A 72,089-nucleotide genomic window follows, 5' to 3' on the forward strand; every position below is an offset into this window, starting at 1 on the left:
TACAATACATATAATTCAATGGGTTGGAAATCTATCTCTACAATTTGTAGCCCCCAGGTAACTACTCCTGGAGCAATTCTGTCCCCCAGCCCTTGTCTATCAGGAAATAATTATATCTCAGATACCTGGCCAACATTAAGAGGTTCCTATAGCTGTGTTCACACACGCTGTTTTTCATGCTTTTATGTCCAGAAAAGCACAACATTTCAGTTTTATTTTACATAGAGATAATATATTAACCATTTAGGGGAGGGGAACATAAAGGGAAAATTCTCAATAGAGAATCCTTTTTGGATTTTTAGATCAGTTACCAGAATATTGTAAGGTCTGAACATCAGATAAGATTTAATACTATAATACATAAAATTAATTGGTTGGAAATCTATCTTTCGAGTCTCTTTATATTTATAATGACTAAGAATATTGAATAAAAACTTATAGAGATGGAAAGATTTCCTCTTACTAAATAAATTCCCATATATTTGCAAGTTAATTCATCAAATTTATAGAATATAAACAATTGTCTCCCATAAAAAAGTTATTTAAACTAATCCCTATCTGGTATAAACAATGATTTAGTAGAAACTAAACAATTGATTTCCCAAAGAAGAGGGTGGGGAGAAAAGAGAAGGAAGGAATAGGAAAACTTTTTTTTTTTTTCCCCACACAGGAGATCTCTCTCATATTTTCTCTCTTTGTATTTGTTTGTTTCATGATTTATATATACACTTTGCTTAGATTTGTTTTTTGCTGTGATGGTATAATATCGTTATTTTTAACATGTATTTTGTTATATGAGCATGTCACTTTTAAATTTACTCCTATTCACTAATTAGTTATTTACCACTTGTGCCTAGGTGGAGCTACCTCTGTATGTTTAGTTATATATACTACTATGCTTCACAGTGAATTTATCCCATGATTAAGGCTAACATCTAGCTGAAACGCGTTGGGACGACCATGCTCTGTGGATTAGTACTCCGTGTGTTGTCCTTGTGACATGGCTGCTTTTATATGTTTTCAATAAAAGCTAGATTTTAATGAAGATCCGCTGGATACCTGCTGCTCTCCTTTTCCTTGCTCTCTCTCGGACAACGTGACTACAGTTGCCTTCCTTCGTCATCAAGGAGGTACGAAGGTACACAGCCTAAAACAGATCGCAAGCCGAATATTTTTTTGGGCAGAACATCTCCTATTGTGAAAGTTACACAAATTTAAGATACACTGGGTAACTGCTCTCCTCCAAATTTAAAGATGTCCGAGTGCATGCAGAGAAGCTAATTAACCAAATCTGCTAATCTGGTTGAAAAACTTCACTCAGAAACTGAACCAAGCAAAATGGCATACTTTATTACATATACATGGGGTTAAATAGCATTCTCCTTCTAGGTGGGATTAGTAAAATTTATTGCTCTTTTCTGATAACTCGGCACGCTGTAATTTGTCCATCTATGTATCTCTTGGTTTGAGTAAAGCCTTAGGAATTCCAATGGAGGAGGTGAGTTCGCCCCTCAGCACCATCTTTGCCAACTCGACATGAATCTCTCTGTTATCAGCCGTGCACATGCATACGTCATTCCCAGGAAATCATTTAGTTGTTCGTGTCTACAAATTAGAACAGAAGCTGTTAGTTATATATTCATTACCTATTAACATAATCCATGTGCATATACACATTTGCATACATACATTCACATAGATTATTCCATCATCGCTATATTGATTCACACTGATTAGGTAATCTATTAAAAGACACTAATTGATTTTCTATAATATATATTTTACCTTGACACTATCACTTTCAGCAATCCACCTGAAAGGCTCAAACAACGTTCAAGCAAACTTTCTAAGCAGGAAAGATATCCAGCCAGGAGAATGGAGCCTGAATCCTCAGATATTCCAGTCGCTGGTAGCAAAATGGGGTCTCCCCGAGGTAGATCTCTTTGCCAGTCGGTTAAACGCAAAACTTCCCATCTTCTTTTCATTGGACAGATGAGACAATGCCATGAATTTGGACGCACTAGCCCATCCCTGGCATTTCAAGCTGGTCTATGCGTTTCCTCCAATACCGCTGATAGCAAGAACCATCCAGAAAGTTAGGTTAGAGAGAGTGGCAACAATTCTGGAGGCCCCTCTGTTGCCCAAAAGGCCTTGGTTCGGGGCCGTCACAGAACTTTGCCTAGAGCATCTGGTGATACTAGCACAGGTCAACAACCTTCTCTCTAAAGGCCCCCTGTTCCATCCCAATCCTCAGTGGCTAAACCTGGCAGCCTGGTTACTGAAGCCGAGATTTTAAGATCCAAAGGTCTCTCAGAAGAAGTTATAAAAACTCTTCAACATAGTAGGAAGCCAGTAACCAATGCGATATACAGCAAAATATGGAAAAAATTCCTATCATGGTACACCCCGGATATTCCTGATACCTCACATCCCAACATTGCTTGGATCCTTGATTTTCTACAGAGTGGATTGGAGTTGGGTCTCAAACCCAGCACTCTTAAGGTGCAGATTTCAGCCCTAAATTCCATATTCGACCAAGATTTGGCCTCTCATAGGTGGATCAAGAGATTCATAACTTCAGCACTCAGACTTCACCCAAGAATTCAGTCTCAGGTCCCATCCTGGGATCTAAATGTGGTACTCAAGGGTTTAACCCTCTCTTCCTTTGAGCCTCTATCCTCTAGCACAATACAGACTCTCTCATAAGACTGCCTTCTTAGTACTCATCACTTCAGCACGGAGAGGAGAACTGCAGGCCCTTTCCATCAGAGAACCTTACATGAATGTGACCGAAGATAGAATTACACTTCGCCTGGACCCTTCCTTTCTCCCAAAGGTAGTTACGGATTTCCATCGTTCCCAGGAAGTCATCCTTCCCTCCTTCTGCCAGAAACTTTCCAATTCAAAGGAAGCAGAGTTCCACCTCCTAGATGTCTGCAGAGTTGTCCTTTATTATCTTCAACAAACTGAGTCTTGGAGATTGGATGGGAGCCTATTTATACAGCACTCAGGGCAGAACAGAGGAAGGAAGGCAGCTAAATCCACTATAGCAAACTGGATCAAAAAGGCAATTGGGGAAGCCTATAACAACCAACAGATGAATCCACCGATTGCCTTAAAGGCTCATTCTACCAGATCCACATCAACTTCATGGGCCGAAAGAGCGGAAGCTTCTACTGAGCAGATTTGCAGGGCAGCTACATGGTCTTCCCTTCATACATTTTCCAAACATTATAGATTAGACTTATCATCCACTAGGGATTTAGCCTTTGGTAGGAAAGTCCTACAAGCTATTGTCCCTCCCTATCATTTGTATTCCTCCAATGCTGTCGTGAGAAAATAGAATTAGTCCTTACCGGTAATTCGGTTTCTAGAAGCCTTCCACGACAGCACGAATTTCCCTCCCTATGGATTCCATATGACTGTCAGATAACCATTTTTCCAGGTGATCTTGGTAAACACTGGGGATTGATGGTGGGGAGGGGCTTTTAAACTCTCTATGTTCCTGTCCCCCAATAGGGCGTGGACCTCATCCTCCAATGCTGTCGTGGAAGGCTTCTAGAAACCGAATTACCGGTAAGGACTAATTCTATTATTTCATGCTTGGACTGATCCCCCACATCTCTAAACAAGAGAGTTCTTTTGCCCAATCAAGTCAAAGCTTCCCTCGTCTGATGGCTCAATCCAAAACAACTATCAAATGGAATGGCCTGGATTCAGTATCCTTTAACAACTATAACAGCAGATGCCAGCAAGAAAGGATGAGGAGCTATAATCTCCCAAGTCTCTTTCCAAGTGATCTGGCTGCAAGAGATCAATCTTCAATCATCCAACGTAAAGGAATTGAACGCAGTAGTGGAGGCCCTCAAAATCACAGTAACTTTAGTTCAGGGGACACATGTTCGGAGCTATTCTGACAACCCGTCACTTTTGCCATCAAGGGAGCACAAATATGAAAATCTACAGTCGTCAGTCTCAGAAAGAAACTTTTTTTAGGACAGAGTAGCATCTTCTCTCTCTGTTGGCTCTCCATCTAAAAGGCTCCGCCAAGTCCAACCAGACTTTCTGAGCAGGAAAGATGTACATCAAGACGAATAGAATCAAAATTTTATAGATGATAACCGAAAATGAGTCTAGACAGAAGTAGACCTATTTGCAAGCCATCAGAGCACGGAAGTAGAGCTATACTTTTCCCTCAACAAAAATGAAGACTGTATGGCACTGGACTGATCTTTTTTCTCATCCTTGGGAGTTCAAGCTGGCATGCACTTTTTCCCCGATTCCCATCCAGTTAAGAACGTTACAAAAAACCAAGACCATCCTTATAGCGCCTATGTGGCCAAAGAGAGTAGCTGGTTCGGAATGTTGAACAGCTTGAAGTAGAAAGATCCTCTTATCCTCCCTCCAATGTACGACCTTCTACACCAAGGTCTGATTTACCATCTAGACTCCCAGAATTTGTGTTGGGCTGTTTGGTTTCTGAAACCACAATTCTAAAAGCAAGAGGCCTTTCAGACATGGACATAGGTACCCTTCAGAAGAATAGGAAACAGATAACAAATGACATCTAACAGGATATGGAAAACCTTTTATATCATGGTGTGGTCCTATTCTTCCGGATACTCTTCATTTGGATGTTGCCAAAATTCTGGATTTTTTCCAAGATGATCTAGGAAGATGCATGAAACCTTGTACCTTTTTAAACTCCAGGTTTCATCCCCAAGTTCCTTTTTCTTTCAAAATTTGGCGGGGCATTGTTGACTAAGTAGATTCACGACCACAGCCTCCCTAGTATACCTGAGAATGGCCAGCTTAATCCCATCTTGGGACCTGAATATTGTCCTACAAAGGTCTAATGCTGCCTACATTTGAACCTATGTCCTTACTGGACTAAAACAGACTATACTGAAAGGCAGCTTTCCTAGCAGCCATTACAACTGCTAGTAGAGTCAGTGCACTTCAGGCCCTCTCTATCAGGGAATCCGATGTAAAGATTCTGGAAGATAGAATTGTTTTCCTCCTGGACCCATTATTCCTGCCCAAAGTGGCATCAGAATTCCACTTGTCTCAAGAGATGATTCTTCCTTCTTTTTGCCAATATCCAGCAAATGGAGATTAACAATTCCACTCTATAGATGTGCGTAGATTTGGTCTTCACGATCTTCAACCATCAGAGTCTTGGAGGAAGAATCAGAATATCTTTGTCCAATACTGCAGACAGAACAAGGGGAAGAAGCCTACCATCGCAACCAGGAGTAAAAAACGATCTGAGAAGCATATAGAAGTCAGGATTTATCGCCACCAGGGAAACTGAGAGCTCACTCTGCAAGGGCCGTATCTATCTCCTGGGCTGAGAATGCCAGTGCCTCCGTTGAATATATCTGCAGAGCCGCCACCTGGTCCTCGGTCCATACCTTTTCAAAACATTATAGGTTAGATGTAATATCCAACAAAGACTAAGTCTTTTATGAGAAATGTTCTCCAGGCATTAGTACATCCCTGACCATGTTTACTTGGCATTCCTCCTGGGGTGCTGTCGTGGTGGGTGGCTTGAGAAAGCACAATTAGACTTACTGGTAATTTGGTTTCTAGGCATCCTCCACGACAGCACTGGTATTTCCCGCCCCAGCTGTTTTTCTGTATGGTTTTATTCCATGGTGTTAATTAATTGAAGCATTCATGCCAGTGTGGTCTTTTAGAAAAACACTGAGGATAGGAAGTGTTGGGCTATGTGACCTCTTTGTGCTTCCTGTCCCTATTAGTGTGTGGAGTCAACCTCCTGTACTGCTATCGTGGAGCGTTCCTAGAAACCTTATTACCGGTAAGTCTAATTCTATTTTTTTTTTTCACAATTTCATCTCAAAATTTTTTTTTTTTTTTCACTACTTTATATGGTAAAATGGATGGTGTCATTCAAAAGTACAACTAGTCCCAAAAAAACCAATTCTCGGTAGCTGGGCTTTCAGTGCAGCAACCCCATAGCTCCAGGTGGTCCATCTGTCAGTAAAATAAATCAAAAAGACGTGTCTGTTTTTGCATGGATGAAAGTCTCCGGTGGAAGCCTATGGGTCCGTACACGTCTATCATCCTGATTGCATCCTTATGCTGCCTGATAAGAGAAGTTTGAGAAACTTCCACCAGTTTTGCACACGAGAAAAAACTGTCCAAACTGATTGTTATCGGTTCGTTTCTATTTCACATACAAGATCAATCCCATCTCAATGAGGCCTTAGGGTGAGGATTTTTCTGCAGCATATCTACCTGTAACATTCACAGCTTTTGTTGTAGATTTCAGACTTTACATTGCAGAGGGTAGGATCCATGTTGAATTTCGTATAAAGCATTGACGTGTTGCAGGTTTTAAAATACGCACCTCATGTCGACTTCTGCACAGAAATTTTCAGCAAAGTGTGGTTGATTATTGATGAAGTCTCATCTCGTTATCTGGCACTTCATCACACTGCATGTAAATTCACACCAATTATACAAGGTGTGAACCTACTCTTATAGGGAACATAGGACTTGTGTGTGACTCTGGGGATGCGTTTCCTTCATGACCAAGCAATGTAAATACACATATTATGCATTGCTGCACAGCTATATGATTTCTCTGTTATTAAAACCACAGGGTAACGGTTATCGAAACCACCGGGTAACCTATTTTTAGAAGCAGTGTCCTTCCTTTCTGCTCTGCTACTCAGGGTGGTAGTTTAACTAACTAGCTCCGGTAGGGAACCTTTTTTTCTGTTAAGGGCCATTGGAATATTTATAACCTCATTCTGCACCGTACAAAATTAACTTGAAAATTATCCTTATCCTGCTATATTTGGTCAAACATTTAATTAACTCGCCCTTAATATGATGACTGGAGCTGCTTCTCTTTAGTGAAATGTGTGATGTTGGGTGGTAATGATGATGAAACTGCTTTTACAGGTTTACGTTGGGCTGAAGTGCAGTCGACTCTTTGCGATACGTTTTGTAATGAACTGACTGCAGCAGTAAGTCGTACCGAACACGGATTTATATTACACTGCAGGTCTCTTCACAGTGGTAAAATCATCAATGCTAACATCACATTTATATAACTCAATGAGTGGGAGATCTGCAGTATATACATCACATAGGGGACACAGAGACTGCTGTATATACATTATATAGGAGACACCGAGACTGCTGTATGCACATCACAAAGGAGACACGGAGACTGCTGTATATACATCACATAGGAGACACTGAGACTACTGTATGTACATCCCATAGGAGACATCAAGACTAGTGCATATACCTCACATAGGAGACACTGAGACTGCTACATTTACATCACATGGGAGTTACTGCTACTGCTGTATACATCATGTGAGTAAATGCACTTTCTTCTATGCTTTTTGAACTCCAAATTAATAAGATTTGTTTTACAAGCATTCGGGAAATCATTACAGCCTTGTATGGTGTACCCAGGATTTCTGGTTTATTAGCACATGATGGCACTTTAAATAGTGTCTCAGACAAAGGAAAAAGTTCCCTCTGAGCTATCAGCCAAAAGGAACTTTAGGGGAATGAATAGAAATGTGAAACTTCCCCGCCCATCAGTGTTACTTGATGACCATTACACAGGGGTTCTAAAACAAGATTGATACCACAGTCACAAAATGGAATCTGTTCTCTTACAATCACATAAGAGACACAGATTACTGTATACATAACATAAAAGACACTGAGACTGCTTTATATACATCATTTAGTAGACACTAAGACTAGTGCATACATTACATAGGAGACTGGGGCTGGTTTATATACTTTACATAGACACTGGGGTAGGTGCATGCATCACATAGGAGACGCTGGGGCTGGTGCATACATCACGTAGGAGACGCTGGGGCTGGTGCATACATCACATAGGAGACGCTGGGGCTGGTGCATACATCACATAGGAGACGCTGGGGCTGGTGCATACATCACATAGGAGACGCTGGGGCTGGTGCATACATCACATAGGAGATGCTGGGGCTGGTGCATACATCACATAGGAGATGCTGGGGCTGGTGCATACATCACATAGGAGACACTGAGCTGGTGCATACATCACATAGGAGATGCTGGGCTGGTGCATATATCACATAGGAGACAGTGGGGCTGGTGTATATGCATTGCATAGGAGACACAGACTGGTGCATACATCACATTAGGAGACAGTGGGGCTTGTGAATATACATCACATAGGAGACAGTGGGGCAGGTGTATATACATTACATAAGAGACAGTGGGACTTGTGCCTTTACATCACAAATGTGTCTGTTGACTTCATCACCAGAGGGTCAGGAGTGCAGAGCATGCTTAATCAGCCGGCAAAGAATGTCCTGATGCTGGCACAGGCTGCGCCAGGACTGTAATCCTTCATTGCATGTACCGTGCGTTCAGTAGTGAACTCTGCGTACGCATGCTCGCAGTGTAGGGAATATTTAAAGGACTGGTAGCTGAAGCCTACGATTTGGACTTTCAAAGATAATTTCCTACTGCATGAAGTTGAGAGAGCAGGAATTTTTTATAGTTTTTCTTTGTTGACTTCGGAATTTGTAGAATTAGCTGCGGGTTATCTGCAAATTTGCATTTGAATCCAGTATTCTCACCTTAAGCCCCCATCTCACATAGCAATATCGCTAGCGAGATCGCTGCTGAGTCAAGGTTTTGGTGACGCAACAGCGACCTCACCAGTGATGTCGCTATGTGTGACACTTTGCAGCGATCAGGCCCCTGCTGTGAGGTCGCTGATCGCTGCAAAGTGTCCTGGACCATTTTTTGGTCGTTGGCCTCCTGCTGGCCGGCACACATTGCTGTGTGTGACCAGCGGGACCAACGATCAGGCTGGTATCCATGATAAACAGCGGGTTACTAGGGGCACGCGTGCACTTAGTAACCCGCTGTTTACCATGGATACCACTCTGCTACGGTGCACGGGAGGTTACCGCTCACCTTAGCAGAGTCGTATCCATGATAAACATTGGGTTACTAAGTGCGCGTGTGCCCCTAGTAACCCGATGTTTATCATGGATACGACTCTGCTAAGGTGAACGGTAACCTCCCGCGCACGGTAGCAGAGTGGTATCCATGGTAAACAGCGGGTTACTAGGAGCACACGCGCACTTAGTAACCCGATGTTTACTATGGTTACCAGCCTGCTCCTGCTTCAGCAGCAGGCTGGTAACCGGGAGCAGGACATCGTGGAAAGATCCTTTCCACGATGTCGCTGCTCCCCTGATCGTTGGTGAGCCTGCCTGTTTGACAGCTCACCAGCGATGTATTAGCGACGCAGCAACGATCCCTGACAGGTCGTATCGTTGTCGGGATCGCTGCTGCATCGCTTAGTGTGACGGGGCCTTTACTACTTCAGCGGCCGCACTTGTCTTATCCTATGCTGGTCTGTATCTTGTCTTATCCTATGCTGGTCTGTATCTTGTCTTATCCTATGTTGGTCTGTATCTTGTCTTATCCTATGCTGGTCTGTATCTTGTCTTATCCTATGCTGGTCTGTATCTTGTCTTATCCTATGCTGGTCTGTATCTTGTCTTATCCTATGCTGGTCTGTATCTTGTCTTATCCTATGCTGGTCTGTATCTTGTCTTATCCTATGCTGGTCTGTATCTTGTCTTATCCTATGCTGGTCTGTATCTTGTCTTATCCTATGCTGGTCTGTATCTTGTCTTATCCTATGCTGGTCTGTATCTTGTCTTATCCTATGCTGGTCTGTATCTTGTCTTATCCTATGTTGGTCTGTATCTTGTCTTATCCTATGCTGGTCTGTATCTTGTCTTATCCTATGTTGGTCTGTATCTTGTCTTATCCTATGCTGGTCTGTATCTTGTCTTATCCTATGCTGGTCTGTATCTTGTCTTATCCTATGTTGGTCTGTATCTTGTCTTATCCTATGCTGGTCTGTATCTTGTCTTATCCTATGCTGGTCTGTATCTTGTCTTATCCTATGCTGGTCTGTATCTTGTCTTATCCTATGCTGGTCTGTATCTTGTCTTATCCTATGCTGGTCTGTGTCTTGTCTTATCCTATGCTGGTCTGTATCTTGTCTTATCCTATGCTGGTCTGTATCTTGTCTTATCCTATGCTGGTCTGTGTCCTGACCTCCAGTATTGACGTTACGCAACGATTTTAGTGTCCTAGTCTCCGGATGTGCTATAGGGCCTTCACTGCTCCTAACTGGGCTCTGATTATAGCTGAGCTTACACAGTTGTGTCTTTCCTTTCATCTTGGCTTGACACGGGGGCAGACATATCATTGGTGCAGCCTGTGCATCCGCACAGGGGCCCAAGAGGTAAAGGGGCCCATTTCTACCTCCAAAGCTGGTGGAATTGTGCATTATCATGAGTTATTGGATGCAAAGGGCCCATATACTGTTCTTGCAGAGGGGCCCTCTCCTGTATGTGTCTGCCAGTGCCTTGATGTATCCCAAGATGAGCAACACGAGATGACCGCATGTTGAAGTAATACATTAAGTTTATACCTTGAGAGATTGGAATCATTAAAGAGGTAATCCGGCGTCGCTCACTTCCACATCGGGAGGTGAACTAGACTCGTGATGTCTATTTGATATGTGCCGGGTTGCACGTGAGTGCGGTAGGTTTCATGCATTTACCCTGTTTGCATAAGAAAGGTGCACACGACCTGTCTGATAACGGTAGACGCAACGTAACCGGCTCCAATCATCTCCTGCTTCAGATGTTACCATGTTACCCTCTAAAGAAATTTGCTGAAAGGTAAGTGTCGTCACATCTATAGATGTGGAGAGGACATAGAATTTTTTTTAGTTTGGATGTTAATGGAGAAGACAAAGGCTCCTATTCATCTTTATATTTATGGCATTTTTATAGTAAAAATATCGATTTTGGGCATTTTTTTTTTGCACTGGATTCATTATTGTTTTTGCGCAAATATTGATTATAGTTTTCTTCGTCAATTTTTGTGTTTTCTCAAGAAAAGTGGCTGAGGCTTCCATTCTACTGATGTTTTCAGCTAATTCATCATCTGCTACTTTTAAAAATGACACAGACGTTTGTGCATTGGCACTCCAGGAAAGTACAAAACCTGTCTAAGGCAAATGCGCATGTGCCGCTTCCGGTCGCCATTTTCCTAAAGTACACCGCATTGAAAGTTCGGGGGCTCTGGGCTTTCACAAAATGTTGGCGGAGCCCCGCACCGCCGAACACCACCTTCTACCAGCCTGGGGCCCGCAGCATCACCCCACTCCTACCTCTGCCGAACAACACCTTCTACCAGCCTGGGGCCCACAGCATTGCCCCACTCCTACCTCCGCCCAACACCACCTCCTACCAGCAAGGGGCCCGCAGCATCACCCCATTCCTACCTTTGCCGAACAACACCTCCTACCAGCAAGGGGCCCGCAACATCGCCCCGCTCCTACCTCCGCCGAACACCACCTGCTACCAGCCTGGGGCCCGCAGCATTGCCCCACTCCTACCTCCGCCTAACACCAGCTCCTACCAGCCTGTTACCTGCAGCATCACCCCATTCTTACCTCCGCCGAACACCACCTGCTACCAGCCTGGGGCCCGCAGCATCGCCCCACTCCTACCTCCGCCATACACCATCTCCTACCAGCCTGGGACCCGCAGCATCTCCCCATTCCTACCTCCGCCAAACACTATCTCCTACCAACCTGAGGCCTGCAGCATCTCCCTACTCCTATCTCCGCCATACACCACCTCCTACCAGCCTGGGGCCCGCAGCATCGCCCCACTCCTACCTCCGCCGAACACCCCCTCCTCCCTCCTACCCGCCTGGGGCCTACAGCATCGCCCGTCTCCCACCTCCGCCGAACACCCCCTCCTACCAGCAAGGGCCCGCAGCATCACCCCATTCCTACCTCCGCCGAACACCACCTCCTACCAGCCTGGGGCCCACAGCATCGCCCCACTCCTACCTCCGCCATACACCACCTCCTACCAGCCTGGGGCCCGCAGCATCACCCCACTCCTACCTCCGCCTAACACCATCTCCTAGCAGCCTGGGGCCCGCAGCATCGCCCCACTCCTGCTTCCACCGCCAGCTTCCTGCAGCAGTGACCGTGCCACCTGGAACCCCACTCCTCCACCGCTTCCATAAAAGGAGATTATAAGATGCACCACCATTTTATTTAAAGAACATTTTTTCCTATTTTCCTCCCAAAATTTGGGGTGCGTCTTATATTCCGATGCATCTTACCATCCGCAAAATACGGTAAATAAAAATAGAGCTCACAGGAAAATACTACAATTAAAATACTATGTTTATTAGATGTGCCTTAAAAAGTCTACAAAGTAGAACTTAAATAGTGAAAATAAAATCTGGATAAACAATGTCCTGGTATGTCCTAAAACCCTTTGTGGAGAGGAGTACGAGTATACGGATAAATAAATTTGCTAAAGTGCCCTACAATGCCCTAGAAAAATGCACCCTACCTGGCCGCGGAGGTTGGCACCCTATTAATGCAAGTGGTGCCCCCGCTCAGCGAAGGCTTACCCTTACCGATATAAAAAATCATTATTCTGAACAGCTCTACCGAATAACATGGATCTGCGTGCTGATTAAATATCGAATAGCGCATGTCAATTTATACAGTCGTCTGCCCTAATATGAAGACAATCCTTTTGTAGCTTCTTGGAAGGGTTTGTGCGACTAAAGTAAAAAAAAGCAGAAAAGAGCAAAAATATATAAATAAATAGTGCCACATTCATCAAACAGCATGTTCCTTTTTGATGAATTTGGAACAAAACACAGAAAGACAAGGCAGAAAAATGACTTAAAAAAAAATAAATGCAATTGATGAATCCGGGGTTAAAGTGTTATACCCAAAAAATAATTGCAAAAATCCAGAACTTTTTGTGCAGATTTAGCTGCGAAGTGTTTATTGTGACTCATGTCCGTCATTAACGATTTCTGGAAACAACACTTGATAATTGAAAACCAGAAAATATTTGATTGGTTTATTGATAAGAAGAGATGTCTGTACAGTGCAGTAGCTTTCCGGCACAGGTGCGATCACGACACACTTTTGTAGACCAAAGTAGGGCGGCCGTTACATGCACATTTACATTTATGTCAACTGATACAAATGGAAAAACGTGTTGGAAATGTTTATTGTCGCTCTTAAAGAAGGGGTTTTCTCGCCTTCTAAACTGGGTAAAGTTGCAAAGTTGTGAAAACAATTTACTCATTTGTTAAAAATCCTCTGTGTCCTCAAGAATGGAGGAATGGAGATTACCAGCCACTGCTGCAGACTATCAGAGGTGGAAAGCTAAGCAGCGTTTACAAGCTCTTCGCTTCTCTGACGCTGGCCAGATCACCTGCTCGGGATAGCTTCAGTGCTGCTCTGTAGCTGCAGAGGCACAGGGGCTTCTGATTGCATCATGGCAGAGCGCACGGTCTGGACCAACGGTGCAGTGATGCTGCCAGACCCAACTGTCAATCATCAGGAGCGCAGGAAGACTGGAGGCAGGGGAGCGGTGCGCTCCTGAACATAGGACAACCCCTTTAATCTCACCCCCAACATAGGACGTACCGTTACTTCCCCTTCTTTGACGTAGGTGTGCATCATTCCTGGCAGCTGATGGCTGCTTTATGCATTCATCATCTACCTCTAACAGCAGCAAGTGGAGCTGAGCTCTTATCACTGCTGATAACCCCTTAAATTCCACTATCTCTGACAGCAGCATTTAAAGCGCATGGTCAGTGGATGTGCCGTTCCACGCACCCACAGATCCCCTCCGACATGATCGTGGGGTGCCGATGGGTTTCCATTGCAGCTGGTGGTCTGTTGAAGGCCCCTGTGTCTGGCATGATGGTGCTAAAGTGAAAACCTGTGTGTGACCGGCGTTTATAGAAGATTGTACGATCACAGGTTCAAGTCTATGATTCTATAAAGAGGCTGGACAGACATCTATCTGAGATGATTTAGTGAATCCTGCATTGAGTAGGGGGTTGGACACACTGACCCTGGAGGTCCTCTCCAACTCTAACATTCTATGATTCTAAGTCAAATAGTAAATAAAGTTTTATAAGGGTATGTGCACACGATGCAGAAATGAAGCAGAAAATTTCTGCATCATTTCTGCATCTCCCTGGCAGAAAAAACGCATGCAGATTGTGCATGCGTTTTTCCTGCAGAATACATGCGGATCCACATGCAGATTCACATGCGTTTCCGCATGCAGATTGACAAGCGCTTTCCAGGCGATTTTAGCATCACCTGGAAAGTGCTTGATAACTAGGTCACACTATATAAATCCATGCAAACAGCATGGATTTATACAGTGTGAACCGAGAGAGTGTATATACTTACCTCTGATGGCCCGCGCTGTCCTGCTCACTCCGTTCTCCCGGCTGCCGGCAACTTTGAATTGAAAGACCTGCCGACGTCAGCGTCACGTGACCCGTCACATGACTCTGACGTCACCGCAGGTCCTACAACTCACTGCAAGTGCCGGGAACCAAGCGGGAGCGCTGCACGGGCCGACAGAAGGTAAGAATACATTTATTTTTTATTTTATTCTTCTTTTTACAGCTTTTTTAATGGTACCTGGGTGTGGATGAGACTCTCCTCTCCTCCACACCCGGGTACCATCCGCACATTAGAACGCACCAATTACGCAAGTACAAATGCTGTCTTGCGGAATTGGCGCGTTCTAATGCAAGTCAATGGCGGCGAAATCGCCGCGTTTCCGCAAAATTAATTGACATGCTGCGGATTTTTGACCGCAGCGTTAACGCTGCGGAAAAATCCGCATCATGGGCACAGCACATGCGGATTTCCATTGGGGAACATTGCTGCCCTTCTACCATGCGTTTTTCATGCGTTTCCGCGGCGTTTACGCAACTGCAAAAACGCCGCGGAAACGCATGAAATACGCATCGTGTGAACACAGCCTAAAAATGTTTTTAAAATGATAAAAAAGTAAATCATCCCCTCCTTTTCATATTAAAAATACAGAAATAAAATAAAAAAGTACATATCTGTGGCATTACTGTGTACAGAAAATCCCAATCTATCAATATCTAAAATTAATTCACCTGATCGGTAAACGCTGTCAAAAGAAAAAATATGTTTTTTTTTTCGGTTGCTGCAATTTCAACAAAAAAAAAGGAAGACGCGATCAAAGCTTCCTATTTACTCCCAAACAGCAGCAATAAAAACATCAGCTCGCCACGCAAAAAAAAAAAACCACACAGCCCCATCAACGTACAGGTCTCAGAAAATGGCGACACAATCTCAAAAAAAATTTTTCTGCAAATTTCCACATTTTTGGGGATAAACTGTGTAATGCTTTATTACTCCTGAGGAGGCACTGTGGGGAAGTTGAGTGCAAATTTCCTTATATTTCATAACTGATTGCTCCATTCGCTCAGTCAAGTCCATGAGTTATTTTTCTTTCTTTTTTTTGGGGATCGTTCTATGGTGCATCTGAATCCAGCAAAGCTGAATTACAAATGATTTGCCGAATATTACAGGTTCCTAGACAGATCAGCCTAGTGATACGATAGAAGCACATTACTTCACATCTACGACGGAAACTCATCTTGACCAGAAGGTTCACAACGTGGTGAGCATGTGGCTCTTCTTTACCGCCCCTTACAATTCAGCGCAGGGATCTTGGGATCTTGGTGCATTTGAAGATTCACACATCTTCTCATTCTTAGTCCTAATAGTCCCATTCTACAGAAATCTAGACTGTTCCCAGGAATATCATTCTGTGCACCCACATTTGCATTTGACCCCAAAAATCCAACCTTGTGAATCAACAGGGCAAAGAATTTTTGTTTTGGTGACACTTAATGGACCATGAGCCAACAACTGCAAATCTGGAAAACCAAAGACCACCGACCTCAGACTGTTGTATCTTCAGACGTCAAGGTGTCCACATTATTAAAGGGGCAGTCTTATTTTCCTGTTTTACCTCTCAAATTGTTCCAAATATCAGGCCAATCGCCCTATGACAATGGGTTCCTACACCCAGAGTCCTAAATCCATGCCACGCCTGGTGGTCTTGTGACTTCTTGTTTTCTTCACATATCGGCGGCGGGGAGGGTCTGTTTCAGGAGCTCCCTATTCCCAGTGCAATGTTGTCCCACCTGCTCTTCAGTCACTGCTCTTCACTCTTACTTCCGAAAGGGATGGAGCGCTGGAAAGGACTGTCAATCAAAGACAAGAGGGAGGAACGTATGTACCGGAGTTGCTGTGCCAAGTGAGCCGTCAATGTGAGAGCAATGGACATGCAACGCAGGCTGGATCATGTGCGCCCCTAAAGGCACATGGACAAATTGGAAAATCTGCTTGGACTGATCTTTGGAGAAACCTGTCAATAAGTGTTCAAATACACTGCAGCGCCCCCACAGGAGAGAGACACTCTTTGTAGCCGCTTTCCACTCTGGTCTAAGGGATGAGAACCCCCACCAGTAGGACGTATGGAATGCATTTTCTGAAGTAGACAATCTCTTTAAAAAGTAAATGAAACCATCAGTATTTTTTGAAGGGTAAAAGGAATCTAGAACGCCCTGGGGAAACCCACCCAAAGTGGGGGAGATTATACAAACTTGAAGCTAACAGTGCTAATAACCACTGAGCCACCTTGCTACCTATTGATGTACATGCATTTGCATTAAGCTCAATAAATCTTTACACAAACCAGTGAAATCCTAATATAAGATGCGGCATCCAGAAATACATAATTAATGTCATAAGCGGTATATTTCTAGGCTTCCTGAAGAAATTAATAATTGTAACGTGGAGGCAGCAGTAAAAGCTTTATACAACAGCCGAGCATTGAGCGATGATGTGTCGGTGGTGTCTCGGGAAGCAGAAAGTCAATGAGTTCATCCTGTACATTACAAGGGTCTTTTTTGTAAGTTCATTATACCATTTTTCTCATCTGTGGGCCTGTAAAACAGAATTGTGAGCCATTAATTCGCGGAAGTTGTAACTTCTAAAGTTTACTGTAAAAATGAAAAGTTTGACAACTTTTTAATGTTCTTTGTATTTTAAAATATTAGTATGCTGACAGTAAATAGGAACATTTTTGTTTATATTTAGAGGCAGGAAACCTGAGACATACAAGAAAGTGTAGGCACACACGTCCTAATTAGTGATGAGCCAGCATACTCGCAAGTACTCAAGATGCTCAGAGCTCGCCAAGTACTTGCGAGATGCTCGGGCGGATGCTCGGGTCCCCTCTCTGCATGTTTGGCGCTCTTTAGAGCACCAATCAACATGCAGGGATTGCCTGCCACTCATTGTAATGCCGCTGCCATGTTGGTTGTGGCATTACAGTGATTGGCTGGCCGCACAGCGTCATTGGGTCTATATCAGACTTGGCGCCGCTATGCTCGTCACAGTCACTCCAGAGTCAGGCAGAGTAGGGAGAGCTGCTGCTGAGCTAGGGAGAGATTTGTTTGTATATTAGGTAGTGTAGGGAGAAAAACGGTACATTACACATATCCATCTTAACAAACAGTCCTTCTGAGGACTAACTAATCCATCTGCAGACATATCAGGCAGGCAGTGTATATAGGCAGGCAAGGTATATAGGCAGGCAGGCAGTGTATATAGGCAGGCTGTGTATATAACAGACTGCAGTGCACATAGCACAAGAGGCTCCATTCCAGTTCTGCCTTCTGCTGCTGTTAGATATTTCTATACAAAGGTCCAGGTCTCAGGGGCCAGGATTACTTTTCTTTGGATCTTAATCCTCATTATTTGCTTAAAAAGCAATCTAGAGAACACCGTTTTTCTACGCCCTTTGCTTGTTGGCACTGCAGAATACAGCCAGGTCCTTTCCATTTTACAGCACTAGAAATCCAGCTATTTAAAATCATATTTTCTCCGTCACACGGATCACATATACGTTTTCAAAAAATACTGCCATTTCTGGCCTCCATTAAAAATTTCCTTTAGTGTGTCATTGAAGCAATTCACAGCAGTTTGCTGTTCAAACTACTTACCTACAGGCCAGGTATTTAACACTCTGTTTTCTCCGTCACACGGATCACATATAAGTTCACACCGATCTCAGTCATTTGTGGGGAGCGTGGAACATACTGTCCTCCATTTAAAATGGGCAAGGCACGTGGCAAGGGACGGGGAACTGGACATGATGGTGATGGTGCATGCAGAGGCCGAGGACAAGACCGTGGTCAAGCTGAAATTGTGCCACAACAAACACCCACATCTTCTCGCCCGACCTTCCTGTCCCCATTCCTAGGGGACCGCAGCACACCACTATTGAACCCAGAGCAGTGTCAAAAGGTTGTTGGTTGGATAGCGGATAATGTTTCCAGTCACTTAGCCACCACCACCACCACCCTGTCTTCCCACATGGTCAAGTCTCAGTAGCCGTGAGTCTGGACCGCATATTCCTCACCCTGAACCTCCTTCCTCCCACCATGCCGAGTGCCTGGAGACAACTTATCCCACACTTGGACACTCTGAAGAGCTGTTCACTTTTCCATTTATAGATTCGGTCTCTCGCCCGGTCCACTTGAAGCGGGGCAAGAGGAGATCGCATGTAGCGATGCCCAAATATTTGAGCAGCCACTGTCACACGAAGGCGACGGTGGGAAAGTGTCACAAGAGGTGGACGATGATGAGACACAATTGCCAGAAAGTCAGGAGGAGGATCAGGGTGCGGAAGTGGAAGACGAGGTGGTGGATGATATAGTAACTGACCCAGCCTGGCAGGAGGACATGCAGAGCGAGGACAGCAGTACACAGGGGGAGGGAGGCAGAGCACCCCAACAGGCAGGAAGAAGCAGTGTGGTGGCCGCAGACAGAAGGCAGACAACCGTTCCCTGTAACACCAACACGAAGAAAATTGCCAGTACAACTGTTAAGTCTTCCCGAGTCTGGTTGTTTTTAAAGACTCTGTCGATAACCCCATAAAGGCCATTTGCACCACCTTCCAGGCCAGCATCAGCAGGGGTGGCAAAACGACCAGCCTGACCACCACCAGCATGATCAGGCACATGGCAGCAAAGCACTCGACTTTGTGGGCCGAACCACAGGGTCCAGGAACAGTGTCTGCAGGTGGCACTTTTGCTTCTTCCGCTGTTGTGCATGCAAGCCAATCCCCTGTCCATGGTGCATGCGAAGATGCCTCCTGCCCTGCACCTGTCATTGCACACTCTCAAGTAACAGCATCAGGAAGCACGTCCATGTCCTTGTCCCAGCGCAGCGTTCAGTTGCCCATACCCCAGTCCTTGGAACGCAAGCGCAAATATGCAGCCAACACCCCACAGGCCACACTACTAAATTCTTACATTTCACGACTGCTTGCGCTCGAAATGTTGCCATTTAGGCTCGTGGAGACGGAAGTATTCCGCAACCTGATGGCGGCGACCATCCCTCGGTACTCCGTCCCCAACCGCCACTATTTCTCCCGGTGGGCCGTCCCCGCATTACACAAGCACGTGTCCCAAAACATTAGCCATGCCCTCAGCAATGCAGTTACTGCGAAAGTCCACTTAACCACGGACACATGGACAAGTGCTTGTGGGCAGGGATGGTACATCTCGCTGATGGCACACTGGGTTAACATAGTGGAAGCCGGGACCCAGTCGGACCTTGGGACGGAACACGTCCTCCCGACGCCAAGGATTGCGGGCCCTAGGCCAATCAGGGTTGCCCCCACGGTCTACAGCTCCTGCACCTCATCCTCCTCAGCCTCCTCCTCCTCTTCAGCCTCCATCTCTGAAATGACCACATCAGTCACAAGCTGGAAGCACTGCAGCACAGCCTCGGCCAAGCGGCAACAGGCTTTGCTGAAGCTAATATGCTTAGGTGACAAACCGCACAATGCTGAAGAGTTGTGGACAGCTCTGAAAGAGCAGGCAGATCTGTGGGTCACACCGCTGAACCTACAGCCAGGCATGGTCGTGTGTGACAATGGGCGGAAACTGGTGGCAGCTCTGAGGCGAGGCGAGCTCACACACGTACCATGCCTGGCCCATGTGTTTAACCTCGTGGTTCAGCGGTTTCTCAGATTCTACCCGGAGCTGCCAGATCTGCTTGTTAAAGTACGCCGCCTGTGTGCCCATTTTAGAAAGTCACCTACAGCTTCCTCTGCCCTTGCCGTGTTTCAGCTGCGTTTGCAGCTTCCTGCTCACAGACTGGTGTGTGATGTCCCCACTGCAGATGTTGGGAAGGATTTGTGAGCAGAAGAGGGCAGTTGTTGAGTACCAGCATCAACAAGGCCGTCGGTATTCAGTTCAGACTCCACACATAAGACCTCAGGAGTGGACATGGATGTCAGACATATGTACCATCCTCCAAAACTTTGAAGACTCCACCAAGATGGTGAGTGGCGATGACGCCATAATTAGCGTCACCATCCCGCTTCTCTGTCTTCTGAAACGCTCTCTGCTCACAATCAAATAGGATGCATTGCAGGCGGAGCACGTTGAGATGGAGCAAGGAACCATACAGGGTGATTACACACAGCCCAGCCTCATCTCATCCCAAAGTGGATTGGGTGACAATGAGGAAGAGGAGGAGGAGGAGGAAAGGAGGAAGGACAGGAGCTAGTTTCAGGCACTATAGACGGTACTACCTGCACAGCTGTCATACCGTCTGTTCAGCGTGGATGGCCAGAGGACAGAGAGGAGGAGGAGGAGAGCATGGTCAGTCACCCTCTTGGTGAGGACACGGAAGTCTTGCCTGTTAGTAGTCTGGCACACATGGCTGTTTATGTTACGCTGCATTTCCCATGACCCTCGCATTCTCAAAATTTTGGGTGACAGTCATTACTGGTTGGTGACACTTCTAGACCCATGCTACAAGGAGAACTTTATATCTCTTATTCCTGAGGCGGACAGGTCTACAAAAATGGGGCAGTACCAGAAGGCCCTTGTTGCGGAACTATTAAAAAAATTCCCATCTGAAAACGCTGGCGGCAGAGGGCACACTTCGTTGGACAACCAAGGAGTACAGGCGAGAGAGAGACAACTTCAATCCAGCAGAGGCAGGGGAACACTGTCAAAGTTCTGGGAGAGTTTTCTCAGCCCCTCCCATCGCACAGGCCCTGAGGCGCGGGGTACTCTCACAAGGAGTGCAAAGTTTGGGAGTACCTTGCCGGCCGTACCAACGTGATTCCTCTGTGCCTTATAATTATTGGGTATCCAAGCTGGATACGTGGAATGAACTGGCTCTCTACGCCTTGGAGGTCCTGGCCTGCCCTGCCGCCAGCGTTTTATCAGAGCGGGTTTTTAGTGCCGCTGGTGGAATTATAACTGATAAGCGCATCCGCCTGTCAACTGAAAATGCTGACAGGCTGACTCTTATAAAAATGAACACGGGCTGGATTGGGCCAGACTTCTCAACACCACCGAATGATAGCAGCGTAACATAAACTCAAATCCAGTGTCTTTTCTTGGGAGGTGTATTCCCATGCACCTTTTCACACCCAGACATGGCTATACGCTTCCTGATTTTGGCTATTTGCTCTTGTCCTCCTCCTTCTCCTCATCCTCCACCACCATATCACCAGGGTGACCGTGGTCCATGATGCAAAACCCACATAATTTTTTTAAAGGGTGTTCATGTATACCCCTGAGGGGTAAATGTTTGTCAGCCCATACACTTAGTGCATGGGCATTACAAGTATAGGAGGCCCGCTCCTTTCTAATGGGAACATTTTTTTATGAGGCCCTCCTCCACGTCTCTTCCAAGGGGCATTGGACTGCCTCCAAATTTTTGGCAACCCTTGCATTCACTGCATAGGCCGACACTATGGGAGACCCACTTCCTAATAATGGGAACATTGTTTTGAGGAGGCCCTCTGACCTCCATGTCTTTTCCAAGGGGCATTGAAGTGCCTCCAAATTTTTGGCAACCATTGCATTCACTGCATAGGTAAACACAATGGAGACCTACTTCTTAATAATGGGAATATTGTTTTCAGGAGGCCCTCCTCTAAGTCTCTTCAAAGGGGTATTGGAGTGCATCCAAATTTTCAATGTGGTATTGGGGTGTGTCCAAATTTTGGGCAGCCCTGGCACTCACTGCATATGCAATAATAGTATAGGAGACCCACTCTTTAGTAATGGGAACAATAAAACATAGCCGGCTGATTGCTCTCTAAGAATAGTGAGGGCCGACTGCTGGTCCTTTAAGAATAGTAAAGGCTGCCTGATAGCCCTATAAAAATAGGCTTTGTGACTTTCAGAGTCCCTCCTTCATAAATGAAACACGATGTGTCTGATGATATCTCACACATCACATGGTCAGATAAGGTTGAAAAATGTTAAAATGACATTTCCTGGTGAATGCATTTGTCACGGTTGAAAGCAATGCAACAGTGAAAAAACGCATAAAAAATGCTACGTGTGAACATAGCCCAAGGTGTGGAGGAGCATTTTTGTTTTTGGTTATTTATTTTGCTTTATATACAAGTCATTGCCCTGGAAAGGATGTTCCTGAACATATTTCCCAGGAAAATCCATTTTGGTTTCGTTTTGGTATGTTTTATTGTGAGTCCGTAAAAGTGGCGTAATACTCTGACAACGTTGTTGACAGAAGTGACCTGAGAGACAGAAATGTTTCCAGAGGTCTTTCCCATGCTGTCCCCATGTCATTTGAGCACTGTTCCCGTCGATTTGGGCAATTTTTAGGCCCTCTGTAGACCGCCGGAGGGAGCCTCCTGAAAAATGCTCGAGTTTCCCATAGACTTACATTGGGCTCATTGCTCGGGTCGAGCACCCGAGTATTCCAATGTGCTCGACCCGAGCAACGAGCACCCGAGCATTTTAGCTCATCACTAGTCCTAATCATTAAATTCCGGTTTCTAATTCTGCCCCATCGCCTCTAGTGTATAACATCCAGCCCCTCGCCCCCCAGTGTATAACATCTGGCCCCTCGTCCCCGGTGTATAACATCTAGCCCCTCGTCCCCCAATGTATACATCTGGTCCCTCACCCCCGGTGTATAACATCCGGCCCCTCGCTCCCCGGTGTATAACATTCGGCCCCTCGCCCCCCGGTGTATAACATCTGGACCCTTGCCCCCGGGTGTTTAACATCCAGCCCCTCGACCACTGGTGTATAACATCTGGCCCCTCACCCTCGGTTTTTACCATCTGGCCCCTCACCCCCCGGTGTATAACATCCAGCCCCTTGCCCCCTAATGTATACATCTGGTCCCTCACCCCCGGTGTATAACATGTGGCCTCTCGCCCCCGGTGTATAACATCCGGCCCCTCGCCCCCCGGTGTATAACATCCGGCCCCTCGCCCCCCCCGTGTATAACATCCGGCCCCCCGATGTATAACATCCGGCCCCCTGCTCACCGGTGTGTAACATTCGACCCCTCAACCTCCAGTGTATAACATCCAGCCACTCACCCTCGGTTTATACCATCTGGCCTCACCCCCCGGTGTATAACATCCTGCCCCTCGCCCCCCAATGTATACATCTGGTCCCTCACCCCCGGTGTATAACATCAGGCCCCTCGCCCCCCGGTGTATAACATCCGGCCCCCCGCTCACTGGTGTATAACACTCGGCCCCCCGCTCATCGGTGTATACCATCCGGCCCCTCACCCTCGGTTTATACCATCTGGCCCCTCACCCCCCGGTGCATAACGTCCGTCCCCTCACCCTCCGGTGTATAATGTCCGGACGCTTGCCCCCCCGGAGTATAACATCCCGCCCCTTGCCTCCTGATGCATAACATTCGGCCCCTCGCCCCCCGGTGCATACCATCCGGCCCCTCGGCTCCCAGAGCATAACATCTGGCCCCTCGCCCCCCCAGTGCATAACATCTGGCCCCTTGCCCCCCGCTGTATAGCATACGGCCCCTCACCCCCCAGTGTATAACATCCGGCCCCTCGCTCACCGCTGTATAACATTCGACCCCCCGCTCACCGGTGTATAACATCCGGCCCCTCACCCTTGGTTTATACCATCTGGCCCCTAACCTCCCGGTGCATAACGTCCATCTCCTCGCCCCCCCCCCGGTGCATAACATCCAACCCCTCGCCCCTGGTGCATAACATCTGGCCCCTTGCCTCCCATAGTATAACATCCAGACCCTTGCCCCCCACAGTATAACATCCGGCCCCTTGCCCCCAGCGTATAACCTCCAGCCCATCGCCCTAGGTATATAACATCTGGTCCCTCGTCCCTTGGTGTATAACATCCGGCCCCTCGTCCCCTGGTGTATAAATTCCGTCCCCTCGTCCCCCGGTGTATAACATCCGGCCCCCCGCTCACTGGTGTATAACATTCGGCCCACCGCTCACCGATGTATAACATCCGGCCCCTCACCCTCGGTTTAAACCATCTGGCCCCTCACCCCCCGGTGCATAATGTCGGTCCCCTCGCCCTCCGGTGCATAACGTCCGGCCCCTCGGCCCCCCAGTGCATAACATCTGGCCCCTCGCCCCCCGGTGCATAACATCTGGCCCCTCGCCCCCCCGGTGCATAAGATCTGGCCCCTCGCCCCCCAGTGCATAAGATCTGGACCCTCGCCCCCCGGTGCATAACATCCAACCCCTTGCCCCTGGTGCATAACATCTGGCCCCTTGCCTCCCATAGTATAACATCCGGCCCCTTGCCCCCCACAGTATAACATACGGCCCCTTGCCCCCAGTGTATAACCTCCAGCCCATCGCCCTAGGTGCATAACATCCGGTCCCTCGTCCCTTGGTGTATAACATCTGGCCCCTCGTTCCCCAGTGTATAAAATCCGGCCCCTCGTCCCCCAGTGTGTAACATCCAGCACTTCCAGTGTAACAAGTCCATTAATGACATTTTTTCCTCCTAAATCTTCCCTCATCACCTGTGAGTGATATTATTGAGAAGTGGAAGGAATTGCAGCAACTCCCCCCATGACATTACAGAATGGGGGGGCCGAGTGCTGAGAAGCAGAGGGCCAAAAATTCAACAATGCTCTGCTGACTCTATAAATGCAGAGTCCAGACCTCCTCTGGTATCAGCACAAACACTGTGCACCCGCCAGGAGCTTCATGGCCGAGCAGCTGCATGCAGCCTTACATCACCAAGCACAATGCCAATGCGTCGGATGGATTGGTTAAAACAGCCACTACTGGACTCTGGAGCAGAATAAAGATTAGGGAAAACTTATTTTCTGTTCTCCATGACTGTACTCCATGACAGTGCACAAGATCCATAAATAATGGTTGGAGGAGTTTGGTGGAAGAACATGAGCAGCAGCACTGAGCCCCGACCTCAATTTGCAAATTGGCATAATTTGCTAATATATGTTAATTAAGAAAGGAGCCCCAACCTCAAGATATCGGCACCAAAACCGCACTCTCCAGGAGACGGCTTCCCGTGTCAGCACATGGCCAGCAATGTGTGTCAAAGGGGCTGGCCGACTGACTCATTTCAATATCTAAGCCAGCCCCCTTCCTGACCTATTGCGGACAGTGAATGGCCTGGTTTAGCTATTGAATTGATTGGATAGGATTACCGAACAGCAATCATGGGAATCTCATTTTCCTTATAGATGCGGGTCCCGGAGGTGAGAACTATAAACTCTCCCTAGGAAATGTTGGTTATTGCGATGTGCAACGTGAAAAATTGTCCAACGCATAAAAGAAAAGGTAATGAAACAAAACTTTGCTGTGGTTTCGTTAATGAAGGAAATGAAACTTCTCTATTGTCAGGTTGTTTTTCTGTCTGTATATACTGTGATACCATACTGACCACAGCCGCTCTATAGACTGAACTCCTCAACTAACAAGAATTTACTCTTCTCGATGTTTCTATCTTCTAACCACCAGTGGTGGAAATATGGACGTGTACATTTACCGACCACATAGCCTGTACTGTATAACTGGCGTACAACCACGTAGACTGTACTGTATAACTGGCTGTATAATTCACTAGTTGTAACCCTATGGGCAGTGTGTGACTCCATGAGGCACAATGTGGCTGTATCTAGGAGCTATCTGGCACCAGGAATATTGTATGACATCGATGCATCATTTAAAAACCTGGCAACAACCAAAATTCTCCAGTTTTTGCTTTTATTATTTTAACTTTTTTTTAATATCACACATATGGTTCCATGGTGCTCATATCTATGGTCTTTACCAAGGATCCTCTGGGGCGTGTCCATAGCCTGCTCTGCATGATTACCCTCTGAGCACCTCCCTGTTGGCAAAGACCATAAAAATTAGCACTGAATATAATGGACCATATCTCTGCAACCGTATGGCGGATATAAAAAAGGAAAAAAGTGAAATACTCAGGAGGAGTAGTGGGAATAAAATAAGAGCAAAAACTGGACATTTTAGACAGACAAATGATGCCAGATTTGATGGAACAGTATGATGTAAAAAAAAAAGGAACACTCAGGGGAGCAGCGGGAATAAAATAAGATCAAAAACTGACTTTTTACTTTACATTTATGTGGACACAGACTTGCGTTATATTGGCAACATTTTGCAATAATTTTGTGTTAAGTGTATGAAAAAGTGGGAAAAGGATTCAGTAGATTTAGGTCCTGATTTATCATTCTCGATGCACCTTTTTCTCTGGGAGTAAAAATGGTTCCAGTGACTTTTATTTTAGCTCCTTGTTTTTTATTTCATTTGCACCTTTTTTTTAAACCCGACTTTACTATAATTTGTCTGTTCTTTTTTTGTTTGGCATTATAGGCATTATAGCTGTGGTTTTCTTTTTTTTTTTACCTGATTAATCATTTGTGACTTTTCAAGACATATTTTTTCACAACTGCACTGGAGTACAAAATCTGTCTAATTTTATTTTTGCGCACTTGATAACCGACGTGGGACATTTTTAAGGAAAATGTGACTGTTTGCTGTAAAAAAGTCGCAAAAAAGGTAAAAGAAAAAAAAAAGAGCATTGTTGATTTTGCGCAAAATTTCTAAACCCAAATGCGCCGTTTTGAAAAATTTGCTGCAAAAAACAGCAACAAATATCACAATACAAAAAAGAAGAGAAGTCATATAAAAAAAACAACAACCCATAAATGATGAATAGGGTCTTTAGTGTCCTATGGCTTTATAGGGCTTTATCTTGCAAGAAGAACCACAACCGTTAATGTATTTTAGACTCCAGTTAAAAATGTAGTTTTGATTTTTTATTTATTTTTCTAGGGAAAATTTTTGGCTGTGCAAAATTGTTGAAACTCTTGGTGTTTTTATGCCAGGCCCAACCAGCCCTTTCAAATTTTGTGAAAAGTTGGTGGAGCTTTACAGGGAGGGGGCTCCAACAAATTCATCCTAAGTTGTAGTTTACACCACAAAAGTGGCGAAAATTATGAAAAAACTGCACTCCACTCCCCGGGTGCACTACATCTAAAAAATGCTCCAAATTCATTAAGAGACGCACACTTCTTAATGAATTAGGCACATCTTACTCCAGCGCTCCCTTCATCAAGACTGGGGTTCAAAACGCCCCCTTCATCAAGACTGGCGTGCAAAGTGGCAATCTTGATGAATCGGATCCTATATCTTTATGTTGTTGTAGTTGTATTGCGTTAGGTTTCTTATGTTACTTTGAGGACATTGGTTTCTGAGAAGTTCTCACCTAGGTTTACACCGGCATCGCCTTTTTCTTGTCCCTAAAAAAATAAAAAATAGATTACAAACTAAAACATGGACTACTGTCATTAATCAAATAAACTAGATGTCGCATGGTTTGTAGAGTCTTAAGTGACCCCAAAAAAAGAGCAAATAATAGGAATTGTAGAGTTTCATGCAAATGTTTCGGCTTGTATTATGTGTTCTTTACACTTTTCTGTCTGTAGGTTTCCTATCATTTCATCTTGTTAATAAACTCCTCAAAAAAAAATTAAGGGAGCTTTTGCACATCAATTAAACTTCAGTGGTATCAATCTCCAGTTCGAAGCATATTCGATTGTAAATGAAGGCCACTTGCTTGGTGCAAATGAAAGTGACACAAGTGTACTGGAGAGGAACATTAAGGAAACCCTAAAAAAGGGAATGGTGCAGGTGGTGGCCACAGACAAGTCCTCTCTCCATATCCCTCCTGACTGATCTTTTCTAGTTTCACATTTTACTAGAGTCCTTGTCACTACTGGTAGCATAAGGTGGTATCTGCAGTCCATTCTGGGTGCAAAATCCAGCTTCTCCAAGATGACACATCCATTGGTGCCATTGGAAGAAGGTTTTCCATGTCTCAATAGCATGGAGCAGATACCAGGGCTTGTGCCATTTCACGTGAAAAAGTCTGGAGATGCCATGTTGAACATTATGCTTTCTCCAACATCCTTCAACATGACTGGTTTGGCGGTTGGTCAATGATGGTCTGGGAAGGCATGTTCTTGGAGGGTCACATTAACCTCCACCTTGTAGCCAACTGTACTCTGACTCATCTTAGGTACTGTAGCATCGGCGTCTCTGCCCCCTGCCAGGCAGAGACGCCGTCCCTCTCACCTCCTTGCTCCCCGCGCGGCTTCCTCCAGCGCTCCTCTTCCTGCTGCTGCTGTTGGCGCGTGCTGCTTCCCGGGCACTGTGCTTAGGGCGCGCGCTCCCTCTCTCTTAAAGGGGCCGAGCGCGCCGTCCTAAGGAGTCCCCGGCCAATAGCCGGAGGACCTCCCATATATAAGGCACCTCCTCCAAAATGGAGGTGCCTGAGCAATAGTAGATGCACAGTATACTTACCTCTGCTTCAGCCCTCAGGTCTAGTTGCCAGCCTGACTACTGTTTCAGTCCGCCAGCCTGACTACTCTCCAGCCCGACAGTCTGTCTTCCATTCAACCCGCCAGTCTGTCTATGGGCAAGTCCGCCTGCTTACCAGGAAGCACCTGCCAGTTACCTGCCTGCTACCTGCCGTGCCTGCTAGCCCGCTCACCTGGGTGCACTCGCCTGTTACCTGCTTGTTACCTGCTAGCATACCTGAAGGCTCGGCCGTCACTTGCCGTGACCACCTGATAGCCTACCTGGAGGCTCCTGCTGTCACTTGCCATGACCACCTGTCTGCTAACCTAGAGACTCCAGCCTGCTCTGCCGTCACTTGCCGTGACCACCTGATAGCCTACCTGGAGGCTCCTGCTGTCACTTGCCGTGACCACCTGTCTGCTAGCCTAGAGACTTCAGCCTGCTCTGCCGTCACGTGCCGTGACCACCTGTCAGCTAACCCAGAGACTTCTGCCTGCTTGTTGTGCCCATGCGCTATACTGGTCAGTCCCAGTCATCTGACCCGTAGGAGCCACCTGCTCTCTTACAAGGTCATCCCCAGAGTAGCACCTGGTCCCTCTGCTCGGTCCCTCCCTGGTCACGGAGTCGTTAGCCGCCGTACGACCAGGGTCGGTCTGAGTTGATACTTAGTTACACAACTCTGGGTCCCTCCTTGCACCGCGGCACAGAGGTTCCACCACCCGGATCCGTAACAGGTACCAGGATGAAATCCTCAGAGCCATTGCCATCCTTACTTTGGTGCATTGGGTCTTGGGTTCCTCCTTGTGTAGGACAATCCCCGGCCTCATGTGGCCAAATTGTATAGCCAGGTCTTTGTTGAGTAGGACATAGATGCCATTGACTGGCCCTCATGTTCCCCGCAACCTGAATCCAGTAGGAAACCTGCATTCAAAAAAACAAGATATGCCACAGACTGTCCAGGAGCTCTTTGACGTCCTGATCCAGGTCTGGGAGGAGCTCTCCTAAGACACCATCCACAATATTATCTAGTGAATGCAAGGACATTGTCAAAAGTGCACACAGACGAGTGGGGGCCATAAACTACCGAGCCACATTATGAAATACCATGATGAAATTCATGCAAACTGGATCAGATTCAGAATTTTTTACTTTGATTTTCAGGTAACTTGGAATCCAGGCTTCAGTTGGTTGATGATATTGGTTTCCATTGATCGTTGATGCGTCATTTTGTTCTCAACAAATTACACAATTTATATCAGTAGAGATTCTCAACTTGAATCTTTCATCTGTCGAGATCCAATGTGGGATTTAAAGGGAATACAGTATGTCTGCAGTTTTTTTTGCTATGTAATCCGAGAGCTACATGTTATAGGGGTTGAGAACCTGATTCCAGTGATGTGTCACTTACTAGGCTGTGTTTTTTGTTTCAATACAATCAGTGTTTTATCAGCAGATTATCACTAGAGGACTAGGTGTCTCATGCCTCCTGGTCCAACCACGCCTCCACCACTGATTAGCAGCTTTCTGACAATGCACACAGAAGTGGCCAATCAGTGGTGAGGGCGGGGTTATACACAGGATGCTGCCAATCAGTGGTGAGGGCAGGGTTATACACAGGATTCTGCCAATCAGTGGTGAGGGCGGGGTTATACATAGCTCAGCATTCTGAGCTGTGCTTGATCTGCAGCAGAGAAAACTCTGATTCTATCATAACTGCTGCACACAGTAAACTAAGTGATACATCGCTGGAATCAGGGTCTCTGTCCTTACCTCAAGTTGCTGCCAGATTACAAAGCAAAAATCTACTGACAGATTCCCTTTAAGTCTTCCCTTCTTTTTCTTGACCAGTATATTTTTTCTTTATATATTTATAATGGTTGTATTGATTGTCACCTTTCAATTAGCGTCTCAGAAATTGATGGATGGTGCTGGTATAATATTGGGTTGGATTATATATGGAGTATCTATCTCATTTTTTCTCTACTCTGAGTAATAAGTGCAATGTGGAAAATTCTGGGTTCTGTGAAATGTGCAAAAAAAAACAAACGACTGTAAGTCATGATGTGAGAAATGTCACCGGTCTGAGAACAAGCTTCTCTTTGATCGCACTAGATATAATCTTACAGAGGGTCACAGATGCCAAAAAACAGATGTCACAGAAGTCACAAGTTAAAGTTACCAACCACATACACTGTGCTCCACATTATTATGCAAAAAGTGTTTAGGAGTGATAAGGTAAGAATTTGTTTGTTTGTCAGTTAAACTCATTGATGGTGATGTGTGTCAGGGCTCTTTATATCACAGTAAGCAATTGCAGACACCTGTGCTAATTAGTTTGGCAGGTGTGTCCAATGAAAGGCAAGACTACTTAAGACGGCTGTCCCACATTATTAAGCAGCCTACATTTTCTGGCAAAATGGGAAAGAAAAAGGATGTGTCGGCTGCTGAGAAGCAACAAGTTGTGGAGTGTTTAGGTCAAGGCATGACTACAATCAACATTGTGCGATGATCAGGATGAAGTGTCTTGGCAATCAAGAGGTATGCAGCTGATTCACAGTACACACATGTGCGTGCTGATAAGGGCAAATTGAGGACTCTTTCCTACAGGCAATTACCTCAGGTTAAAAGAGCAGCGGCAAAAAAGCCTTGTCATAGCAGCATATTAGAAGAACCCGGCACTCAAGGAATTTAGAAAATTGGGTATAAAGTTTTTAATGAAGTAGGTACAATCAAATAAACAAACGTTTCGGTCCCTCGGGACCTTCATCAGTGTACTACAAAAACAAGAAAACAACAAACAAACACACAGTTACATATGGTAATGATCATGTGTTCTGCGAACGTCGGTTGACATTGTCAGAGGAAAACATAAACAAGTGCAATCCTTGTAAGTCAAAAGGCTACCTTCATAGGGCGACACGAAGGGAGGAAGGGATCAGGGAGGAATTAAGAAGGATGTCCCATGGGAAATGTGCGAAAAAAGAAAGAGGTAACATACCAAGGTACGGGTCATGAGGGTGGAAAAGGAATCCACTAAGATTGCTGTAAAGCAGAAATGAGTACATTTAAAAAAAGGAACTATATAGGAAACAAGGGAGAAAGTAGAAATACAGAGAAGGGGCATACCTGAGCTAGGAACTGGAACATATACCGAGGAGTATAGGCCAGGAAAGGTACGTCAGTAGAGAAAGCTGTAATAGGATATCACAAATGAGAGAGGCTTTTTGAAAAGACCACAGGCTCAGGGGGCTGAAGGAGGGTGACACATACCTGGAAACTGAGGTACAGAGTAGAATGCAGACGCGGTATCCACCGCTTGTCAAAGGTGATGCAGTGTATGAGGTGTCACCCTGGGGTTATATATGTGGTGGGAATAAGGGGAGGAGGTGTGTGTCATGAGCGGTGGGACGCTGGAGTGCGCGCTGCCGAGAGGACCTGAACCGGAAGTGACGCGAACGCGCGTCATCGGGTCACATGATAATCACATGAACGGAAGTATCCCATGTTTGCGTTCCAGGAGGAGAGCGGTGCGTTCCACTGCTTGTAGAAGGTGTGTGGCTTGGTATAGGAAGCAGGTAGGAGGTGAAATCTCGAGAGGGGACATCCATAGGGAGCAGGGAAGGAGGTGGAGGTATTAGGAAGGTTGCTGGGGAGAGAAAAGGGGGACAACACATTAAAAACCATAAGCATGTACATGAGGAACAAGAGAGTGAGGGTATGCTCTAAGTATATTAATTGTTCTAGATAACTTTACAAATGCAGTATTATGCAAGACAGAACAAATCATACAGAATTATGTAAAGCATAACCAATTGTACAGAATGGGAATGGAGTCCATCACTAAATACGTACTGAGAAAATCCCATTATAAGCGCGGCTAGCTGTGTGCTAGTGTTCATTGTAGACCAATTAAATGAAAGAGAGCAGGTCGTAGTCCCGATTGAGTCCTTTCGGGGATAATGTTTGAAGTTCATGAATCCAGAAAGATTCACGGCGTTTAAGCATACGGGATTTTCTCAGTACGTATTTAGTGATGGACTCCATTCCCATTCTGTACAATTGGTTATGCTTTACATAATTCTGTATGATTTGTTCTGTCTTGCATAATACTGCATTTGTAAAGTTATCTAGAACAATTAATATACTTAGAGTATACCCTCACTCTCTTGTTCCTCATGTACATGCTTATGGTTTTTAATGTGTTCTCCCCCTTTTCTCTCCCCAGCAACCTTCCTAATACCTCCACCTCCTTCCCTGCTCCCTATGGATGTCCCCTCTCGAGATTTCACCTCCTACCTGCTTCCTATACCAAGCCACACACCTTCTACAAGCAGTGGAACGCACCGCTCTCCTCCTGGAACGCAAACATGGGATACTTCCGTTCATGTGATTATCATGTGACCCGATGACACGCGTTCGCGTCACTTCCGGTTCAGGTCCTCTCGGCAGCGTGCACTCTAGCGTCCCACCGCTCATGACACACACCTCCTCCCCTTATTCCCACCACATATATAACCCTAGGGTGACACCTCATACACTGCATCACCTTTGACAAGCGGTGGATACCGCCTCTGCATTCTACTCTGTACCTCAGTTTCCTTCCAGGTATGTGTCACCCTCCTTCAGCCCCCTGAGCCTGTGGTCTTTTCAAAAAGACTCTCTCATTTGTGATATCCTATTACAGCTTTCTCTACTGACGTACCTTTCCTGGCCTATACTCCTCGGTAATGTTCCAGTTCCTAGCTCAGGTATGCCCCTTCTCTGTATTTCTACTTTCTCCCTTGTTTCCTATATAGTTCCTTTTTTTAAATGTACTCATTTCTGCTTTACAGTGATCTTAGTGGATTCCTTTTCCACCCTCATGACCCGTACCTTGGTATGTTACCTCTTTCTTTTTTCGCACATTTCCCATGGGACATCCTTCTTAATTCCTCCCTGATCCCTTCCTCCCTTCGTGTCGCCCTATGAAGGTAGCCTTTTGACTTACAAGGATTGCACTTGTTTATGTTTTCCTCTGACGATGTCAACCGACGTTCGCAGAACACATGATCATTACTATATGTAACTGTGTGTTTGTTTGTTGTTTTCTTGTTTTTGTAGTACACTGATGAAGGTCCCGAGGGACCGAAACGTTTGTTTATTTGATTGTACCTACTTCATTAAAAACTTTATACCCAATTTTCTAAATTCCTTGAGTGCCGGGTTCTTCTAATATAGTACTTTGGGCTTGGTACCTTACCCGTGCACCAAGAACAAATCAGGAGTGCGGTAGTTTTTGTATTTTTGTCATAGCAGCAGACAAGTTTTTGAAGCTGCTGGTGCCTCCAATTTCCCCCGAACAACAAGATGCAGGGTCCTTCAGAGGTTTGCAGCTGTGCGTACGCCATCCTGTTGACCTCCTCTATCCACTGCACACAAGCAGAAACGGCTCCAATGGGCCAAACAATACATGAAGACTGACTTCAAAACTGTTTTGTTCACTGATGAGTGCCGTGCAACGCTCAATGGTCCAGATGGATGGAGTGGAGGATGGCTGGTTGATGGACACCCCATGCAAACACGGCTACGGCGCCAGCAAGGAGGAGGTGGAGTAATGTTTTGGGCTGGAATCATGGGGAGAGAGATTGTCGGCCCCTTTAGGATCCCTGAAGGGGTAAAGATGAACTCCATAATGTATGTTGAGTTTCTCAAACAGCACTTCCTTCCATGGTTCAAGAAGAAGAACCGTGTATTCCGCAGCAAGATCATTTTCATGCATGATAATGCCCGGTCTCATGCTGCACATAACACATCTGCATCTCTGGCTGCTATGGGCATAAAAGGGGACAAACTTATGGTGTGGCCCCCATGCTCCCCTGACCTCAACCCCATTGAGAACCTCTGGAGCATCATCAAAAGGAGTGTCTATGATGGCGGGGGGCAGTTCACATCTAAGCAACAGCTCTGGGAGGGTATTCTGTCCTCATGCAAAACAATTGAAGCAGAAACCATCCAAAACCTGACAAATTCAATGGACGAGAGAGTTCAGAAGCTCCTTTCGAACAAGGGGTCCTATGTGCAAATGTAACATCACCTAGAATAAAGTTTTGAGTTGAAAACTGTTTGATTTCAGTTTGTAATAACCTGCTAATGCTTATAATTTCTAAAATGACCATTTTTTTGTTCTTTATTAAAATGAAAAGGTTGAAAACTCTGCTGTGCATAATAATTTGGAACATGCATTTTGAGTGCAGTTTGAGTGTTTTATTTTTTAAAAAATATATTGTTATCATAGGCAGTTTGTACAAAAACCTTTCAATTGTACTCTAATAGTTATTTGACTGGAAAATTACAATGACTGCGATTCATATAGGTAATTTGGGAAAATCTGAGAAAATATTATTTGCATAATAATTTGGAACACAGTGTATATGATGCACAATTCTCTGTCTGTACAGTCATGGCCAAAAGTATTGAGAATGAGACAATTAGTAATTTTTCCAAAGTTTACTGCTTCATTTTTTGTAATGGCAATTTGCATATACTCCTGAATGTCAAAGAGTGATCAGCTTAACAGCAATTACTGTACTTGAAAAGTCAATATTTGCCCAGAAAATGAACTTTAACCCCCAAAACACATTTCAACATCATTGCAGTACTGCCTTAAAAGGAGCAGCTAACATCGTTTTAGTGATTGATCCATTAACACAGGTGTGGGTGTTGATGAGGACAGGGCTGGCGATCAATCAGTCATGATTAAGTAAGAATGACATCACTGGACACTTTAAAAGGAGGCTGGTTCTTGGTATCATTGTTTCTCTTCAGTTAACCATGGTTATCTCTAAAGAAACACGTGCAGCCATCATTGCACTGCACAAAAATGGCCTAACAGGGAAGAGTATCGCAGCTACAAAGATTGCACCTCAGTCAACAATCTATCGCATCATCAAGAACTTCAAGGAGAGAGCTTCCATTGTTGTCAAAAAGGCTCCAGGGCGCCCAAGAAAGACCAGCAAGCGCCAGGACCGTATCTTAAAACTGTTTCAGCTGCGGGATCGGACTACCAGCAGTGCCGAGCTTGCTCAGGAATGGCAGCAGGCTGGTGTGAGTGCTTCTGCACGCACTGTGAGGCGGAGACTCTTTGAGCAAGGGCTGGTTTCAAGGAGGGCAGCAAAGAAGCCACTTCTCTCCAGAAAAAACATCAGGGACCGACTGATATTCTGCAAAAGGTACAGGGAATGGACTGCTGAGGACTGGGGCAAAGTCATTTTCTCTGATGAATCCCCTTTTCGATTGTTTGGGACATCTGGAAAACAGCTTATTCGGAGAAGAAGAGGTGAGCGCTACCACCAGTCTTGTCTCATGCCAACTGTAAAGCATCCTGAAACCATTCATGTGTGGGGTTGCTTCTCAGCCAAGGGAATCGGCTCACTCACAGTCTTGCCTAAAAACACAGCCATGAATAAAGAATGGTACCAGAATGTCCTCCAAGAGCAACTTCTCCCAACCGTCCAAGAGCAGTTTGGCGCCCAGCAATGCCTTTTCCAGCATGATGGAGCACCTTGCCATAAAGCAAAGGTGATAACTAAATGGCTCATGGAACAAAACATAGATATTTTGGGTCCATGGCCTGGAAACTCCCCAGATCTTAATCCCATTGAGAACTTGCGGTCAATCATCAAGAGACGGGTGGACAAACAAAAACCAACAAATTGCAAGCATTGATTATGCAAGAATGGACTGCTATCAGTCAGGATTTGGTCCAAAAGTTGATTGAGAGCATGCCAGGGAGAATTACAGAGGTCTTGAAGAAGAAGGGGCAACACTGCAAATATTGACTTGCTGCATTAACTCATTCTAACTGTCAATATAACCTATTGGTACTCATAATATGATTGCAATTATATTTCTGTATGTGATATAAACATCAGACAAACACTAATAAAAACCAGAGGCCAGCAGATCATGTGAAAATATCATTTTGGTGTCATTCTCAAAACTTTTGGCCATGACTGTAGGATTATCTCAAGCTGCGCTTCACTACACTCCGTACCCCCAAACCAGAACCCTAGACCTGTGCCCATGACATGGATTTATATATATCATTGTCCTATTATAGTCACTTACATCTATAAAATCTTGATTACCGTCAGCAGTAAATTATATGATTCAATGAAATGAATTTGGACAAGCCCTATATCAGTTGTGTCCAGCCAAACATTGTCTGGCAATGCAATAATAATTGTTTTTTGGCCCCTCAATAATTCGCCATCTATGTTATACCATTTTTGCCAACTTTTCAAGCTGGTCTTGTGGGAGGTTTTGACGTGACTTACCCCTCCGAAGATGTAGTTTCCCCTAACCACACACCCTTTTACAGGCATTGCCTATTTCATAATCATTTTCTGCTCCCACTATGTGGTTTTGGATTTTTTTTTGTGGGGTCAGGAGATGTGCCAACTTTTTGGGGAGTCCAGGAGGTCAGCTGGGTCTGCCAGATCAGCTCTATGTGGGCGACTCTCTGCACAATGAGGACACCCCCACTATATGTAAAATATATTCCCTAATTCTCATTTTTCCTAATATATATCTCCTTTATCTATAATAAGATAAAGAGAATATGCATATTTTATTCATCTATAACGGAGATAAATATTAGGAAATATGGTAAATAGGGAATATATATAGTTACATAAAATAATAGATGCATATGAGATATGATATTTAGTTATACATGGAAAATAGATAGATAATAAAAATGTAAAAAAACTTCAGGACCACAAGATTATAGTGAAAAATAAAATAAATTGATTTATTCACCCATGCTCTGTACGATGTTTCGGGTCCTTTAAAGAGGACCTGTCACCTGGTAAGAAGTAAAAGAAGTAATATGTTTTTTGTTCTTATTTTGTTCCCATCTTTTCATTGACAATTCCATCTTTTCTTTTTTTTATTTTGCTAATTTTTAAGGTTTATTTATCAAAGGGAGTGGCTAAAAGGATCCTCGGGGGCGTATATTTAGGCTGCTCTGCATAATTACTGTGTGAGCCACTCCCCTTTTATAAGACAAATTACAACCAAATAAAATGGTCCATATCTCTAGAACTGTATGGTGGATTTTAAAAAATAAAAAATTAGAATAATCAGGGGAGTAGTGGGAATAATATAAGAGCAAAAACTGGCCACTTTTGACCTGCGACAGGTCCTCTTCAAGTGGCTGAACCTTCAAGCATTGAAAAGGCTCAGCCAATTAAATGTCCTGAAAAGTTGTAAAGACAACATAAATAAATCAGTGACGTTTTTTGCATATTTGTGGAAGGACACCATAAGGCTAGTAGCCTATATCCAGAGTTTTCTGCTTTCTTCTTTCCATAGTTAGATAAATATAAGATAGATACGTATCTTATAGCTTGAGAAAGACTTACAGGTTGAGGAGCTGAAAAGTTGGTGAATAAGGACCGCTGTTTTTTTTTTCACCATTTCATTTCTGGAGTGCTGCCATATTTTACTGTATAGATAGATAGAAGCAAAATGAACAAAAACCCTGCTGTAAATAAATAAAAAGCAAGTGCATTTAACTAAAATAGGGTTCTTCGGAAGGGAGGCCTCCCTTCCTAAAGCTGGATAATACATTTAAAAAGCTTCCCTTGCCTGGTGTCCACAGTTCGGGTCACGGTCCTTTGTCTGCCCTTATTCACACAGAGGTCAATTTTGACACATGGTAAGGTTTTTAATATTAGACAGTGTAGGACTATCCCGAATGGGTTCACCTTGTCGCGGTAGGAAAGCTTTTATACTATTTTTGATCAAAAACAGTGTTACTAAGAACCCTATTTTATTTAAATGCACTTTTTATTTATTTACAGCAGGGTTTTTGCTCATTTTGCTTCTTGTAGGTTTTTCTGTCATGGCCATTGTGAAACATGCATTTATGTGCTGCATGTATACCAACTTAAACCAAGCTCAAATTTTGTGTTTTTTTTTTCTTTGTATAGATAGATAGATAGCTAAATAGTAAGGTAGATAGATAATTTCATTGAATAAATATAATATAAAATATCTTACGGCAACAGAGCATTATGAAAGTGATCACAAGACAGATCAGTAAGAAGCCACAAAGTCCTGCCAGGGGAAGCCATACATAGAGGTCACAAGATAAATCCAATTGTTTTGTCTCTTTATCTTCTATTGAACCTAAAAAAGATATATTAATAACACAAAGAAGACACAACAGGATTAGAGTCATTTCTGTAACTAGATGTACAGCGGTATAGTCACAATATAGAGGTTTCACAGTAGACTCAAAACACAAAACCACGAATGAACACATATGGAAATAAGGAGTAAAGGAACATGTGTGAAACTTACCAGAATTTGTGTTACACCTTCGATTCCTCATAGTACCCCCCTTTTAGTCTGATGACAGCTTTACACCCCCTGGCATTCTCCAAAGCTCCTACATCAGGTAATCATCTGGAACGACTTACAATGAACAGGTTTTCCTTGTCAAAAGTTCATTTGTGGAATCACTGGCCTTCAGAAAGTGTTTGCGACCATCAAGTGAGTTTTGCAGAGGCAGTGTTGGTACACAGTCCCATACAGTGCTGAGCCTTATTCCACAACTACTCTAAGCCAGAATATGAGATGAGCCACTGAACTAGGTAAAGAGTAATGACATCATTACTTCAAGACACGAAGGTTAGTCAATCTGGAAAAATTGTTAGAAACTTGAATCCTCAAGGGCAGCCACGAAAAACAATTGCTATGATGAAATTGGTTTTTATGACTGCCTCCAAAAGAAAGACAAAGAATTACCTCTGCTGCAGAGGATAAGTTCATCAGAGTTACCAGACATATACAACTGAGAGTTGACAGCCCCTCAGATAAAAGTCCTCATAAATGATTCACAGAAAAGTATTAGACATATCTCATCATCAACTGTCCAGTGCAGACTGTGAAAAGCTGGCTTTTATGGTTAAATTGCTGCAAAGATGCCAGCACTGAGGACCGCAAACAAGAAGAAGAGGGGTTTTTTGGGTCAAGCAACACAAAAACTGGAAGTTAGGACAGTGGAAATCTGTACTGTGGTCAGAGCAGTCAAAATTCAATGTTTTACTACCAACCAGTCTTTGAAAGACGCAGAGAAGTGAGCGGATGGTTGATACAAATGTGGTGCCCACTGTGACGCATGGAGGGGGAGGTGTTATGGTCTGGGATTACTTTGTAGGTGACAGTGTTGGTGATTCATTACAAATTCAAGGCACCCAGCATGGCTACCACAGCATTCTGCAGCAGCACGTCATCTCATTTGATTACACTTATTAGGTCCATCATTTGTGTTGCAACAGGACAATGATCCAAAACAAATCTCCAGGCTATGTAAGGGTTATGTGACCAAGAAGGAGAGGGATGGAGACTGTGTCAGGTGACATGGCCTTCACAATCACCTGACCACAGCCCAACTGAGATGGTTTCGGATGAGGTGGACTGAAGAATGAAGGCAAAGCAGCTGATAATCAGCACCTTGGGGAACTCCTTCAAGTCATTCCTGATGACTACCGAATGCCAAGGGTGTATAAAGCGGATATCAGGTATAAAGGAGATTCAGGAATATAAGGTGTAAAGCATATCTTGGTTTGTTTCACAAGTGTCTCTTTATTCCTTGTTTGTTACTTTGTGGTTTTGCTGCCTTCAGTCTGAATCTAAAATGTTCACATTCCAATAAGAACTAGTAAAACCATTGCATGTCCAGATTTTTGATTGGTGCTGTATATATAGTAAATGAGTAAATATATACAGTGCCTACAAGTAGTATTCAACCCCCTGCAGATTTAGCTGGTTTGATAAGATGCAAATAAGTTAGAGCCTTCAAACTGCAAACGAGAGTAGGTTTTATGAACAGAAGCATAAATCTTACAAAGCAAAAAATTATGTTGCTCAGTTGAATTTTATTAAATTTTAAACATAAAAGTGTGGGTCAATTATTATACAACCCCTATGTTTAATATTTTGTGGAATAACCCTTGTTTGCAATTACAGCTAATAATCGTCTTTTATAAGACCTGATCAAGCCGGCACAGGTCTGTGGAGTTATCTTGGCCCACTACTCCATGCAGATCTTCTCCAAGTTATCTAGGTTCTTTGGGTGTCTCATGTGGACTTTATTCTTGAGCTCCTTCCACAAGTTTTCAATTGGGTTAAGGTCAGGAGACTGACTAGGCCACTCCAACACCTTGACTTTTTCCCTCTTGAACCAGGCCTTGGTTTTCTTGGCTGTGTGCTTTGGGTCGTTGTCTTGTTGGAAGATGAAATTACGACCCATCTTAAGATCCTTGATGGAGGAGCGGAGGTTCTTGGCCAAAATCTCCAGGTAGGCCGTGCTATCCATCTTCCCATGGATGCGGACCAGATGGCCAGGCCCCTTGGCTGAGAAACAGCCCCACAGCATGATGCTGCCACCACCATGCTTGACTGTAGGGATGGTATTCTTGGGGTCGTATGCAGTGCCATCCAGTCTCCAAACGTCACGTGTGTGGTTGGCACCAAAGATCTCGATCTTGGTCTCATCAGACCATAGAACCTTTAACCAGTCTGTCTCAGAGTCCTCCAAGTGATCATGAGCAAACTGTAGACGAGCCTTGACATGACGCTTTGAAAGTAAAGGTACCTTACGGGCTCGTCTGGAACGGAGACCATTGCGGTGGAGTACGTTACTTATGGTATTGACTGAAACCAATGACCCCACTGCCATGAGATCTTCCCGGAGCTCCTTCCTTGTTGTCCTTGGGTTAGCCTTGACTCTTCGGACAAGCCTGGCCTCGGCACGGGAGGACACTTTCAAAGGCTGTCCAGGCCGTGGAAGGCTAACAGTAGTTCCATAAGCCTTCCACTTACGGATGATGCTCCCAACAGTGGAGACAGGTAGGCCCAACTCCTTGGAAAGGGTTTTGTACCCCTTGCCAGCCTTGTGACCCTCCACGATCTTGTCTCTGATGGCCTTGGAATGCTCCTTTGTCTTTCCCATGTTGACCATGTCTGAGTGCTGTTCACAAGTTTGGGGAGGGTCTTAAATAGTCAGAAAAGGCTGGCAAAAGAGATCTTTAATCCACACATGTGAAGCTCATTATTCTTGGTGCCTGAACTACTTCTTAATACTTTAGGGGGACCAAACAGAATTCTTGTGGTTTGAGGGGTTGAATAATAAATGACACTCTGAGACTGGGGGATAGGTTCACTTTTCAGCAGGACATGACCCTAAACATACTTCCAGAGCTAGGGATATTTTGGGGAAAAATTTCAGCCTCTAGATGTGCAAAGCTGGTAGAGACGCACCCCAAAAGACTTACAACAGTAATTGCAGTGAAAGGTGGTCCTACAAAGTATTGACTCAGGGGAGCTGAATACAAATGTACATCACAATTGACAGATTTATATTTTTAGTATAATTTGAAAACTTTTAACGTTTAAAAAAAAAAACAACAAAAAAAAAACAATATTTGCTGCAGTGCATTTCCCACTTCCAGGCTGATCTACAGTACAAATGTCACAATGCCAAGTTAATTCCGCATGTGTCAGCCAGCTAAATCTGCAGGGGGTTGAATACTACTTGTAGGCACTGTATATGTATACATTACACACCCATATTTATATAGCAGCATAGTGGGGACACTTCTGGTGACTCACCCCGAACACGTAGTGTGCCACCTACTATGTATGACGTCTGTAGTATCTCAGGGTCTGTATGACTGTATATTGTGTATACCAGCTATAATAACACAGACCAGGGGTAATATACGACTGAACCGTCCATGGGATCACTCCGCTCATTTTCATCCTATTACATGCAATGTTGCGATCATTTAACTTGATCCCATGGGAGACCCCAATAAGAGCCGTGCGCTCAAAAGGGGTAACTTGATGCTCCAGGGCCCCAATACGTATTCTTGGCCCTGACCTTCCTGGTGTCATTTTTGATAACCTTTGATTGTTGTCTCCTCATCCTAGACTGACTCTGGATTTATGTAGACCCTGGAGTGACAGAGCCCCGGTGGACCATCGTCACTTCGATTTTTCCTCCTCGCTTTCCGAGATCTATCACTCTTTTATTTTTCCGTTGTTTTAGGGCTTGTTTTTCGTGGTACAAGCTGTAGTTACTTTCATTATCATTTCAGGGTCCATGTGACTTTTTCATCTTTTTAATTCCATTTTTTGGGAGGCAAAATGACCACAAAAACCCCCCAGCAATTTTGCCATTTCGATTTTTTTTTCATTTCAGAGTAACATTATGATGCGTTTATTTTTTTAATTTTTTTTTTCTTAGATTTTACTTACATTCCATGAAAAGGGGGTGATATGAACTTTTATATTTTTTTATACATTTTTTTTTAGATATTTTTAATTAAAAAAAAAATTATTGGTCCCCATAGAGGACCTAAACCTGTGATTAATTGATCGTTTTTACATATTATTCCATACTGTAATACTGCTGCAAATTGTAAAATTACTGATCTCATGTGAAGCCAAGACACATGTTGGACTTCATAGGTGTATAAACGTGGCATACACGGGGGGCTCTCCCCATGTCATTGCAATCTGCGATCATGTTGTGAGATAGCCCAAAGGGGTCAGAAGAGACACCTTACCTCATTTCTAACTTCTTAAATGTCAATTCCACATTCGACAGCCGCAGGCTCGGACTGGCCCACAGGAGAACAGGGGAATCCTCCGGTGGGCCACCACCCTCTTATATGATCAGTACTTGTCACAATACACTTGAATCTCTATGTACAGACAAAGGCAGCATCTTATTCATATAACAATCTACCCAGTTCATTGTTATATAAATTTGTGATTGAGGATAATGTCACATTTGTATGTAGATAAAAAGTGGGGCCCTGGGGTTGATTACTGGTGGGCCCTTGGCACCCCAGTCCGACGCTCTATATACACTTTTCTGCAGTCGTCATCAGTTGTGTTCGACTGGTTCAAAGCCAGACAGAAATACCTGACATGCTGCATTTATCTGTCCAGCAGCACGGTAATGTCTGGAGGGAAAAATGACACCACTGGCTTTTTTTGTACAGCAGTGAAGGGAATCATGATGGAAGAAACGAATATGGACACAAGAACATACTCATATCCTCTGCTGGTCTGTGCCCACTCACTGTATGACACTTGTTACCCACAGTCCTGTTCTGAGAAACCCACATCACGTAAGTGGACAGGTCACTGCCTCCAGCAAGATCAACACACTCATATCCTACTGCTCTGAATATTATGATCATTTTTTCCACCCACTTTTATGCCGTTTACAGGTCAAAAGATCAAGTTATTCCGACCATTATAACGGGCAAAGTAGAGACAATTGTCAAAATATTTTTGATAGATGCAAAAAAAAGATAGTTAAATGGATGGTCAGAATGATGGACAGATAGACGATAGATATATAGCATAACACATACTGTGCCTTGAAAAAGTATTCATACCCCGTGAATTTTTCTACATTTTTTCACGTTACACTCACAAACTTAAATGTATTATATTTGTATTTTATGTGTTATACCAACATAAAGTAGCAAGTATTTGTGAAGTATAAAGGAAATGATACAGGGTTTTCAAATTATACTAAAAATATAAATCTGTCAATTGTGATGTACATTTGTATTCAGCTCCCCTGAGGCAATACTTTGTAGGACCACCTTTCACTGCAATTACTGTTGTAAGTCTTTTGGGGTGCGTCTCTACCAGCTTTGCACATCTAGAGGCTGAAATTTTTCCCCAAAATATCCCTAGCTCTGGAAGTATGTTTAGGGTCATGTCCTGCTGAAAAGTGAACCTATCCCCCAGTCTCAAGTCTTCTGCAGCCTCTAACAGGTATTCCTCTAGGATTGCCCTGTATTTAGTTCCATCCATCTTCCAATCAACTTTGACCAGCCTCCCTGCCCCTGCTGAAGAAAAGCCTCCCCACAGCATGACTCTGCCACCACCATGTGTGACGGTGGGGATGGTGTTTTCAGGGTTATGTGCAGTGTTAGTTTTCCACCAAACATAGCATTTAGCTCGAAAAGTTCTTCTTTGGCCTCATCTTACCAGATCACCTCCTTTCACACGCTCACTGTGTCCCCTACATGCAAGAAGGTGCATAGATAGATTTTGGATAGATAGATCACTGATGTAAATTGTATGGTAACATCCACAGATACTCATTCCCGTGACAAAATATCAGTACAAGAATTATGTTTCTGCCATAAATCAAAAGAAGACTCTGAACCCGAAATGATTGATCCTGGAGATGATATATCTGACAACTTGTGCAAAATATATAGAAACATTTACAGATCCTATAGAAATAGCAGCGTTCATACTGAATCAGTACTGATCCATAAAATAGAAATCTGATCATTTCTATTAGATTTGATTAAGTACCAGACTATAATATAATAATAATAAAAAGTTTTCAGAAGTTTTCAATTCACTGCCCTAACTTTAAGCACCCTGACCAAGGTATCGTTACTTGTTGCCCCTTCCATCTCCAGTCACCAGGCACCCAGGTCACATATACCCCCAGTTCCTCACCTCCCCACATGTTTGCCTCTACCAGTTAGAAAAAAAACAAGTAGCTCTTGCGGCACTTACCTGTGGGACATTTACATGAATCTCCCTCTACTGTTGTTTTCGGGGGAGGAGGTTTTGTTAATCTCGGTTTGGGTGTTGTCACTTAAAAGGAAAAAAAAAAGATTAGTAAATTCACAAAAACTTTTTTTTTTATAAAATGTAAGATATACAAAAAAACAAAAGATATATATATATATATACTAATAAAAACAAAAAGAATAAAAAAAAATAGGAAATATTAAGAGTTTGTAAAGAAATGATGTTACAGGTAGAATGATAAAATAAAATGAAAAATTTGTGTAAGCAAAAACAGTAGAGAAAAAATATCTGCTGGAATGGATCATATATATATATATATATATATATATATATATATATATATATATACAGTACAGACCAAAAGTTTGGACACACCTTCTCATTTAAAGATTTTTCTGTATTTTCATGACTATGAAAATTGTACATTCACACTGAAGGCATCAAAACTATGAATTAACACATGTGGAATTATATACTTAGCAAAAAAGTGTGAAACAACTGAAAATATGTCTTATATTCTAAGTTCTTCAAAGTAGCCACCTTTTGCTTTGATGACTGCTTTGCACACTCTTGGCATTCTCTTGATGAGCTTCAAGGGGTAGTCACCGGAAATGTTTTTCACTTCACAGGTGTGCCCTGTCAGGTTTAATAAGTGGGATTTCTTGCCTTATAAATGGGGTTGGGACCATCAGTTGTGTTGTGCAGAAGTCAGGTGGATACACAGCTGATAGTCCTACTGAATAGACTGTTAGAATTTGTATTATGGCAAGAAAAAAGCAGCTAAGTAAAGAAAAACGAGTGGCCATCATTACTTTAAGAAATGAAGGTCAGGCAGTCTGAAAAATTGGGAAAACTTTGAAAGTGTCCCCAAGTACAGTTGCAAAAACCATCAAACGCTACAAAGAAACTGGCTCACATGAGGACCGCCCCAGGAAAGGAAGACCAAGAGTCACCTCTGCTTCTGAGGATAAGTTTATCCGAGTCACCAGCCTCAGAAATCGCAGGTTAACAGCAGCTCAGGTTAGAGTCCAGGTCAATGCCACACAGAGTTCTAGCAGCAGACACATCTCTTCAACAACTGTTAAGAGGAGACTTTATGCAGCAGGCCTTCATGATAAAATAGCTGTTAGGAAACCACTGCTAAGGACAGGCAACAAGCAGAAGAGACTTGTTTGGGCTAAAGAACACAAGGAATGGACATTAGATCAGTGGAAATCTGTGCTTTGGTCTGATGAGTCCAAATTTGAGATCTTTGGTTCCCACCACCGTGTCTTTGTGCGACGCAGAAAAGGTGAATGGATGGACTCTACATGCCTGGTTCCCACTGTGAAGCATGGAGGAGGAGGTGTGATGGTGTGGGGGTGCTTTGCTGGTGACACTGTTGGGGATTTTTTCAATATTGAAGGCATACTGAACCACAGAATTTTGCAGCGGCATGCTATTCCATCCGGTTTGCGTTTAGTTGGACCATCATTTATTTTTCAACAGGACAATGACCCCAAACACACCTCCAGGCTGTGTAAGGGCTATTTGACCAAGAGGGAGAGTGATGGCGTGCTACGCCAGATGAGCTGGCCTCCACAGTCACCAGACCTGAACCCAATCGAGATGGTTTGGGGTGAGCTGGACCGCAGAGTGAAGGCAAAAGGGCCAACAAGTGCTAAGCATCTCTGGGAACTCCTTCAAGATTGTTGGAAGACCATTTCCGGTGACTACCTCTTGAAGCTCATCAAGAGAATGCCAAGAGTGTGCAAAGCAGTCATCAAAGCAAAAGGTAGCTACTTTGAAGAACCTAGAATAAAAGACATATTTTCAGTTGTTTCACACTTTTTTGTTAAGTATATAATTCCACATGTGTTAATTCATAGTTTTGATGCTTTCAACAGAAAAATCTTTAAATGAGAAGGTGTGTCCAAACTTTTGGTCTGTACTGTATATATATATATATATATATATATATATATATATATACATATATATGTATATATATATATTTTATTTTTTTTTCCACATGGTTACCTTCAGGATATATGAGCTGGAGGCCCGGGCTGATATGGAGGATTGAGTTTTTATTAATCAGGCAGTAGTAAGTTCCTTGATCTGCCGCTTCGAATTTCTCAATTTCCAGGTTGTACTGCATTCCCGACACACTGGGTTTGAAATGATTTTTGTCGTTTTGCTCCTTATATGTAAATCTTCCTGTGGAGCTGACATACACAATAGATACCGGAGATTTGTCTCCTTTCTTATGACGGAACCAAAAGACCCCGACATTCCAGTCTTCTGAGTGTTCAGGTTGACATTGCAACTTCATAGGTCTTGAGCCGACTCTGGGCAACGTTTCGCTGGTAAGCTTCAGCTGGTGAGTACCTGGAGGAGATGTAACATAAGGGATCAGAAACTGGTAAGGAGAATAATATCTAATTATTCCTAGCAATATTATGGATGTTCATGGTATTATTATATTAGACAGACGCATGAGGAGTATGGTGATCATAATCGGCAGGTGGGATCAGCAGCCACAGCTTTCTGTAAAGTCAGAGCTTTCAGGGGGCATCCAAGAAGCTAAATAGGGGGGACTTCTAATGGGCCGGGCTGAACAGATGTGTCGTTCCTTACCTTCTTTTCGACTCAACATAGCCAAAGATAGGTGGTGTGAGCTGAACAACAAGAAACATGATTTTGTGATATTCTGTCGGGAGATGTTTACGCTACAAGTGTCTGCAAGTTGCCACTCAGTGGTGGTGATACAAAATGCAGCCTGTGGATGCTTTTATTAACATCTCTTGATAATGTATTAAGGTTGTATAGTAAGAAATTAGAGTCCTTAAAGAGTTTTATAGAAGGATGGACACATCTGTAGACGCTAAAATAGAAAAATTATAACATAAAGATGTAAAGATCAAAACTGAAAATTCACCTTCAGGATAAAAAAAAGCAAAATAAATAATAATAAAAAAATGTAAAATAAGCATAAAATGTAAGTTTCAAGATGTTAACCAATATAAATATGTTTGGTGTAAGCCTAAGTACCAGAGCTGTAATTTGTGATTATTGATGTATTCTGTAAGAAAATAAAAAATAAAATAAAATAAAAAAACTGCTTTTATTGGTCATTTTTTTTAATCAAAGAAGGAACCAGAGGCATCTACCTTTTTCTACTGGACTGTGATGAATTTACTGACTTCATGTACTAATAACTGATAATGTAAAGATATCAACAAAAGCCTCCAATGGAAAGGACAATAATGAGGCATCATAATTATAAGGAGAAATCAGTAAAAATAATAATACAGCTATCTTAAAAAAATAAATGAAAAAGAAGCAAAACAATAAAATATTTTTACCTCCAAAATGCATAAAAGCAAAATGATAAAAATCCGGATCACAAAGGAATTTACAGACAATATTTCTTGGGTAGGGACACGAATAAATTATCGCTGTGATTATAATGATTATGGGGAATGGTAGAATCAGTGCTAAGCACTGACAGGGGGTAAAATATGAAAATTACTCAGATTTTCTGACCAGTGATTTTTCAACTTTGTAACTTTATTTGCCCAACAGAAGAGTAAGGATGGATTCTTGCCATTGTTTTAAATGGTACATATATGGTTTTGTATCGTATGCTCAAAAGAATGAAATATGCAAATTACCTCTTGCTTTCTGAAGAGGCAATTTGCATATTTAATTTCCCAGAGTAGCATTGGAAATCTTATAAGCCTCCTCACACTGGCATGTCAGGCATGTCACTCTCTACAGAGAGAAACATTACCCCATAGACCCCCAAAAAATGAAAATCAGCATTCTATGTACAAACGACTTGCTGTGCACATGTTCAGGCTTTTGGAAGTCAATTAACCGCTTCAAGTTTCTAAAAACGCCAAACGGTTAAAAGATGTCACATGTGCGTCCTTCTGGCATTTTCCACTCAGATGACGTTCCTTACTTTACAATACAAGTCAATGAGAAAGCTCAAAAATCTCCAAAAGACACGACGCCTAGACATCTTTTGGAGCATTTTTCAATCGTTTTTGCTTTTTCATTGTTTTCAACTGGAAAAAAACTGTGAAAAAAACTTCACAAAATCCATGGGAAACCCTACAAAAAAACAGAGAACATCCAAAACTGTTGGAAAAATGCTTTGGAAACAACTGAAAAAATGACACAAAAGACGCTTCAGGAAAAAAAACGCCAGAGTTTTCTCAAGAGTTCACCTGAGTTTAAAACACGTAGTGTCCACATACCCTTAAATGAGTTGTCTTGAGACAACAACTCCTGTCATTATGTCCTATTTGGACATATGAATGTCATAGTGGAAGGAAAGAAGGTGGCAAAACAGAGGGCAACTCTGCAAGAGTCTCCAATTTTGATGAACCTCATTGAGGCTGAGGGTCCACCCTCACCTTTATAAGTAGACAACTCTTTTAATAGGGGGTACAGTCATTGAAATTTTCCAATCATGTCTACGTAACACCAAGATCTTCCATTGACTTTTGGCCAACAGTTATCACGTACAAGCTCCCTATTTATCTAAATACTTGTTTTTTTTTTGGTCATGCACGCATCTTGGAAATCATCTCAGTTTGAGAAGCAACAAAGGTTTAGTAAAAAACAAAACTGCTCGCAATTTTTTATGTTCTATGTTTTCTTATCACAGGTGTTTTTAAATTTTATTTATAAAGATCGAGTTGCCAAAGTTCAATCCAAAACTCCACATTGTCTTCCAAATGCTGTGGTTTTCCGGATCACGCCTTATCCCTGGCATTTTTCCATATTTTTGTATTGACAAAACAGTCCAAAAAAAAAATCATTTTTAAATGAAAATGATCACTGGAGGTTTCCTATAAAAGCAGTTATGGTATAAAAGGATGAAAAATGTGATCTTGGTCTTTGGGGTTTCCAATTTTGTTCTAATTTTTCACACCTGACTTATGATATGATTATGATGTTATTATGATTGACTAAAGGTTATTATGATTGAAAATTTGCCACTTCTAAAATGATAATTTTTGGATGCTAGTCCATAAATTATCTTTTTTTAAAAAAAAAAAATTTATGTAAATATCATGAGCATCGAGGTGTACTTTCTCATTGTAATAGGTAATTAAATACAAAAATAAAAATCAGGTCCAATAATGGTTTTGGCTGGAGTAGTAGTATTCTCAGCTGGTCCAATGCAGATTGGTAGTTCTGCTGTGGCCAGCTTTAAGGAAAGCATCCATAGCTCGAAAACACCAACTCATATGGCTGCTATGGGGCCCCTAGAGAGCTATTTCTCATGATCGCACCATCAATATATTCCGGTATACCACCGGTAAGCATGAGTTTTATGGAGGAGTAAGGAATGAACTTGCTCAATCATTTTCCCTCCTAATATTCGCTATTGTGAGGGTCAGGACCCCCTCCTCAAAATTTGGTCAAATATGTCCAGTCTGGCTAACATTCAATCTGTTATCTAACATTTATGGCCAACTTTAATCACTCACACTCTAATGGTACAGCCCTCCTATCAGGAAACTAAATAAAATTTCATTCCAAACACTTTTTTTTTTTGTAGCTTATGGAATTCATTCATGTTTTTGGCATCAAATTCTTCAAAATGGCCCATGATGGTCACGTATATTTGTGCAAAATAAAAAATGCACTTTATTTTATACTTTTCACTTGTTTGGCAACTTTTTATCTCAAAAAAGGCGCAAGTTCCGCTAGATAGTTACAAAGTTTTGTGCAAAAATTTCAGCTTGTACATCTGTGACCAAATTTTTGGGATTAATTTTTTTACAAATTTGCCTTCGATGAATAAAATGAAAACATTTGGAAACCCTGAACTCCACCCACGGTGCCGAACATAAGCAGAAAATAGGCGAGCACATAGAAAATTGGCTTAAAAAAAATAAGGGGCAAATTAAAAGAATAAATTAAATTAAAACAAAGAAAGCAAATGAAAATACAGATGAAAAATCTAAAATAAAAATGTACAAATGCAATGATAATAATGAATCCGGCCCTTGTATATTTACAGTCTCCATATATCCGAGTTGCAGAATTTCGTGGACAGTCTGTAAAAATAGGGAATTTTTCCCCCTGTCTGTAAAAAAAATGCACTTTTTTGTAAGCTGTAAGAAATTTTTAACGATTATTATGGCTGCAATTATCATCATTTTACAGTTCACAAGCTGGAGACAAAAGTCACTAATAAACTTAATCATTTATTATGGCATTGTAAGGTGTCTGTAAAATATATTTTGGCTGACTTTGACTTTTTTTTTGATAAGCAGAAGAGAAAAAATAAAAAAATATCAACCATATTATATAGGCATGGAATCTGCCAAACTGGATGTATTGATCAACAATGTAATGAGTATGGGGAGACTTTCCGACTGTCTCCATGATGCCGCGCTTAGTCCTCTCTTTCCAGTGAAATATATATATATATATATTTATTTATATATAAAATTTTATATAATTAATATTGACTAATACACAAAATACTAAAAATAAAAATAATAGTACACATCATCATTATTGTAATGTGGCTCTTTTATTCTCTGTAGCATTGAAAAATTTAAAACAGTAATTATTAAATGAATCAAAAATTACTAATCGATGCAATGAAAGGGAACAATTTTTTTTCTACTTTCCATAGTGCAATAATAATAATTTATATAAATTTAAATACAATATGTAAAAAAAAGTTCTTACGACACCAAAATATTTATGCAAAACGCATCTTTCACAGGACAACGATTTGTAAAACTTCATTAAATTCCTGCTGCTTATACATTTTTTTTTAATATAGATAATTACAGACATCTGATGGGCATTTCACAAGGTAAGAATCTTAAAGATTTTTGGAAATTATCCTTTGCAATAGCTTATTTTGAAAGTATACAGTACTACGATTACTACTACTACTAATAATGATGTTGATGAAAAAGGATAAAAATAATACAAAAACCATACAAACGTTAAAAAAGCACACAAATAACATGTTGAATTTTCTATCATGAACATCGGTTATTAAAAAGAAAATGAGATTTCTACAAAATAATTATGAAAATTAATAATTATCAATGTGACTTACATAGGAAGAGGCAGAGAAGAATTGGAAGGGAGGTGATGGGTGACATAGTGTGAGAGACCATTACGGGGCTTCAGTCCTCGCTGACTGTCAGCACAGGATTCACACACTTGGGGTCTCGGCAGCAGAGAGGATGTGATGTCAGACTCACACACAAAGAGGAAGATTAATAATGCTGAAAACAAGTGAAACATAATACACGGAACATAAAGTAGTCTTCTGTCCATTGTAAGGCAGTGCTAGTCATCATACTGGGGGATACTCGCTGCACCGGGGCAATTAAAGCACACCAGCCACGTTTTTCAGTTTTCACACTTCAGACAGTTTATTGCACTTCATAACTGCTTATCACACAGTCCATCTTAGTGGCTCACCGGCATATTACACACATCACATTCGGGAGCCTTTCCAGCCACAGACACGTCCACTTGGCTCCAGTTACAGCCCTCAGCTAGGCAACAATATAAATGTACATATAACGCAGTGTTTTTAGCTTTGGCGGGTTTTAACTGCTTCAGGTTTATTCTGCCACCGCTGTTGCCTTTACGGCTTCCCAGATGGGGGTCTCCAGCCCTCATACCATCCAAGGCTACTGGTATGTTTACACAGCCAACATCCAGCCTCTGCCTTTCAGGCTTCACCAGGCCTCTCTAGGCCTCACTAAGCCTCTCCAGGCTAATGGTGTCCCACACAGGAACAGGCCTCACGCCTTACACACCCTGTCTCAAAACTACCAGGATTTATATATCTTCCAATGCACACAGGACCTGTGCTGATGTCACAGTCATGTGATCAGACATTTTGTGCGCGCAGGACCTGTTCTATGTCACAGTCATGTGACCAGTCACCTGAGGGGGAGGTACATGGTCAGCCAAAACACATCCTGGACCGTTACCGTAATGCCGCTGCATTACACCATCAGCATAGACCTGAGAATAATACGGGAGACTTAGGGAGTTTCCTGGAGTTGATATATTGGGACATTGTCCATGTGGACAGATACTGGACAAGCATGATAATTATACACGCCGTCAGCCAACTCCTGACTGTGTATAAAGGTTAATCTTGTAATTAGAGAGAAAAACAAGATGTGCTGTGTAAAGGGAAAATAACAGAAAAGCAAGATTTCTTAAAGGAAACTGAACCATTATTTTAACAATTCCCCTCTTTTTATCATCTTGTCTAACTGTCTGCCCCTCATGTCCCTGCCTATTTCCTAGGCCTGCAAGTTAACCCTACTTCACAACATCAAGGGGCTAATCCTTCGTTTGTAGTGGGATGCCAGTCCTGCTGCACATCCATTCAGGCTAACTTGTCACCAGACCTACTGTCCCTTACTCTCCCTATAAATTTACTAAGTAATCGTTGCAATATGTATGGAGGGATTATTTTATATGTGTGTGCAGAAGTATATGAGATAATTGAGAATATATATATTACATAATAATTTTAGGGTATAGGATCCAATATCCGTGACTAGATAGTTGTAGAAAGTTCATCATCTGTTAGGTTCCATCCTCTTCTGCCAAGGTTGACTTCAGACGAACGGTTTTCCACTAAACATACAATCTGATAGGTCCGCTGCAGTCATCTTATTGCAGAAGAGGCATTCCCGCTGTACTGCGGTGATTATTGCAGTCATGACTTGGGTTTGTTTCACTTCAGTGTCTGTGTCAATTTTATTTCGTTTTTTGCCTGGAAAACACTTACAATTAGAAGCAAGAATTTTCTTTATAATTATTACAAAAAGCCTTATGATTATTGCAATTACCACTATTATAAACACTGTCTGTATCAAGACATGTATGATACCATTTATCCAACCCCCTATTCCCTTAAACAGATTTAAAGGATTCATCCAAGAAAGCCATTCGGGTAAATCATCCAATGCATTTGCTTTTCGTACACCTTCCTTAATCCGTTGGGCTTGCTCTATATCATGTGTAACTTGCATTTAACCAGTGGGATCTATGAAATGGCAACATGCTGGACTGAGCACCTGACAAAAACCTCCCGGTGAGGCCGTGAGATAGTCTAGTACCATTGAGTGCTGATTAGTGATCATTATCAGTTGTTTCATGTAAGCAGACTCAATGTTAAGTGCATCAAATAAATAATCGGTCACATTGTCAAAAATGTCTCCCAACTCTTCTATCATCTGTGCATTTCTCATTGTGCCAAAGGTTACCCCTAAGGGACCATTTAACACCATTCCTGCTTTGAGGTACCAGGGAGTTCCCATGAGATGTTTTCTTTGGGAGGGGGGAGTTATACTCCTTTTGGCAAGCATATGGCTGGGCACATTCTTATAAGGGAAATCCCTGTCTTCCCAAACCCATGTGGCGGGTTCTAGTCTAGCCAATGTACAGGTGCCCTCTACACCTTTAGGTATCCATCTATAGGCCTTATCCCCACATACTATATAGACACCCTTTGGTAACTGAAATTGAAACTCATTCAGGAATGCCATGACAATAGTAACTAGGCGTACTGTTTGAGGGTACAAACACCAAGAATCGTCTAGGTCAGTAGTGACTGATCTATAGTATTGGAGAACCAAACATTGGGGTTGGGTGTTAATACTTATTGACATTTCGGATGCCCCATCTCCCAATTGGCCTTCCCTTGTTTCTTCATCTACATGTATTGCTCCGTTTTCCGTACATTGGTGGGTGTCTCCTAAAGTGAAAAGGTGTTCTTTTGTCCAATTTTTATGGATATACCTTTCTAGGCAGGTTGGTTTACATTGTTGACCGCCTTTACTAGGAACATAAGGGATAGGATGTTTAGCTGCAAAACTAAGCTTCAATTGTTGATCAGGTATTTTTCCTAAATAATGTTTATTACTTTCCTTGTTTATCCAGGCACCATCAAATTCCCCAAATTCATACATATTGTTTTTATTTTTACCCTTATTAGCCTGAGGCTTGGTCAAATTGACTTGAAACCAAGGCTGCTTTGTCAATCCCGTGATTGGCAGAGCTGCTGAAGTTTTACTCTCTTGGGATGGTAAATTTAATGCATACATGTCCCAACATCTTTCCCTAAGTATCTTATCTTCAGGGATGGGGGTTACAAAATAGGGCATAGTTTTTGCCACTATGGCAGCATGAGTGCAAATCCAGCAATTTGAAAGATTCCTAACATGAGCTACATAGTCATGATATTTTACGAACTTATTACTCCACTGCTTTGTTTGTTCATTATTCCACTCCATTGGTATCTTATCACCCCTTTTTCTTTGGAATGACATGAGTAATATAAACAAGTAGAGAAGGTAATACTTCCCAAAGCCCATTCTTTTGTCCTTAGTTCTTGTGGAACTTCTTGCAGTGTGAAGCGTGGATCCAGGTGGGTTTTCCTTCCACCTTTACCGATGTAGGTGTTGTTAATTGGATCTGATAAGGCCCTTCAAATCGTGGATCCAAGCTCTTCGTTATGTGCTTCCGTGTCATCACCCAGTCCCCGGGTTTGAGGCTGTGCGTGCCTTGCAAAGAGGAGGGATCCGGAATGGAACTGAAAACACAATTATGAATCTGTTGTAACACAGTTTGCAAAGCTCCTACATATGATGTCATATTTGAGTGTAAGGCCTGCAATTGTTTGGGGAAGTACAATCCAGTTTTTTGGTGGTCCCCCAAATAATATCTCATATGGACTGAGGCTGGTTTTCTTAATTGGGGTTACTCTGACAGAGTATAATGCTATAGGGAAACACTCAGTCCAAGGCTTTCCTGTTTCTGCCATTGCCTTTTGTATCTTTGATTTGAGTGTACCATTCAGCCTCTCCACCCTACCACAGCTTTGTGGGTGGTAGGGAGTGTGGAAGGACTGTTGAATACCTAAAGCATCCAAGATTTCCTGACAGACTTGAGAAGTGAAATGGCTGCCCCTGTTACTCTCGATTACCTCAGGAACGCCGTATCTGCACACTACTTCTGAGGGTAATTTCTTAGCTACTGTTTTAGCATTAGCTTTTGCAACCGGCCAGGCTTCAGGCCATGATTAAAACAAGTCAGTGCAGACAAGCACATACTCTTAGGTGCCAGCCCTTGGAAGCTGTATGAAATCTATCTGGAGTCGCTGAAATGGGTACAATGGTCTCACTGTGCACTTTGGTGGCACCTTCACCATTTTTCCCACATTATGACATGCACAGATTGTGCATCCCTGTATGAATTTAACAGCAGCATAATGGAATCCTGGTGCTACCCAATAGATTTTTACCTGACTTACCATTGCATCCTTGGACTGATGGGTTGGTCCATGAGAAAGAGTGCACATCATAGAGTACAGGGACCTTGGCAGACAGTATTTACTATCTGCTCTCCACAGTCCATCCTTTCCCTGTTCAGCTGAGCGTTTTGTCCATTCTTCCTTTTCCGGTGCAGCGGCCTGATCCTGTAGGCTCTGCAAGAGATCCAGGTCAACACTCCCAGACACTTGCACAGTGTTTGTTTCTACTGGTAGGGTAAAAAGGGCTGCAGCTTTTGCAGCTGCGTCCGCCCTCCTGTTTACCTCAGCCTCTTTTGTGCACTCTTTGGTGTGAGCTTGTACCTTTACAATAGCCACTTGTTTTGGCAACTCCAATGCTCTGAGGAGTTGAGCTACTGCTTCTGCATTCTTTATGGGTTTACCAGAAGAACCAATAAACTTTCTGCTTTTCCATATGGGACCATAATCATGGCAAATGCCAAATGCGTAGCGACTGTCAGTAAAGACATTCGCAACCCTATGTTCTGCCATTATACATGCTTCAGCGAGTGCTTTGAGTTCAGCTTGATGGGCAGACATTCTAGGAGGCAGTGCTTCACTTTTCAATAGCTCATTTTGACTGACTATCGCATAACCTGTATGGGGTTTCCCATCTTGGTAGAATCGGGAGCCATCTACAAATAGTTCTAGGTCAGCCTCGGAGATTGGTGTTTCTTGTACATTGGCCAGTGGTTTAGTTTCTGTGTCCATTAACTCAAAACAATTATGCTCAAAGTGTAATGCCTCATCGTCAGTTGTCTCGGGTATTAGTGTGGCAGGATTGAGAATTGTACACCTCCTGATAGTAACATTTGGGGGAGTCAATAATGCCACTTCGTACTTGGTCAATCTGCTCATGGACAGGTGTTTTGTCCTGGCCTGGAGCAGAAACTCCTGCACCGAGTGGGGAGCTTGTATTTCTAGTGCATTGTCCAGCACTAGATCTGCCACCTTTTCCTTCAGCATGGCACAGGCGGCTACCGTTCTGATACATGAGGGTGCCCCCTTTGCAACAACATCAAGCTGAGCAGAGTAGTATCCTAGAGGACGACGTCTACCTCCATGTTTTTGAGTGAGCACACCTTTAGCATGCCCCCCGATTCATGACAGAAAAGGAAAAATGGTAAGCTGTAGTTGGGGATTCCTAGTGCTAGTGCTGAGAGAATGGCGTCCTTGAGCATTTGAAACCCCTGTTTTGCTTCTAGAGTCAGCAAATAAAGCTGACCCTTATTGCATGCAGAAAGCACGTCAAATAGGGGCTGCATCATGGCAGATGCAGAAGCAATCCACTCTCTACAGTAGCTGACCAGCCCTAGGAATGTTCTTAGAGCGCTGGAAGTTGTTGGTTCTACAGCCTGGCTGATTGCTTTTTTTCTTTCTGGAGTGATATGTTTTAGTTGGAAGGAGATACAATGTCCTAAGAACACTACTCTTTCTTTTGCAATCTGCAGTTTTTCCTTGGATACCTTGCAACCTTAGTGGTACAAGAAGATTAGCAAAGACAATGTCTCCTTGACACATACATCCTTTCTTGGAGTACACAACAGTAGATCATCCACATACTGGAGCAGTTGAATGTCCTGATTCTCAGGATGACAAGAGAGAAGTACCTCTGCCATTGCCTCCGAGAACACGGAAGGAGAAGTTGCTCCCCCCTGAGGCAACCGGGTCCAGCAGTACTACTTTCCTCCATGAGTGAAGGCAAACAGCAGCTGGCTCTCATCATCTATTGGCACTGAGAAGAAGGCATTACTAAGGTCAATCACTGTGAAAAATTTTGCATTAGATGGAATTTGATTCAATAGGGTATGTGGATTTGGTACTATGGAAGTGTCTACGACCATTAATTTATTAACCTCTCTCAAATCATGGACCATACGGTAGCCTACCGGCTGGTCCATGATTTGCTTCTTTTTCACTGTAAACAGCGGAAAATTAAAAGGGGATCTACATTCCTTGATTATACCTTTTTCTAGGTATTTATTCACCTGGTGTGCAATTGCTTCTGTTTTCTCCTTGCTCAGGGGATATTGTCTCATATGTACCGGTACAACACCAGGTTTCAACCTAATTGTCACTGGAGTTATTTTTAACAGTCCAACATCTGTTTTATCCTGTACCCATAGTGCGGTTGGTACCTTACCAAGCATCTCCTGTATGTCGTCATCGAGACCTGTATCCACCTCCTTCTCAAGTTGAATTATTGACATCATTGTTGATATTGTTGTTTCAGATAATGGACCTGCAACGGTAACACCTTTCTTTCCAAATTTAATGATTGCATTCATTGCATTGAGAATGTCTGCACCTATTAAATTTCTAGGACATTTATCTGAGACAAGTAGATGGGTACATAGGTCAATGGTATGTGCTATCTTAACATTTACAGGTTCAGTTTCCTTTAGGGGGTCTATTGTACCTCCAGCTCCTATTCCTTGAATAATTCTACCCATCGTGTATCCATGTGGCATGTCCTCTTTTCTTATGATAGTACGGTTCGCCCCCGTGTCGATCAAACATTCAATTTGCTTCCCATTGGGAAATTCTAGTTGGGTTACAATTTCCTAGTCTGAAAAATCTTCCTCTGGTCCTGTGTTTGCAATGGTGACATAAGCTTGTCCTGTCCTTACTCTTTGTTTATGTGGACAGTTACTTTTGATGTGACCCTTCTCACCGCACCCAAAACAGAGACCCTTTTGTTTACAATCCTCCGGGGCCATTACTTTTTTCTTTTTCTCTACCCTTCTGCCCAAATTAGTTTGAGAGGCTGACTTCACTGCATCCTTAATAGTATCCTGAAAGGCATCTGGGTGTATATTAACCATGATAGGGGTGACCTTATCTCTCTTTTTCTCTTATTTATGGCTTGTTCTAATCCTCTGAATGTGGATATTGACTGCTCCAAGGGGGCATATAGGCATTCTGGGCGCAGCTTAAACACCTCTGCCCTGAGGTCTTCTCTGAGACCAGTGATAAACATATTTTTCAGGAACCCTAACTCCCTGGGATGATTCAAATTATAATCATGATCTTTAAACACAGCTACGCACCTAGTATGGAATTTGTCTATGGCTTCCTCGGATTCTTGGAATATCTCTGGAAGCCCTGAGATAAGGCTTTCTGCCATTGTTTTAGTAACTGCATTCAACCGGAGAATAAACAGTTTTCTGGAATCTAGAGCTTTAGTGTCATCTGGCACTTCTCCTATACCTTCTCCTTCATGGACTTGTTTAACTTTTTCAACAAGTGGCACTCCACTATTGAGATTACAAAGCGGTACCAGATCACTCCACGTAGCGTCATAGCTACCCCTTTCACCGCCTTATAATATCCTATCGGATTTTTATACATGTCTGGAAAACTATTTGCCATTGACAATTGCTCTGACCTAGACCATGGTTTATACCAAGTGGTGGTATCCGTTTTTACCTGTTGTCCTGCATCCCCCTGTGTAGCCCTGGTTGTTTGTGTAATGACTGGGAATGCAGCCGTCTCTGGTTTTCCTTTGTCGAGATTACAGTTTTCACACTGAAATATTGTATTACTATTACTATCCTGACATCGTGGACAGATCCATATTCTAGAGCGCAGTGCTATGTCTCCCTTTAGCTGCTGTGTGCAGGGGAGGGCTGTGGGCTGCGTGTGTGTGCCCGCATTCTCCTCTCCACTTCCCTCAACGCTTGTCACTGAGCTTGTATCATGATTATCCCGGTCTTCCTCTTCGTTCCTGATCTCCCAACTCCCTTTTTTACCTCTCTTCAATTTCATCTTATTCATCTGGCGTGAAGGGATGGATGGGGACGGTGTTATGTGCAGGTGGAGTGATGGGTCAGTGTCTGTACTGGGCGTGAGTGTGTGTGTGGGAGAGAGTTGATAGGTTCTGTTCTCAGGGGTACTATGTTTCGCCTCTATTGGGGTTGAGAAGCTGTCAGTAGATCCAGATGGGATCTCTGGGTAATGATTTTGTAGCACCCCGAGGACTCGGCTGCTACAGGGGTATTGCACCTCAACCAGAGGTGTGGTATTCCACTCCCGGGTAAGGATGGAGTGTGGAACTGAGCTCAGTTAGCTGCATGCACCACATACACCCCATTTCCGGGGGACAGAACAACGGTACTCCCACCAGATAGTTGTGCAGGTACGACAGCGTCTGTCCCTGGCTGGAGTGGGGGGGGGGAGGAACATCCCAGTGGTGTAGGAGCAGAGAGGGGAGGGACTCTGGGCATAGGTAGGAGCCCATTGGCTGCATTGTCACCAGGGCTCGGGTGTCAGAGGGAGTATATAAGGTGGGCACCATCTTGAGACAGGGTCGGTTCTGAGAGAGAGTTCAGCCAGAGAGGGCTGACAGGGAGCTGTGGCTCCGGCTGGGCCCAGCTCCAGAGCCAGGCCTGGAGTGAAGGCCTGAGGCAGAGAGAGGAAGGAGAAGAAGGAACAGGAACATCAAGAGAAGCCCAGAGACGCATGAGTAGAGGGAACCCTGAGATCCCACAAGAGAACAAGAACGGGTGAAGGGTTGGCAGAAAAGGGTACCGGATCCCAAACTGGTAGAGGCTAATTATCCTTAGCCAGGAACCGGAGGTCGTGGACAAGTTTTGGCGCGACCCCTCACCATATCCGCCAGGAAGGCATACCACGCATAGGGTCAGGGAAGCCGGGAAAGGTTTCGCCACCAAAAGGCCCGAGGGAGCCGGACATAGGTGGGTCCCTGGTGGGGACGGCCCGTAGGAAGGAAGAGAGGGGAGCTCAGGACCACGCTCTGGAACTGCCTGGGAGTTGGCCGAGTCCCGCACCTGGTGGACGCAGCACGGCTCGGGTGGTCACTCTTGGCCGAAGTGACTGGAGCAACACCTGTGAGTAAAAGCCTTGAAACTGCACCACACGTCTCTGAGCTTCCTTGCTGCACCATCACTACCACTATCATCCACATCTGCTGCCCTGAGGCCATACCCCTCCCGTTGGGGATTATACCATCCACGCTGCACATCCGTACCACCGGCCTCAGCGGACTGTCCTGCAGCGGCGGCTTCATAGCCGCATTCAACGGGTGGCGTAGTCGAACATTCTAACATCTACTGCTAAAGACTGCCGCTCAGTTTGACTCCCTGGGCACGGACCGGGTCACCGCCACGAGACTACTACCCCCATCTGATCCGGCTCCGGGTAAGCCCCCGTGCGCGCGATGCCGCACGACACAGCAGGCCCAGGGGCGCGTTAACTTTGGCGTAGTCGGCAGGATCTCGTGCCCGCAACCACCGGGTACTGCGTGCCTGAAAAAGACTGTTCAAACTTACCAGTGGTGAAGATTCCCGCCATCCGTGGAGGTTTCCCGCCATCCGGCGCCATCTTCTACCTTCTTCCCGCCATCCGCGAAGTTTTCCCGCCATCCGGCGCCATCTTCTGCCTTCTTCCCGCCATCCGCGAAGTTTTCCCGCCATCCGGCGCCATCTTCTGCCTTCTTCCCGCCATCCGTGGAGTTTTCCCGCCATTGGGCGCCATCTTGAAGACGCCGCGCGGGAAGAAGAGGGGCGTGGACTCTGAAAGCGCGCGAGAACTGAAGCTCTGCCTCACGTCCGGACGTTGCGTAAGGTCCTGGAAGGAGCCCAGCAGACGCCGACGTCACAGGAGCGCGACGGAAGGTCCTCAACCCTGACGATCCACTGCGGAGCCGCGGCCTACGGAAGAGGATCTCTGGAAGGTAGGCCACGGTCCACCAGGGGGGAGTAGGACACCAGGAACGGACAGCAAGATGGCGGACCGGCAGCAGACTAAGCTGCCCAGCATCGGCAGTGCCCCAGTTGTCGCCGGCCCCGACCAGCGCCAGGAGAAGACGCGTGACGCAGGAGCGGTCGCGGGAGCAGGTAAGAGGAGTCTGCCTGTCCCGGACGCTGCCAGCGTCAGCCTGCTCCCGGGCCCCCTGGTGGAGCCGCCGATCCCGGGCGCTGCAGACACCGACCTGCTTCAGACCCCGCCACAAGCCCTGCAGCCGAGCCCTCCAGCCCTGGGCACCGCAACCACCAGCCCAGGCCCAAAGTAGCACCCTCTGACCCCGGGCGTCATCAACAGCGGCCTTCTCCAGACCCTGCCGCAAGGCTTCACCCGGCATGAGTGTGCCGAAGGACCGTACGCCCTTCACGTACACCGGCTAACTGAGGAGGAGTTGCAGTATGAGGAAAGCCAAGAGGACCCGGACGGGTCTGAAGACTACCCTCAGGAGGGAGCACGGAGAGAACACCGCTACTGAAGGGAAGTAGCATAAACAAAGTACTGTATATAGTTACCCGTCAGGGTGTGGAAACTGTTGCTAATTGGAGTGTGGTCCCCGTTGGGACTAGTATGGAACTGTTAAAGAACTGTTACCTATATGCCCCTAATCCCCAACCAGGCTGAGGACTGTGAGCAGCCACTCCCTTATCCCCACTGGCCGAGGACTGAGAGCGGCCGGAGGTCAAGAATATGTTTTAAAAATGTTTATACAAGCAACGTTTAAAAGAGAAAAGTACCTCCCATAAAGGGATGAGTTTTCAGTTAATGTCTTATATGTGAGTGCACTTTAAAATTTTTGTATGTCTAAATGTCTTTACTCTTTTCCAGCCCGAGGACGTGCTGTGATTTACCAGGGGGGAATGTAGCACCCCGAGGACTCGGCTGCTACAGGGGTATTGCACCTCAACCAGAGGTGTGGTATTCCACTCCCGGGTAAGGATGGAGTGTGGAACTGAGCTCAGTTAGCTGCATGCACCACATACACCCCATTTCCGGGGGACAGAACAACGGTACTCCCACCAGATAGTTGTGCAGGTACGACAGCGTCTGTCCCTGGCTGGAGTGGGGGGGGGGAGGAACATCCCAGTGGTGTAGGAGCAGAGAGGGGAGGGACTCTGGGCATAGGTAGGAGCCCATTGGCTGCATTGTCACCAGGGCTCGGGTGTCAGAGGGAGTATATAAGGTGGGCACCATCTTGAGACAGCGTCGGTTCTGAGAGAGAGTTCAGCCAGAGAGGGCTGACAGGGAGCTGTGGCTCCGGCTGGGCCCAGCTCCAGAGCCAGGCCTGGAGTGAAGGCCTGAGGCAGAGAGAGGAAGGAGAAGAAGGAACAGGAACACCAAGAGAAGCCCAGAGACGCATGAGTAGAGGGAACCCTGAGATCCCACAAGAGAACAAGGACGGGTGAAGGGTTGGCAGAAAAGGGTACCGGATCCCAAACTGGTAGAGGCTAATTATCCTTAGCCAGGAACCGGAGGTCGTGGACAAGTTTTGGCGCGACCCCTCACCATATCCGCCAGGAAGGCATACCACGCATAGGGTCAGGGAAGCCGGGAAAGGTTTCGCCACCAAAAGGCCCGAGGGAGCCGGACATAGGTGGGTCCCTGGTGGGGACGGCCCGTAGGAAGGAAGAGAGGGGAGCTCAGGACCACGCTCTGGAACTGCCTGGGAGTTGGCCGAGTCCCGCACCTGGTGGACGCAGCACGGCTCGGGTGGTCACTCTTGGCCGAAGTGACCGGAGCAACACCTGTGAGTAAAAGCCTTGAATCTGCACCACACGTCTCTGAGCTTCCTTGCTGCACCATCACTACCACTATCATCCACATCTGCTACCCTGAGGCCATACCCCTCCCGTTGGGGGTTATACCATCCACGCTGCACATCCGTACCACCGGCCTCAGCGGACTGTCCTGCAGCGGCGGCTTCATAGCCGCATTCAACGGGTGGCGTAGTCGAACATTCTAACATCTACTGCTAAAGACTGCCGCTCAGTTTGACTCCCTGGGCACGGACCGGGTCACCGCCACGAGACTACTACCCCCATCTGATCCGGCTCCGGGTAAGCCCCCGTGCGCGCGATGCCGCACGACACAGCAGGCCCAGGGGCGCGTCAACTTCCTATAGCATAGTCTGGGGGATTCTCAGGTGTACCCCTGACGGGACCCAAGGTGTACCAGGACCGATTGGGAGTGGTGGATGCAAACAGGGATAATGATAACCCTGGTACGGTGGCATCATAGTAGGTTGTTGTGAGTAAGGGTAATGAGGTGAGTGTTGTGGGAGCTGTGATGGTATGGTCGGATACATCATATATGGTATAGTGCTGGCACTATGTGTGGTTGTTAGGGATGTAGAAACCTCGGACAGTGATTTTTTCCTTCTCAACACTTACACTTGACTCTGATCTATCCTCCGACGGAGCAGAGAGCGCAGCCTGAATTGGACCTTGTTCCTGGCTGGGTGCCAGCGGTTGTCTCGTATGAGATCTGCTTCTGATCACTACCTGATCAGTTTCATCGTCATCATCGGAAATTAAAAGGGGATGATGTCTTTCACTAGTCCTCAGCCAGGCTGCAACCTGCGCTCCGTACCCATGCTTATCAATCCATTCTGAATGTTCCTGACTGAACCGTTTCCATCTCTCAGCATCAAAACATCCCTTGGCTGGCATACCAGCCCTTTTCAATATCCTTGTTGCATCCTTTACAGCTGCCCTGCCATGCTCCATACTCACCAGATCACACATGGTGCACCTCGGATCCTTATTCCTTGATCTGGAGATTCGAGCACCCATAACAGAACCTGTCAATGGTCTCGACCCCTATCTTCAGTATTCTGCTACACAATCAGTTGGATCAACTGGTCTGTTACATGAACCAGTTATCCCTGATTCAAGGGCAATTAGCTGAATAGCAACTCTTTGCTCTGCTCTGATGCTGAGATAAATTAGTCTAAACAAATAAATGTAAAGTATTATAAACAAAACTGTTCCAAAGACAATTGCTATATATTCTTCATACATCTGTTTCAGAGTCCCCGCTAGAGAAGTATCCTACAGTTATCCTTGAGTCTGAGCCAATATTAGCAAGATAATTATCATGAGTAATAATATGCTGCCATACGGGAATATACCATCTGTTTTCTACAATGTACTGCCACTCCTTACCTATAGTGTGGGGGTGCGGTACAATATGGCACGGAAAAACACGACATGTAACGTTATTTCTTCTATACCAGTATGCATTCACAGGGTGCAAACGTATCCTCTCCAGAACACAAGCAGTATCCCTACGACGAGGCTTTCGCTTTCTCACTACTGTAACCAAGCACAAACACTTTTCACAAGTCATGTATGCTTTTCTAGCCTATTAATTATTCATTCCTCTTAATCACCATTTCAATCATTAACACTACCTCGTTCTCCACCACAGCACTTCTCACATCCCAATTCCTATTGAGATTTTCTAATGCTACTGGGCAAAATAATTTTATATCCTGTGAATCCTGGATTCTATTTATTACTCCAGCTAAAACAATATCACAATACTCATAAATGGTATCTGGTTCTACAAAACAATGACTGTTAATATTCACGTATACCAATGTAAAGAATGTATTATCTTCCTCCCGTAATCCCCACCCCTCAGATTCCACGCTGATCTCGCAGCTACCTAAGATGCGTGTGATAGCTCCGTTGTAGTATTTGATAATCAGTGTGCTACATATGCATTCAGCACACATCATGTAATCATTTATATCTCGTACCTTCTTGCTATATAGCATGTACTTAACACAGTTATACTTAGTATGACCGTTACTTAAGTTGGAAGCAGCAATAATTGGGTATTAAAGTAAGTGAGGTAAAGGTAGTATATATGAAATGGGTGGAATGGTTAATGAATGTAAAAGTGCAACAATACAATATAATATCTATATTAGTAATATAGTAACATTACATTTATATTGGAAATTATGAGATAATTAGAAATTGTTAGAAATTATATATATATATATATATATATATATATATATATATATATATATATATATATAAAATTAATAAAAAACTTTTTCTACCTGAGGATTTTCCGTTCAAGATCCCCGGAGACTGACCTAGGTCGACCCCACCTCTCCCGGAGAGAAAATTTACTTAGAGTGTGAAAGCCACTCACTTACCCGGCCGAGGTTTGTTTCTGTTCGGGATAGAGGTAAACCTGTTGTTTAGTCTCAGATGAAGTTAAAGAGAAAATAGATCTCGCTGGGGCCTCCAACTGTCGAAGACGAGAGGGGATCTTACTTCTTTTCAGGTAGATAAATAGATTAGTTATAGAGATCTCTTAAACAGTTAACATCCTTTCACACATATAGTGTTCTGCTTATCATCAACCTTGGGTACAGTCCAGGTTAAGCGAGACTTAGGGAGTTTCCTGGAGTTGATATATTGGGACATTGTCCATGTGGACAGATACTGGACAAGCATGATAATTATAGACGCCGTCAGCCAACTCCTGACTGTGTATAAAGGTTAATCTTGTAATTAGAGAGAAAAACAAGATGTGCTGTGTAAAGGGAAAATAACAGAGAAACAAGATTTCTTAAAGGTGATGTCGAAACTGAACCATTATTTTAACACCCCCTGACTGAAACTCACCTTCTGCCGCCTTCATCGGTTTCCCCACTGCTCCGGTCTGTCTCCAGTGAAAAGTGACCTGCCAGCAGTGTCTGCTGGAGTGCTTTGGAGGTCACTTTTCAATACAAGTCTATGAGAGGCTGTTAAAAGCTGCGCTCACAAGATGGCGCCGCAGGACCAGATCGGTACTGAAAACCAGGAAAGACGCTGGAGTGTGAGTATATGACCGGGGGCTGAGGGCTTACACTTAAAGCTTCACTCCAGCCCTGAAAAAAACAAAATTCTGGAGTGGTGCTTTAGGTCTCCTGGGCCAACCACTGCATTCATGGTCGTCAACATTGCCAGCACATTTGGAAAACTTAGTCTCCTTTGAAATCTTTGCCTGAGAGAGATTTTTCTGATGCAGTAATTACCTTGTGTCTTGTTATTTTTAGAACCCTCCTGTTAGTTTTTGCTATCTTGTGTTTTGCGGTCACGTGACCAGCTGCCTATATATTCCAGCTCTGCCCTTCTGGCTTTGCTGGACTTCAGTGTTTTTTGCCTGTCTCTCTAGCCTGGTGCTTCGGTGCCTATTTCTGTCTAGTTAGCTTGGTCCTCTGGGACCTCTAGTACTTTTTGTCTGCTTGTCTTTTGCTGTGCAACAACTTCTGTTAGGAGGTGTCCCATTTTTGTCCCAGTCCTTAGTTCTTTTAGGGACCCCTCCCTTTATTCTACAGGTCTCCGTTCAGACTAGCCGAGGACGAAGGCGGGTCTGTTCACAAGGAACAGGCTGCAAGCTACATCGTAGGGATTCAGCTTAGTCTTACTGTAGGGACAGTCTTCCCCTTTCTTTCCTTAGTTTATTTTGCAGATCATAACAGTAAGTTCAGCCCCAAAAAAAACTAAAGGAAAGAAATTAGGGGATCAGCATGGTTTCCGTCTAGGAGTTGGCTCAACGCCTGCAGAGATTGTCTCTGGAGGTGGCCGAGCTTCAGCAACACATGAGTAGCTGTCCTGGAGCGCATTTTCTCGAACCAAAGGTAGGACTGCCTGATGTTTTTTATGGTAAACAGCAAGATTTTTTTTCCTTTAAAAATGCTTGTTTGTTATATTTTCGTTTGAGACCAAGGTCCTCTGGGAATGAATCACAGCGCATTGGTTTTATTATGTCACTTTTGCGCAATGAACCACAGGGGTGGGCCTCTTCACTCCAACCCAATGATCCATGTTTAAGTTCTGTTGAAGAAATTTTTTATGCTATGGGGCTATTATATGACGATCCTGATCGAATCTCATCTGCTGAATCAGAACTTAGACGTTTGAATCAGGGGTCAGATGATGTTGAAATTAATTGCACACACTTCAGGAGATGGGCCTCAGAAGTTAAATGGAATGATTCGGCATTGAAATGTTTATTTCTTGCTGGTCTGAGTGAAAGGGTTAAGGATTTGCTAATTGCATTCCCTGCACCTGAGACTCTGCAGGAAGCTATACAGTTAGCTGTTCGTGTGGACAGGAGAATAAGGTCCAGGGTCAATGATGTAAAAAGTCCTGTAACTCTGGGAAGGGAGGAGAGCCAGGTGGAGGTGACCGAGCGGACCGGTAGGAGGCGACCGGAGGGACGAGCGCAAGAGAGCGCTGTGGCAGCGTGCAGTGCCGGCCGGAGGAGGGTGCCAGGTGGTGGTGACCAGGAGGTGATCAGGAGGACCGGTAAGAGGCGACCGGAGGGACGAGCGCGCTGTGATAGCGAGCAGCGTCCCTAGAGGAGGTGAGTGAGGGGCAGGAGGCCGCGATAAGCTGCCCTACTGAACCCAATTGTGTACTGTACTGTATTGTATTTGTATCTGTATTGTAATTGTATTGTATTCCCTAGTCCATATTTAATTGATCACCCCCCCATCCATATTTAATTGATCACCCCTCAACCATATTTAAATTGATTCCCCTGAACACCCCCGTCCATATTTAACTGATCCCTCTGACCACGTTAAATTGACCCCCCCGTCCTCATTTAATTGATCCCCGACCACCCCCGGTCCATATTAAAGTGATCCCCCTGACCACATTTAACTGATTGACCCCCCCAGCCCATAATTGATTGATCCCCCTTGTCCTATTTAATAGATTCCCCTTGTCCACTTTTACTCATCCCCAGTCCCTATCTATTTGCCTTATCCCCCACCATATTTAATTAACCCCTGTCCATAATTAATTGATTGATTCACCAGACCACAATTAATTATTTCCCCAGTCCATATTTATTGATATTATTGATACTTATTGATCCCCAGTCCTTAGTTAATTGACCCACTGTCCATACCTATTTATTTGCTTTACCCCCCATCCTATTTAATTAAACCCCCTGTCCATAATTAATTGATTGATTCCCTAGTCCACAATTAATTATTTCCCCAGTCCATACTTATTGATCCCAGTCCATAGTTAATTGACACACCGTCCATACTTAATTAATCCACCTGACCCACTCAGCTGATCCCCCGTCCATACTTAATTGATCCCCCGTCCATACTTAACTGATCCCGCGCCGATATCTAATCGATACACTTGCACATCCCTAATTGATCCCCGTCCATACACCTATATATAAATAATTGTGTTTTGTACTTGTACATATATACTGACTGTATCCCCATATTTAGAATGACGTCCATGTTGGCCGGAGCCGTGCAGTGTACATCTTGCGCAATGTATGCATTCCCTGAGCTACCGCTCAGGGATCCATACTGCTGCGAGAGATGTGAGCATATCGTGCACTTGGAAGCCCAAATCCTGGATCTAAGTGCTCAGATAGCGGTACTGAGGAGCATCGACAACATGGAACGGAGTTTGCTGCTCACCGAGCAGACACTCAATGGGTCAACACTGGGGGTGGAGCTTAGTGGGGAAGCGCAGGCTGAACAGGCAGAGAGCTGGGTAACAGTTAGAAGGGATAGAGGGAAGAAGTATAGGAAGGCTGGTTCAGAACCGGCATTATTGGAGCACGACAGATCCTCTGACCGCCGGGGGAGTGTATGCTCCAGTAATGAGGGGGAGGGGGGCAGTGTAGGGCAGGCTAGACAGGTCCTGGTAGTGGGTGACTCTATTATTAGGGGGACAGACAGGGCAATCTGTCACAAAGACCGGGATCACCGAACGGTGTGCTGCCTCCCTGGCGCTCGAGTCCGGCACATCGCGGATCGGGTTGACAGGTTACTGGGTGGGGCTGGCGAAGACCCAGCGGTCATGGTCCACATTGGCATCAATGACAAAGTGAGTGGTAGATGGAGGGTCCTTAAAAATGATTTCAGGGATCTAGGTAGGAAGCTTAGGGCAAGGACCTCCAAGGTAGTTTTCTCAGAAATACTACCAATCCCGCGAGCCACACAGGAGCGCCAACGGGAGGTTAGGGAGGTGAATAAGTGGCTAAAGAGTTGGTGCAAGGCAGAAGGGTTTGGGTTCATGGAGAACTGGGCCGACTTTGCTGTCGGCTACAGGCTCTACCGTAGGGACGGGCTGCACCTCAATGGGGAGGGTGCAGCGGTGCTGGGGAAGAAGATGGCTAATAGGTTGGAGGAGTTTTTAAACTAGAGACGGGGGGGGGGGGGAAACCAAGGAAATAGGTGGGATGTGAGGCAAGCAAGGGGGAAGGGGAGAAGTGAATATAATGAGGGTGGAGAGGGGGGTGGGGATAGTACAGTTAGATCGTTAGAGAAGAATAGGATGCTAAATAACCCCAAAGTTTTATCTTGCATGCTGACCAACCCAAGAAGCCTGACCAATAAGGCGGATGAGCTGCTGGCGCTTATATCGGAGGAGAGGTATGACATCGTAGGTATAACAGAGACTTGGCTAGACGATAGCTACGACTGGGCGGTAAATTTATTAGATTACAGTTTATTTAGAAGGGACCGGAAACAGGGGAAGGGCGGAGGAGTCTGCTTATATGTAAAGTCACGTCTAAAGCCCAGACTAAGGGAAGATATAGGAGAGGGAGAAGAGGGGGTCGAGTCCATGTGGGTAGAGACAGAGGGGGCAAAAAATAATAATAAAATATTACTGGGGGTCTGCTATAAGCCACCCAATATAACAGAGGAGAATGAGAAACTGCTATTAGGACAAATAGACAAAGTAGCAAAACATAATGAAGTGATTGTAATGGGGGATTTCAACTACCCGGATATTGACTGGGAAACAGAAACCTGTAGATCGCAGAAAGGAAAAAGGTTCTTGACAAATATCAAGGATAATTATCTCTCCCAACTAGTGCAGGAAACCAACGAGAGGGAAGGCCGTGTTGGTCTTAATATTGACTAATAGGCCTGATAGAATAACTGAGGTACAGATAGGGGGGCACCTAGGTAATAGCGATCATAATATTATCAATTTCAAAATGCCCTTCAGTAGGGTTATCAATAAGGGAACAACTAAAACATTAAACTTTAGGAGGGCGAAGTTTGATCAGCTGAAAGAAAACCTTCAACTTATTGACTGGAACAAAGTTCTTAATCAAGGAAATACGAATAGTAAATGGGAAACTTTCAAAAGAATTCTGAATACTCAGTGCGAGAGGTATATACCGTATGGGAATAAAAGGGCCAGAAATAAGAGGAAACCAATATGGATGAACAAGAAAGTAAAAGGGGCATTAAATAGCAAAAAAGAGGCATTCAAGAGATTAAAACAGGAAAACAGTAAGGAGGCACTAATGTGTTACAAGGAAAAAACGAGAACCTGTAAAAAACAAATAAAAATAGCAAAGGAGGAAACAGAGAGACGTATTGCTAGGGAAAGTAGATCAAATCCCAAACTGTTCTTTACGTATATAAATAGTAAAAGGATTAAATCGGATAATATTGGACCGATAAAAAGTGAGGAAGGCAAAATCATAGAGAAAGATGAGGATAAAGCTAATCTATTAAATAAATTTTTTTCGTCAACTTTCACAAAGGAAAAAGAACTAACAGGAGAAATGAGAAGTGACAAGCTTAATCCTCCACTAAGTATGACAAATCTAACCCAAGTTGAGGTACAGAAACGCCTCAGTAACATTAAAATAAACAAATCACCAGGACCTGATGGCATACACCCA

At 44.1% G+C, this 72,089-nt stretch overlaps 1 protein-coding gene across 3 annotated transcripts; it reads right to left on the reverse strand.

Annotated features, from left to right (window-relative positions):
- Nucleotides 1–12,354: 12,354 nt before the first annotated feature.
- Nucleotides 12,355–52,526, reverse strand: CD8A (CD8 subunit alpha). Of its 3 annotated transcripts, XM_073649144.1 has the most exons (7): nucleotides 52,380–52,526; nucleotides 47,312–47,662; nucleotides 45,275–45,355; nucleotides 38,705–38,833; nucleotides 37,460–37,505; nucleotides 27,567–27,600; nucleotides 12,355–16,936 (listed from the first exon to the last, which is right to left on the reverse strand). In XM_073649144.1, the coding sequence occupies exons 1-6, from the start codon at nucleotides 52,438–52,440 to the stop codon at nucleotides 27,573–27,575; spliced, it is 696 nt and encodes a 231-aa protein (XP_073505245.1). In that variant the 5' UTR covers nucleotides 52,441–52,526; the 3' UTR covers nucleotides 12,355–16,936; nucleotides 27,567–27,572. The 3 variants fall into 3 exon arrangements, with proteins under 3 accessions (XP_073505245.1, XP_073505244.1, XP_073505246.1); XM_073649143.1 differs by lacking the exon at nucleotides 37,460–37,505; XM_073649145.1 differs by lacking the exons at nucleotides 27,567–27,600; nucleotides 37,460–37,505.
- Nucleotides 52,527–72,089: the final 19,563 nt, after the last annotated feature.

Source organism: Phyllobates terribilis, unplaced genomic scaffold, assembly GCF_046119375.1.
Source record: "Phyllobates terribilis strain yellow unplaced genomic scaffold, ASM4611937v1 Scaffold_1__5_contigs__length_1240528914, whole genome shotgun sequence".
Lineage (NCBI taxonomy): Eukaryota > Metazoa > Chordata > Amphibia > Anura > Dendrobatidae > Phyllobates > Phyllobates terribilis.

Bases quoted from the DNA above. Each gene is read 5' to 3' on its own strand.
- CD8A (XM_073649143.1), bottom strand. From the start codon at position 52,440: ATGGTCTCTCACACTATGTCACCCATCACCTCCCTTCCAATTCTTCTC. The intron at 47,663-52,379 runs GTAAGTCACATT...CATCTCCTCCAG, and splicing joins TCTTCTCTGCCTCTTCCTAT to GTACTCACCAGCTGAAGCTT. The intron at 45,356-47,311 runs GTAACCATGTGG...TTTCCTTTTAAG, and splicing joins CCAGCTCATATATCCTGAAG to TGACAACACCCAAACCGAGA.